Raw genomic sequence first — 72,089 nt, forward strand, 5'->3', positions numbered from 1 at the left:
CCCCCCAAAAAAAAAAAACCTAAACGAAAAGCTAAAAACTAAATCATAAAGCTAAACCCCATAACTAAATGCTAACAAAATTACTCTACAAGACATTTTCCAAAATTACTCTACAGAAAGTCAAAATTACTCTACTAGAGTAATTTGATAATTACCCTACATGTTTCGGGTCTACTCAATGTTTCGAGTCCCTGTTCTTCATGCTCAATGTTTCGGGTCCCTGTGATATATTTCGGGTATCACAACACAATGTTTCGGGTCCCTGTTCTTCTGTGCAATATTTCGGGTACATGTGTTTCGAGTCAGATATTTCGGGTCTTTCACCATATTTCTGGTACATGTGTTTCAAAATTACTCTACAGATGCTCAAAATTTTGAAGTTGCTGATAATTACCAGATTGCCACCGCCACTTTTTGCTTTTTCCCCAGTAATTTGAAGTTGCTGATAATTACCAAAATGACACTGCCACTTTTTGCTTTTTCCCTCAATTCGTACGTTTCGTACCTTAATTTTGTTTTTATTTGATCCTTTACCTATATATGTGTGTGTGTGTTTGTGTGTGTATATGGATAGTTGTTGGAGTAGGATCAAATACAAACCATATTTCGTATACAAACTGTAAGAACCATTTAAAAAGTGTCACGTGACATCCAACCAATTATGAAGAAATGATAAAAATAATATTCTAAATAATATCAATTATATTGAATTCTATATAAATATGCTAACAAGCAATTAATTCTTTATTTGGATCTTCCTTTTGTTTTCAATGTGCCGATTAAGAAAAGTGATGATATCGTTTAAATATGTGCTAAAATCAATTATCTTGATTAATTTTCATGTGCTAATATAATTCAAAAGTGCTATTTTTATGTATGTATTGTTTTAGTATGTGCTAATTTAACTTTTTTTTAAGTGCTAGGACCTGTTCTTACAGTTTGTAGGATAAATATGGTTTGTACCGGAACCAACCCCGATAGTTGATTTGTGTAAAAATAACATTAATCTATGAAGGTTTTGGCCAGAACATGGATTAAGATGATGAGTCTACTGATTTTGGCATCAGAGGCGGATCTATGTAGGAGCCAGGGGTTGCCCGGGATACCCCTCAACTTTATCGACCAAATACAAAAAAAACTTTGTTTTTCGGTTTGATGTATTCGGATACCTTTGAACAAATATTAGGATACCCCTAGATATAAGATGGAGAAGAAATATGAAATATTTTTGAAGAAAAATGAGATCTCCGGCGTTGCAGAGCTAGAGCTTGACGAAGAAGACGACCTTTGTGTTTTAAAACAAAAGATATTCTTATTATTATTTAGATTTAGAGTGAATTGCAAGTTTTGTCCTTTATCTTTAGTCCATTTTGCAAGTTTTGTCCTTTATGTTTAAATTTGACGAGTTTTGTCCTTTATGTTTGAAAATCAAGCACGTTTTACCCTTTGGGGCAAAACGTGCTTGATTTTTAAGGATAAAACGTGCTTGATTTTTTAAACATAAAGGACAAAACATGCTTGATTTTTAAACATAAAGGACAAAACGTGCTTGATTTTTAAGGCCCAAAGGGTAAAACGTGCTTGATTTTTAAACATAAAGGACAAAACTCGTCAAATTTAAACATAAAGGACAAAACTTGCAAAATGGCCTAAAGATAAAGGACAAAACTTGCAATTCACTCTTAGATTTATTTTCTTCATTGAAATATGGAAAGCTGTAACCCACGTGGCCAGCAGACTATCTTTCTTTTCTATTTTATTATTTACAATTGCATTGTTAAGCTAAAATTCATTTATTTCTAAGGGGAATTAGCCTGTAATAATTCCAGCTAGACCTTATTGGCCATTAATAATCCCACCTCAGAATATTCCCCCCACCAGTCCCACCTTTCACCTATTTTTCCTACAATGGTCCCCCGTTAAAAAAAACTTAACGGAGTTAAGCTTTTTTCCAAATTACAAACAGATTTTTTAGGGCTTTTGATCAGAACGATGATACGAGTCCATTGATGTAAAATTTACTTCGAAATGGTGCTCCAAGTGACTTGATTTTGGTTAATTGGAAATTTAAACACCCGAATTGAAGCGCCGTTTTTATCATTTGGAGCACCGTTTCGAAGAAAGTTTTACATCAATGGACTCGTATCGTCGTTCTAATCAAAAGCCCTAAAAAAATTGTTTGTAATTTGGAATAAAGCTTAACTCCGTTAAGTTTTTTTAACGGGGGACCATTGTAAGAAAAATACGTGAAAGGTGGGACTGGTGGGGGGAATATTCTGAGGTGGGATTATTAATGGCCAATAAGGTCTAGGTGGGATTATTAAAGGCCAATTTCCCTATTTCTAAAAGTTAATGTCTATTCTAAGAAGTTAGCTTAAGTTATTATTCAATTACTTGTATATAGTAAACATCATTTATGATTTAGTGGTGATCACATGTATTTAAGTTGCACTTTTAGTGAGTTCGGGTGAGCTTTTCTCTCTAAGTCTTAAATTCGAGTCTAGTGATAGGGGTTTCTCATTAAGAGATTTAAATGGGGGATCTATTGTGCGAGGCGCTCTCTAGCACGGAACCGGATAAGATAACGTATGTTAGACCTCCCAATATTCGCGAATAATTCACGCCTTTCAAAAAAACTTGTATAGTATTTAAGAAACTTATTATTTATTAGTTTATTAATTTTTTATTTTGTATAGAGCTTACTATTTATAACAAACCTTTAATATAAGTTATCTATTTTTTAAACTAAGTAAATACCATATAACAACTTTTTGTGATATAAAAATGCTTTATTTTCAAGATTATTTAATATTAAAAAACAGCAAACACTTTAAGAAATATACTAATTAAAGTTAATGATGAATTATTAGTACATATTAAAAGATACAAAAACTTATGTTAGAGCTCGATCTGAACTGAGCTAGAATTTTTTATGTGCGCTTTTATGAAACTGAAACATCTATATATAGTGACTTTATACAAATAAAATCATGGATCTGCCACTTATTGTACCGTAAAAAAAATTGATCTGTTTTATGAATGTACAATAAAAAATTAGGATACCCCTGAATTTTTCTTCTAGTTCCGCCACTGTTTGGCATAATGGTTAGGCAGTAAAAAATCTATTCTGGACAACCTAAATCGGTTTGGATCGGTTAGAGCCAAGACCTCAATATGAATAATGGTTTTTTTAATGATAAAACATTAATATAAGTCCAGCCGCTACTTATTCATAGGGCTTATCGTCGATAATCTAAGGGGTCATTAAGTGACTCCGTTGCCCACAAACTAGGTACGTGCTACATGGCCACTTTTTATAGATTGTTTTTGAAACAAAAACCTAACCTCATAGTTTTAAGGAGCTTTTAATAAATCTGAAAGTGGACATCCTTTCATATGTTAGTCTACGCGTGTGTGACTTTGAGGATTATGATTTCATTTAGAGTTTGTAAGTACTAAATACTAAGAAAATGATGGGTTATCTATGTAGAATACCCTGCTGGTAAAATATATTATGAAGCCAAGGTTTGGGTTAAGCCATGGGAAAACTTCAAAGAATTGCAGGAATTCAAACCCGTTAATGTTGCCACCTCAGCATAAACTTCCATATGGTAACATAACTTAATAGTATTTATATATCTTCAAATCTATGCCAATTTATATAAATCAGTAATGTAGAAAAGATGAATGTTATGTGATGCAGGGCGAGAGTGCTAGGAGACCTCTACCAGGGTGTGAAGCTTAATCTTATAAATAGTTTTGTTAAGTTAACAATAAATATTTCTTGCATTACGTTACATGTTTATGCCCCATCCTATACTTGCTAGATGGCATATTGTAAATTCTATCACATTAAGTAAATATTTTGTATGCTTTATTTTTTATTCTAGTACTAATTTATTAAGCATATCGATATGACAATTTGGGACGGGATACTCTACATGTCAGCTCATGGTTATGCACCCAAAGGGAAAGGTCTTGAAAATTTAATGCTTCATAGGTGTGCTTGGCGTCGAATTGAAGGTATTTTTATAGACTTATTGTTCGTCATTGACATATTATGTTAGTTATAGGATGAATCTATGTATAGATATATCAACTAAACACTACCTTATATGCAGAACAAGTCGGCACAAAATTCTGACACCACTTTGTGTAGTGTGTTTTCATATTTGACTAATCTTTTATGCTTCTTTATGTTTTAGGTAATGTATATATCTTCTTCCATCTGCCGTATATATTTTATACATGTTTTAACATCACTCCTCCATGTGTAGTGGTTATACACTATAATGCCCCCACCATGGGGCGTTTTGCGCCATGTGGCGTCCTAGTCAGCAAGGGGGCATTATAGCAAAAGTGGTGTAGTGGTATAATGCCCCATAATAACGCCCCATTCAATCATTTAAAAAAAAAAAAAAAAAAAAAAGAAAAGCAACTAACCAATTGTCAGCGAGCACTTGTCAACTTGTCAGCAAAAGAAAAAGCAACCTGCAAGACTTCAAGCCATTTTCGGCGTTTTCCTCATAACGCGAAATCAACTTTTTTGAATTTTTTTTTAAAAATAACGCCGGGTGTAATGGTCTTTTGGGCGTTATAGGGCGTTTTTTTTGAAATTTTTTTAAAGAAAACGCCCCACTACACATGGTCTTATAGCAGTTGGTAGCATGAAAACCAACTTAATTATATATTTTTTCATGCTTCTGAAAAAGTTTGACCAAATATGTTTTCATATCAAATATGGAAATCATTATTCGAAAGTAGTATTTCAAGGGTTACATACTAATTAACGTTATGTTTATGTTGAAGGAAATAAAGAACTTTACTTTTATTTGGTTGTTCCATTATAGAAGCTTTGATTATGGTTGAGTGGGAAAGGATAAAGATGGTCATTGACAAACGACCAGATTCGGTACAGTTTGGTCTCACTAGGGTGGCGTTTGTTTTTTGCTAGAAGCACTTTAGAACCTCTTATGTCTGCGCCGCGCAGACCACGCGCAGACATAAGGGTCTGCAGCTTGTTTGTTTTCTCGCAGACCTTTCATTAAAAAGGTCTGCGAGACCTCTTCTTCATACAGACATGAATCAATGTCTTCTAAGGTCTGCACAACCTCTTCTCCTCCACATTTTGAAAACACAGAGAGCCCTTCTCCTCCTCCACCCTTCTCCTGCTCCACAGACCGCCGCCACCTCCACAGACCGCCGCCACCTCCGACGTCTCCTGCACATCTCCAGCCGCACCCCCACCACCTCGAGAACTCCACCGTCTCCCGCACATCTCCAGGTATGAATTTAGGGTTTTTTTAGAGAGAGACCGTAGAGAGAGGGGGCGGCAAGAGAGAGAGAGAGAGAGGGAAAGAAGAGAGAGAGATCGGCGGTGGTGGTGAGTTTTGATGACGGTGGTGGTGGGTTTGATGGCGGTGGTGGAACGAAGAGAGAGAGGGGGGGGCGACCGGAGATAGAGAGAGGGAAAGAAGAGAGAGAGAGAGATCAGCGGTGGTGGTGGGTTTTGATGGCGGTGTTGATGGTGGTGGTGGTAGCTGACGTAGTGGTGGCGGATGGTTGTGGTTGTGGTAGATGAAGGCAGAGAGAGAGAGACAAGAGAGAGGAGAGGTCTGCAGTGTGTGTTGTGTGTGTGTTGAAGAGGTTTTTATGTAAAAAAAACTCTCTTCTCCTTGCAGACTGCAGACATTTGGTCCACCTCTTCTCCTACAGATGCCTGCAGATGTGGTCCGCAAACTGCAGGCCTTTTACCTCTTTAAAACAAACACCACCTAGGAATCTTGACACAGAACTACATGTGGCAACAACAACAAAAGAGACCATGCAGACCATATATTTTGTGAAGAATTTAGTAAATTTGATAACAAGTGAGGAACTTGAGCTTAAAAATACACATTCCAACACTGCCTTTTGGGAAGCAGCCGCAAATGGAAACAATCAAGCGCTAAAGATTATGATGGCAAAATATCCCAAAATTTTGTTGGTCATCCGTGGTTCTGAGGCCCTTTTGTCGTTGTCTATATCTATATATATAATATATGAATAAAGTGTGGGACACGTGTCCCTATATGATGCAACCATTTGTGATTTTTGGCGGGAAAGTTGTGGGATATGTAAGGTTCATGCACGGGATCCGGATTTGGTTACCCATGCCCTTTATTTTGACCCGGGTATATAAGATACCTAAATTACCTAAATCATTCAGTCTCCCAATTACAAACCCTAAATCGTTCCATCTTCTTCCCAGCCCTGCTCTTCTCAGTCCAAGATTGATGTTCGGATTCAGCATCGGAAGTTAAAGGATAGTTTAAGAAGTTAAAGATACGCAATTTGCATTCATTTACTATCAATCTTTTTTAAAATTCATAACTAATATGAGGTTTATTAGGTATTAACAATGTAATTTTTGATAATCCAACGAATCTGTCTGTTTTTATGTTAATAACAATAAAAAAAGAGTAATTTATGTCGTTTTTTTCTGTTCTGTTTAATTTATATTTGTTTGCAATATTGTTCATCTGATGTTTGGTAATGGATGCACGTATATTTGTAAATCAAAGATTCGTCCGTCTTTACCTAGATTATTAACATTGTTTGTCTTTACATTTCATCCTCAGATTTTGCCTCATGTATCCGGATTTGGTTTTGGCTGAAATGATCAAATGTCATAGTGTAAGGTGATGTTTTGAAAACTCTGTCTAGGTAGAATTTTGTTTTACCTCTAATATGAGTAAAATGTACTATTAAAATTTCTTTATGTGTACAATAAATTATTTTGGGGAGTGCAATATCCTAAAAAATGTATACATGGTTTATAGAAATAGATTCTTTGGTAAGTGTAAATGTGTTTTTTTTTTTTTTTTTTGAATTGATTAGATTTAATAGCAAATGAATACTAACATATTAGGAAATTAATACCGTAACCGAAAATACTATCTCTCAAATTTATATTTTTGTAAATGATTTATAACTTCCTAAAATATGTTCCAAATATTCCATAATTTTCTCATTTTTTATTGTATAAATAAGACCAGAAGTTAAAGAGTTGCACTTCACATTCAAATTGTTTTTCTTTCTTGTGCTTTGTTTTCGAAATCTGAGGTTAAACCATTTTCCCTGTTTTGAATTATTTTCTTCATTCTTATACTAGTTTAAGATCCCGCGAGTTTCGCGGGTGGCTTAACACAAACATATAATATCAACTGGCATTGAAGCCCATGTAGATCATCATTTTTGTTCTAGGCCTTTCGAAACTTAGGCTTCACGTCTAAGGATTAATACAGGTCAAAACTTGGTAGAGATCGAAACTGGATGAGAGGTCGTGTATAAGAGAAAAAGAATACTAAATGGGATACCTTGCACTTCACAACTTCACGGTCTTGCATATGGGCCTTAAGCTTCCATTTTTAGGCTGCGTAACCATTTGCAAGACGAAACCAAGTCAAAGTCGAGCATGACGAAGCACATATACCGCTGCTGACATAAACTCTATCTAGTTTCAGTTATACACTGTCTTGGTTACATTCTCGGGTTTCGTTCCCCAGCCAAGAGCCATCCATGTTTGCCATTAATTGACGGTAGCTTGAACCAAGACCAATTAAATTCTTTACCACTGATACAATAAACGCAAAAGTGGTTGTTAATTGAACATATGTAAAAGTGACCATTTTGACCCATTTCATTATTATAATGGGTCGATTTGGGTTACATATCATCTCAGAAGAGTAAAAAAGCTTAATTCAACTGGTTTTAGATGAACATCGGCTTCATCATCAAAACAAATTCTTCTTCCTCATCTTCGTCCTCCAACATATCTGGAATTATTTAGCACCAACACAAGTTTCACTTTTGGTTACATAACCCTCTTCAGAAAGCATAAGAGTGTAAGGGGTGCTCACCTCTTAGGTGAGTCCCCCCTCTTACACATAACCAACCATAAAATGCCACGTCAACTCCCCTCTAACACTCCCCTAATACCCCTTTTTGATGGCGGCACTCCCCTCTTAGGTGAATTGGTTTTTTTTTTTTTTTAAAAAAGAAGAAGAAAAGCATTGATTGGTCAAGCTCTCCCTCTCTCCTCCCTCTCTCCTCCCCTCTCTTCGGCAACTCCCCACCTATTTCACCCTCTCTCTCTCTAACTCACCTAATTGTTGGCAGCACACACCTAATAGGTGAGTTGAGTCCCCTAAGGGGTCACCGAAGGGTGCCCCGGATACCCTAATAAGAAAAGTTTCGCTAATTAAGATAGTGCAATTTAGTTGAAATTTTAACTTATTTCCATTAATAGAAATACTATGTATATTGTACCTTCTATATTAAATGCTTGAGTCGACTCATTTTCTGCAATAATTTATCGATAGCAATAAATAACATAATATCCCTTGTTCCCTTAGTATCTGTTATTGAACTTTCCGTTAGCTCCCTGTTTTTAACAACCAATAAAATGTAAAATCTTCATACCCTTTTCCATTGAGATTCAATATCAAATACACTTGATGTTAGTCATTTGAATGTTTGGATGACTTTCACCCACATTATTTTCATTTAAAAAGGGTAGTTTGGAAACAAATAATAGTATGTAACTGGCAATCCAACGTTCGTTGTTTGACACCTAATTTATCACGTAAATCAGTTTTATAATGCGAATCCAAACGCCAACTGTGGTAGGACTGCTAATGTTGTGTGAAAGCGTTCCTCTCCCTGTATTAACCTCTTAAATTTCTAATGTATGAATCTTGTGAAAACATGAAATCATTTTAGAATACTTAATATCGAAGTTTACCTTATTTGGAGCAACATCTCTATCTCGACGAAATATCAACTCATGTATCTTAGCATTCAAGAGTGTTTCAGCCTACTACATATATGATTCTTATAGTTATTATCATCAATATTATTTCGTAAACTAATTATGTTCTTCATATAAAAGGAAAAAACTTCAAGGGCTTGTGAATTGTTTAAATAGTAAAGTTACAATTTTTTTTCTTTAGAATTTGCCTAATTTTAATGTCTTGTTACCGATGTAAATAGCGAATTTTAAAAGCATGTGAGCCTAACTAAATATAGTAAAATAGCTAACAGGAGTATGTATGGCTTTCTAGATTACAACAGTAGAGACAATTACCAGCAAATCGCTAAGAGGAGTAGATTAGCCATGCTTCTCCCTGTACATTAATGGAATCCTCTGCAGTTAATTCACATCATCCAACAGTTAGTTCTGCCACTAATTATATCAGTTGAATGGTTGTGAATCATCATCTCCTTTTCAAACAACAATACATAACAACTAACATCAAAATCTATCCCCAAGCATTACAAATCAATGGATGATAATACTGTCCATGTCTCTGTGACTCCATCACTAATTCAATATAGGTATTACAAAGCGTAAACAATCAAACAAAAAAAAAATACCTTCCATCATGTGAAGAACCATATCAAAATTGATGCCAGAACGAATGGCAGCATATCATTCCTCGGTTGTCTCATGGCGGTGGCCATTATCACTACGAAGATCAACAATATCGAGTATGAAGATCCCTGTAACATCGCAGTCAATAACAAAAGATGCAGCAGAGCAGATGACAGTCAAATTGATCCGTTTGTGTTCATCTAAGAATAGCAAAACCATATAATCTTCTAGTTTTGAAAGCACCGATATCAAACGGTTTAAGAGCTCTGTTATTTGAAATCGAGCAGAGATCACAACAATGATGTGTTGTTACAGGAAAGAGAGGAATTAAGATTAGATCATAGATATACACGACTTACCTGATCACTGCAACTCGTCTTCGGCATTCAATTTGGTTTTCAATCAATTTCTCCATAAAAACTGGTTGCTTTCGATCGCGATTGAAGATGAAGAAATCTTGGGATCTGGAGATTTTAAATAATAGATTAGAGATCGATTAAAGCGAATGAATCAAAAAATTGTCGATTACAACATCAAAGATAAAGATAAACATACCTGATGACAATTTTTGTGTTTGAGATTTAGGGTTTTCTGAATGGCCTATTACAAAGAGCGTGGTTATTGTGATTGCAATTAAGATTGGAAGGAAACTGATTTCAAAAATATGGAAAGTCCATCAATCTCTTATCAATCACGGTCAAGTAAAAAGAGGGATGAATGGTGTGGTGCAATCCCGCTCAATTTGTTTCAATAATGGTTAAGAGAATGCCAAGTGGCAATGAGTGGATTAAAATTATGCCAAGTGGCACCAAAATGTATTGTTTTAATATACATAATAGATAAATCAGAATGAGAATCATGTACTAAAACTTTCTTTGTTTACCAGTGAAATGGAGAACAATCAGATTACTATGTTCAGGTCACTTAATGCTCATTCCACCAACTATACCATCAAAGCTAAGATCATATCTATGTGGGATAAAAAAATGAATGGTTATGATAACAAGATCTATCGTGTTGACATGTTGTTGATGGATGAAGAGGTAACATATTTTAATGTTCTTATATATTTATTAATATCCTTTTTTTAACAATAGTTTTACGTGTTCATGTTCTAAAATTCGTTATCTATAATTTATATTTCAGGGTTCCTTCATTCAATGTAGCTGTTTACATAAGCTTTTCAAACGGTTCCTTAAGTTTTTGGTAGTTGATGACTATTTATTGATTCATAAACCATCTCTAGCCAAAGATACAACCAAGATTAAGGTTACCGGAAAAGATCAGAAGCTATCGTTGTATGCTTTCACGTCTGTTCTGAAAACTGATAACTGGTCTGGTCCTCGGTACTTATTTAAATTCACTGATTTTAAATCTGTGTTGAGTAAAAAAATTGAAGTGAATACACCAATAGGTAACTACTTTTAAATTTTTTTTTTAATTTTTGATTAAGTTCAGTTGTTTATATATTATTTGTTTATATATTATCATACTGTTTTAATATACAGATTTCATCGCTTATTTGGTTGTCTCATATCCTATTGAAGATGCAAATAGGAAGGATGGATCTAAAACAAAACGAATGAGCATTACCCTAAAGGATCTCAAGAAATAATGTTATAAACAACAAGTCAATATATATGTTTTTAAGTCAATATATGTATTAATCTATTCTTTTGCTATTAAATTATGCAATGACTTTGTAAATTTACAGAGATCAGAAGATTAGTGTAACGTTGTGGGAAAATTATGCAATCACTTTGTTAAACTACATGAATGATAAAAACCGCCCTGCTCATGTGGTTATAGTTGTCCATTTTGGAACAGTGAACATATATCAAGGTATTAATTATATTTTAGGACAAAGTATTCTAACAATGTCTTTTAATTATGTATATTAATTTTTACAATGATCAAATCAATTTTTTTTACGTATCATTCAAAATACATGTGTGTTATAATCAGGTAAAGTTGGCCTGACTAACATGTTTGAAGCAAGTCGTGTCTTCATAAATTATGATATTCATGAGATCAAAGAATTCAAAGACAGGTATATCCTTAATAACTTATTATTCGTTTTAAAATTATTTAATTTTTTATTAATTTATTATACTTTTATAGGTATCTTGAGAAGGAGTTATCTAAATCATCTTCAAGTAAACAATCATGCTCTCAAGTGATATCGAATACAGAAGATGAGTTTCTAAATGCTGAAGATTTTGTGTTGACCGGTTTTATTGCTTCAATTGATGTGGTATGTATATCAAAAATTAAAAGCTTAACGTATCTTATATATTCTATCATATTTATCTCTCACTATAATCTTTATCTACTTATTAGGAGAAAAAGGTTATCATTGTTGGTACTGTTATAGCAATTTCAAATGATAAGCCTTGGTATTATTTATCATGCAATCATTGTAAGAAGCAAATTGAAGAGAAATCTGAGTTGGTTGAAAGAGATGATGGCAGCTTTGACGTGTTGGATGACAAGTCTTTTGAGTGTATAAACCCAGATTGTGATGCTGTTGACATTGTTCCTGTTCATCGGTATCTATACATTTTTTTAATTACTTTCAAATGTCATTTTTAACAATTATTAACATTTTATCATATAATAGATACAAAATACCTCTAAGGGTTCAGGATTCCACTGGAACCATTTCCTGTACGTTGTTTGATTATGAAGCTATTAAGCTTTTGAAGAAAACCTCGAAAGAACTACTTGATATTTACTCGAAGGTACACTTAGTTATCATTCTAATAAAAGTTACTAATTTTTTTAAACAATCTATATATATGTTATTATTTCTTTCTCATTATACAGGTTGACACTTCCACCGAAGGATCGTTTCAGTCACTTCCATCTGAGTTTGATGTGTTGTTGAACAAAAAGTTTGCCTTCCAAATCAAAATTTCCAGTTTTAACATTACCAACCAGATTGAAAACTATGGAATTTCAATGTTATCTTCCGATGAGGATCTACTTTCTGCTCTGGAGAAAAAATGGAAAGTTAATGAGGTTATTTTTTTCTTCCAAAGATAATAATATTTCAGTTATTATATTTACATTTCTGTATTCATAAAATGAGGCTGTTCTGAATTATTGTAGTCTGACGTGTCTGAGTCAAATGTTCAATGTTTGTCCAATTCAGTTGGTAATGTCAAAGGTTTATCAAAGGTATAAATTTTTGTTGTGCTACACATTTTTTAACTCTACTATGAATATATTGTTAGCAAACTGATAGTTTTGTTTGACTAAGTTTCAGGAATCTCAATCTGTGATGGGTGACAGCGTTACGCCAGATCCTCTAGATGGTAATGATCAAGATCCGTCAAAGTTCGAAAACATTAAACGTAACCTTGAAGATGTTTATGATGTTGATGCTGTTGATAGCTCTTCTACTAAACGTCGTAACAGTCCTGGGAATGTTGAAATAAACAATTCTGACAATTTGGACCTCATCACCCCAAAGATTGAGAAATAAAGATTTTGAAGAATGGTCTACAAATGGATTTGCATGATTTGCACTTTTATTATTTTTAAGTATTATGCTTTTTATGAAGACAAACTTATTACTTTGACTATTATTATTGTGTTTTAATGGATATTGTTATTTGGTGAATCTTTATGACATTGTCATTTCCTTTGGTATATTTTGAGTTTAATTTAAAGAGGTTAAAAGATAATTGGTATTTATTATTTTCATGCTGCAAAATGTGAATTTACGGAGAAGGTCAAATATATATATTAGTGTTGAATAAAATCTCATATAAAAATTTAAAATATTTATTGTGTATTGTAAGATTAGAAATTTTTAATGTACAAGTATAATCCTAATATTATGTATTTGAACTTTTTATTTGTCAATAGTACTTAACTATTCTCCAGTTAAATACAAAAAGATTGCTTTAATGTATTTTAATGATTAGCAAATGTTATAACAATAGTAATGATTACCCAAAATAATGGTTTCTTATTTATTGGTTCTAAGCAATAAATATATAATAAATTTAAGCTTTTATTCTTATTTATTGTTTTCACCCAAACCCTAATACGGTAACCCAAAATACTTACTGTTAATTTCATAGATTTGTAAATGATTTATAACTTCTAACAATAAACTATAAATATATCACTATATCGTTTATTTTTGTACAATATTTAAATGTGTTAATAATTACTCATATAAAATTAACTTTTTTAATTATGTATTTCAAATCTTCATGATTAGATATATACATACCTATCATTTTAATAAATAATAAAAAAAATCTATATATGAAAACATATGTGATCAATTCCATATTTGAAATTTACAAGATATCTTACTTATGGAAAACTCCCATTTTGACATTATCACTTCCATATTTGAAATTTTGTACGCTTATATATAGCATCATGAAATCATTGTTTTTGTAATCGGTTTGAATAATACAATGGTTGAGCTTCCTTTTCACTTGATACTTTTCCAGATTTTAATAAGGATCGATACGAAATCAATACATCGATTCAAGTTGGTCTCTAAACAATGGCGTGATGGATTATCATCACGTGAATTTGCTTTTAAACGTGGTTGTTATGTTGAAGATTATCTTGTAATATTTATTGTGTTATATTATTTACAGTACCAACAATGACTTATTTTACCAACTTTCATGATGCAATAAACTCATATGTTTGAAATCTATTTTTTTTAGGAAACGCTCCAAGACCAAGGTTTGTTCATTTCTTCGTCTGTTTTGATGGAGTTGTGGCCGCGTGAACTCATTGAACTTTATGGCCTTCATGATCAACATGCAAGTGAAGAAAACTTAAACGTTATAGAGGAAATGGTGGTTATTGAAAATGGTGAACGTACTATACTACTATTTATCAAGTTTATGATGATGACACTTAGCAAATTTGTTCGGTTAAAATAATATGTTTTTGGGTTAATGGAAAATCTTATTATGGTTCTTACTATTAGAGATTTCGGTTTTATTCAACTTATGGATATTTCTTAAAATATTTTATCAAATATATTGCTTAATTATAGAATTATAAAATATCAATTTAGAGTAACAAATATCGGTCATTAAAAACTTACGTAATCATAATTAGTATCAATTAATTATGTACTTAAATTTCGTGCTATAATTTATAATCAATTTGCCTAATTTGTCTATCGACTTTCTATAAATGATCGAAGAATTGTGTATAAGTTTGTGTCATCAATCATTTTGTTTATTCACTTTTTTAGTGGCATTTGCCTGTTCACTTTAATTTTGTGTTTTTGCTTGTCATTCCTTATAACAAGTAAGTTTGCATCCATTTACCGTTTCTTTGACTAAAAGAATTTACTTTGAAAGTCAATCCTTCTGCTTAATATTATTCTTCAGGTATGTTTACGACTCTTATTATCTTACCTGCTAAACGAATAGACAATGGTTTATTACATGTTATTTTTTAAATTCAATGTTTTCTTTAGTTTAATGCAACACAGAAACAAGATGATTAACATTCATATATATTCTTATATATTGTTCTACTAACCGAGAATAGTTTGGCTTTACATCTACATGTTACATAATCATTTGGCAAAAAAACTACCACCAGTGTCTTCATAACCAAGTATATGGTTACCCCCAAAAACCCTTATCATTAACAATCCATAAGCCAACAAAATATAACACTACTACCATCCTTTCACATATTACTATTTTCGATCCACACTTTTTAACTCGAGCACCTGTGTAGAAGTAACAAAGTTGAAGTGTAGAATGTCACCATTCTTCAAACTGTTTGCAGACATAAATTTATCCCACTTGACCATTTTGTAACGCGGTTTGCCACCATTTTGTTCTGTTTCCACTTCATTAAACATGATTTTTCCTTCTAAAGTCTGAATCTTCAATTCATGAAGTTCTTCTGTAAGGCCTGATCTCCTTGCAACCTCAACAGGAAGTCGCTACATAAAATATGTTACATATCATTAATATAATTTACCCTATTAACTACTTTCATTATAATTTACATTAGATTTTAAATTTTTATACCAATCTGTTTTCTCCTTTTCGAGTAAACTCATAATTTTCAGTATCAACTTCAGCCTTTGATGCAATTCCACTACTAAGCTTCCTTTTCTTTTCTTTTCCAATTTTTGATACCTTCTCATTGTAGTTTATACTCTGTCAATTTAAATATTTTTATTAATGAAATTCATTAAATACTTGTGAAAGATGATATTCAACAATAACTGATAATTGTATTTTACATGTGATTAAAATAAAGTTTACCTCTCTTTTGATTGATGATCGGCGATAGTTTGGAACTTTGGGTGTCACCACTTCTGGAGTTTTGTCAATCTCCTTTCCTTTTTGTGATGTTGATTCAATCACCTTTACAACGTTTTTGTCTTTTTTGTAAACCTTTTAAATATATAATGTTTGGGATCAAAAGTATAAATATTTAATTTATACTAATCATATGTAAAGCTGTACTAATGTATACTAAATGTTTATTACCTCATCTTTGACGTTAACCTCAGAAGTAGAAGCATTAATTTTTTGTGATGTAAACTGGTCACAATCTAGAATGCCTTGTGTCCTATTCAACATCTGCTAATTTTCAATTCCAAAAATGTTATCCTCATATTTAATGAATGTTCAATTTCATTTATATACCAAACAAATGCAACAATACTATAGTATTTCATTAATCAATCTATTATCATATACTTGATGTAAATTATAATCCAGTACCTCATTCATCACTAAATCTCCACTTGTATCCCTTTCACTTTTAGATTCACTAAACTTCTGTTGGACAAAAAAAATTAAAATATAAGCAATCTGAATTATCTGATATATGTTGTGTGTAACAATAAAATACTTACATAGCAAACACTTTCTTGGAATGTTCTTTTAGATATTATTTCACAAAAATCATTATCTTCGGATTTTTCGTGAAAACCCAATTCAACTTCAATTCCATTCCTGAATACCCTCAATTGAAACACAACATTATCAATCTTTTCAAAGATCATTGTGTCACCATCCATAATTTCCAACCTCTCACACAGTTTCGGCCATCCGTCCGTAAAAGCATAGGTAACATGAATCTTGGATGCCATCACATCCCAGTACATACCAGCTGCATATAGTTGGTAAATGCCGTTTAGCTCGTGATTTTTGTAAAACATGCTAACAAACTCACTTAGAATTACCTGCAAGTTATTAAAGTAAGTATATAAATATTACTATTAACATATCTATTTCAAATCAATTATTTATAAAGTTTGAGTAACTATTAATTATTAAATAGTATGCTTACCGTAAGACCCAACTTTGCGAAGTTGTTCATTGTTATGTATGATTCACCACACACATTCTTTAAGAAAGGATAAACCTCCAACTCTTTGTCCCCTAAGCTTCTAAAGAGCAGCCAAGTGTTTTTTAACAAATTAAGATTGTTAACAACAGCCCTCCAACCATCTGTTAACACTGGTAGCTTATTCATGTGTCTAAGTCGTACAGTCCAATGTCTACCGTCTTGATGATGAACCTCTATCTTCATGTGTTGCCAATCTTTTCCCCATTTTTTGATCACAAATTCAACAGGTACCAGCTGGATTAACATTGTATGAAACATAAAAAAATAGGCTTATGTCAATATTACATATTTCATACGATGTTTAGATCCATCAAATTAGAGATGAAAGTACACATACCAATGATAGATCTTTAGGTTCTTCCATCAGTTGAACAAATGATAATACCATCTTCTAAACTGCAATGTAGTGACATATTTTTATTTTTCATAATTTTTATGGTTTGTTTTGGAATTATAAAGTTAATTTAAAACATCAAGAACATATAAAAGACAATTATTCCAAATAAATATCATTTTCTGACTAAAAATCATACTTGACAATATTATGAACATTTAATAATTAAACAATACTTACTTATAAAGCTAAGTATTTCAACAAAATGTGTAGTACAAATACAACTTAAGCATGAATTATTCAAAAAATTAAGTATTTCTTTTGAGACATTCCCTATTAAGTTATCCGACCCCTAAATGTATTTTGTAAGTTAATCTCATATTCGGTTACCTAATTTTGGCCAAAATTAATAACTTAAAACAGAGTCAATGTTATTTAAACATGTATTCAATCCTATTCTTAGTTAGATAGTTTAAAATTTATAGCAACCCACTAAATCATTGATACTCAAAACATGCAACCTATAAATACTACTGATATATGATTTCAGAATGTAACTCTGTTCTAACTCCATCCGAATTAAAGTTACTTATACATTTCACAGATTATTATGATTCAAAGAGTAGTCAATGAGTAGTATATCGATGATAAGAATCATACCTTTTTGTTTAAAATTATCCGAGAAGGTATGTTGCAATCCCTTTGATTATCTTCCAATTTATGTATACAGCTTTTTCAAAACCCTAGATGTTGAAGAAGACGAATTTTTGTGTTTTAGTTAGAGAAATGATGTGTAGATGGTAATAATGAGATGTTATTGGGAGAAGATATTGATTGATGGTTTAGAAAAGAAACGGCTATGAGATGATTACAAATGTTTTTTTTTTATTAATTATTATATATGTTTTCAATTATATAATTTAGGAGATGTCAAATAAGAGAAGATTAGAAAAGACCCCGTTGAGTGATATCACTTTAGTTCCGGAATCAATTAACAGTAAGTTTTGTCTTAACATTATCTTTTCCGTTAACGGTTAAATAAATTTGATTTTTTTATTAAATTTCTTTTTATTCCCTTTTATTATGATATAATTATTTAGGTACACTTGGAAGGACACCATTGTCGAACATTACCAATGGTAAAATTTTACATTGTATAAGTCTTCCTATAGCATTTTTGCTTTAATATTTTTTGTATTGTACTGATAAAATGTATTTTTTTAATATATTTAGGTACAAATGATGCAGTTCCATTATTATGTAACTCAAATGGTATGTCATATTTTAATGTAACGTTTTTTTAATGAAAATTGTTTATAAATTGTTTTTTGTTTTTTTAATTTGATATAAAAAACTGTTTGTTTCAACCTAAAAAATTATTAATATGAACATTTCAGCATTCTTGCTGCTCATAGAAGAAAAATGCGCAAGATTTATCTTGATAATAGGCGAAGAAAGTCAAATAAAAGAAGTAGTGCACCAAGTGGTAGAGGATCCTCTAAAATTGTTAACAACTCCCAATTCATCGACGAAGAAAATTATAATCCGAATCTTCCTTCTTCATCTAATAGTTTTCAGACAGTGCGTAACTTTACATCTTTAACCACGACAACACCCTTAAGTGGCATAACAACTGGTACGTAATCTCATAATATTTTAAAAGAATATCTCATCTCAAAATATATATATATATATAGATATATATATATATATTTTAAGTACAATCAAAAGTTTATTTTACTAACATTTATTTGTGACATTCACAGGTGCTATTACTTTGAATAACCAATTAACCCATACGCCTAGCAGTTCTCAGTTTTCTATTGTTTCAAACATTGTTACACAAAACAGTAACACCATTCTTCGATCTTCGTCTACGTTGACTAAGCTTAAATCTGGTAAACAAAAGGTTTTACCTAAGAAATGTATTATCGAACCTATTCCAATGGTAGATCTTACTTCTGATGACGATAATGAAAATTTACATTCCATTGAAGACCCTTTTAAAGGTGTATCCACAGGTAATAATAATGTTACATATGTTTTAAGTTAAATAATATTTTTTTATTAATTTATGAAAATCGTAATTGACAATGAATCTTATGTTTTCAGATTACTTGGATCATGGTAATCAAAGCCTTAGATGTGAGATGTGTGATTCATTATTATGGTCTGACGAAGGTGGTAAAGGTAGAATTACATTGGGTAAGTTAACTTATAGTTTATGTTGTGGTTATGGCAAAGTGGAGCTTCCAGATTTGTAAGAACCTACTTCAGTATACAAGGATCTATTTGGAAATTCTAATGAAAACAGTAAGTACTTTTTAAAGAATATCCGTCGATACAATTCTATGTTCTCCTTCACATCAATGGGTGGAAAGGTAGATTCGAGCATCAACAGTGGTAAGGCACCATATGTATTTCGTATTAGTGGACAGAATTTCCACACATTAGGTGGTTTGGTACCTGCACCTGGAAAAGATCCAAAGTTCTCCCAGCTTTATATTTACGATACTGATAATGAAGTTTCAAATCGGAAAAGGTTGTTCAGGTAATATTACACCAAAGTTTATAGTAATTTAGTATTTTTAATATACCAATATTTTGATGTTACATATTATCACATATTTACTTTATACGTTTCTATTTTTTCAGTGAATCTACAAATAAGTCGGATTCGCATTTAAAGCAGTTAGATATTCAGCTCATTAAGTTTTTAAAAGACTTCCTGGATCATAATAATGAGTTGGTTAAAAGTTATAGAATTGCAAGAAACCACTTCAATGAGAATCCTAATGAAAATTTCAAGCTTCGTCTCATTTACAAAAGAGATCTTGACGGTCGTACTTACAACTTGCCCTCAACTTCAGAAGTTGCTGCATTGATAGTTGGTGATCTACATAAAATAATTGATCATCGTGATATTGTTGTTGAGTCTCACACTGAAGGTCTTCAACGAATCAGTGAACTTCATCCATCATATCTAGCACTTCAGTATCCAATCCTTTTTCCTAATGGTGATGATGGATATAGAATAGACATTCCTCATAGGGATGGTATACGTACGTTAAAGAAAATTCGACCCAAGTGTACAATGAGAGAATTCTTTGCTTATAGAATTCAAGATCGATCATCTGCCTTTTCTCTAATTTTAAATGCTCGGAGATTGTTTCAACAATTTTTGGTAGATGCATATACCATGATTGAGAGTGAAAGGCTTAATTATATTCGTTTTCAACAGAAACATCTTAGGTCTGAAACATATTCAAATCTTCAAAACTTGAAAAACGAAGGAAAGATGATCTATCAAATATTGGTATACGTGTTTTATTACCATATTCTTTTACCGGTGGATCTCGCTATATGCAACAAAACTATTTAGATACTATGGCTATATGTAAATGGTTTGGATATCCCGATTTTTTGTTACCGTTACATGTAATCCGAAGTGGCCAGAGATTAAACGATACCTGAGAAATACTTCAATTAAGCCTGAAGACAGGCCAGACATTTTGTGTAGATTGTTTAAAATAAAGCTCGATTCACTTACAAAGGATCTGAAGGACAAAAAAATATTTGGAGAATTAAGTGCAGGTATAACTATACTTTTTATATTTTTTTTATAATACCATAAATATTTATAATGTATTTTTTAACCATTTACTAAATATCATTTTTTAATGTAGCCGTTTATACTGTGGAATTTCAAAAACGTGGATTGCCTCATGCTCACATTTGCATTTTTTTGAAACCGGAATCCAAAATTTTGTCCGTTGATCATCTTGACAAATTCATTTCTGCTGAGATACCGGATAAGAGAGAAGATCCAAGCCTATATGCACTTGTGACTGATTTCATGATTCATGGTCCATGTGGAAATGCAAATCCGAGTTGTCCTTGTATGGTTGATAGTAGATGTTCAAAAAACTATCCGAAAAAATTCAACCCTGAGACCACCACTGATGCTGACGGTTTCCCTGTATATAGAAGAAGAGACAATGGAAACACTGTTATAAAGTCCAACGTTCAATTAGACAACAGAAGTGTTGTTCCTTATAGTCCGGTTCTTTTGAAAAGATACCAAGCTCACATTAATGTTGAATGGTGCAATCAAGCTGGTTCTATCAAATATTTGTTCAAGTACATTAATAAAGGCGCAGATGGAGCTTCTCTTGTAGTGTCAAACCGAGATGGTACAGAAAATGAACAAACAACAAAGGATGAGATCAAAGCGTATTATGATTGTAGGTACGTTTCCGCATGTGAAGCTTCTTGGAGGATATTTGCAAATGAAGTTCACTTCAGGTTTCCTCCAGTTATGAGACTTCCTTTTCATCTTGAAGGTCAACAAAATGTTGTATTTGGAGCCGAGGACGATATACAAGAAGTTTTGGATAAGCCATCAGTTTCTTCTTCGATTTTTCTAAAGTGGTTTGAGATGAATAGAAATAATGAAGATGCACGGAAACTTACCTATGTTGAGTTTCCTACTAAATTCTGTTGGAAATTAACAGATTTTGTATGGAAACCCTGTAAAAGAAAGCTGTTACAGATCAGACGGATTAATTATGTTTCCCCTGCTGTGGGTGAACCGTATTTTCTTAGAATTCTCCTAAACAAAGTCAAAGGACCAAAATCGTTTGAAGAAATTAGAACTGTTGATGGTCAGGTGTTTCCAACTTTCAGGGATGCGTGTTATGCTATGGGTTTGTTAGATGATGACATGGAGTACATTGAAGCAATTAAGGAAGCCAATTTTGCGGGTGTTGGTCGTTATACTCGTGCACTTTTTGTTACTTTGTTGTTGTCAAACACATTGTCAAGACCTGAATATGTATTTGAACAAACATGGAAATTATTGGGCGATGACATCTTATACAATAGAAGAAGAGCAACAAAAAACAAAGGTTCGTTTTCAATATATTACCCATAACATTATTCCGATACATTTTATTCACATTCTTTATCTTTATTTTATTTTTTTTCTTTACAGGACTTGTAATGTCTGATGAGAGGTTGAAGAATCAGACATTGGTTGAGATTGAAAAGTACTTGATTCGATATGGTTCCTCTTTGACACGATGGCCGACAATTCCTTATCCTGATTACGATTCCTTTGCTGTTGGAAACAATCGTTTGGTTGACGAAGAATTATCTTTTGATATTCCGCAGCTTCAGAGTGAGTTACTTACTCTTAAATCTTCATTGACTGACGAACAACTGTCCATTTATAATCAAATTATGACAGCAGTTGAAGGTGGAAAAGGAGGTGTATTTTTTGTATATGGATATGGTGGAACAGGTAAGACATTTCTGTGGAAGACGTTAGCTTTATCCGTTAGGTCTAGAGAGCAGATCGTACTAAATGTTGCTTCGAGTGGTATTGCTTCTTTGCTAATGTCAAGAGGTAGAACGGCACATTCTAGATTTCACATTCCCATAAATTTAGATGAGAGTTCGATGTGTCACATAAGGGCTGATGGTGATGTAGCCTACTTGCTTAAGCATACTAGGTTAATTATATGGGATGAAGCACCCATGGTACATAGGCATGCGTTCGAAGCTTTAGACCGAACATTTAAAGATGTTTTGGTTGACAAAAGCAATTCTCATTCGGATGTTTTATTTGGAGGTAAAGTAATTGTGTTTGGTGGTGATTTTAGGCAAATTCTTCCTGTTATTCCAAACGGAAGTAGGCAAGAAATTGTTAATGCTTCGTTGAGTTCATCTTATATATAGTCCCACTGTAAATTACTTACCTTGACAAAAAACATGAGGTTGACTATCGGTGCTTTACAATCCAGAATGGTGGAGACTGAGAAATTTGCCAAATGGCTTCTTGATATTGGGGAGGGTAAAGTTGGAGGTGACAACGATGGCGTTGCAATTGTAGAAATACCTTCTGATCTTCTAATTACAGATTCTTCGGATCCCATTGAAAGTTTGATTCAATTTGTATATCCATCTGTTTTAGAAAGATATATGGATCTAGATTATTTTTCTGAAAGAGCGATTCTGACACCCAAAAATGAGGTCGTACATGAAATAAATGATCGATTGTTAGAGTTGTTTCCTGGTGAACCAGTAGAGTACCTAAGCTCTGATACTATATGTGAAACGGAAAAAGGTATTTATTCCTTCCAGCAAGAGTTGTATTCACCTGATGTTTTGAATGGTTTAAAGATATCTGGTTTACCAAATCATTGTCTGGTTCTAAAAGTTGGTGTTCCTATTATGCTTCTTAGGAACATTGACCAACAGAATGGATTATGTAATGGTACAAGGTTAAAAGTTACATATCTTGGAAAGAGGGTTATGGAAGGTGAAATTATATCAGGTGCTAATGTTGGAACTAGAACGTTCATTCCAAGAATTAGCATGATTCCATCCGACAAAAAAGTACCTTTTGCTTTTCAAAGACGACAATTTCCTGTTGCTGTGTGTTTTGCTATGACAATCAACAAGAGTCAAGGCCAGTCTTTGTCTAAGGTTGGTCTTTATTTAAAAGAACCAGTTTTCACACATGGGCAGTTATATGTAGCATTATCAAGAGTTAAATCAAGACAAGGGGTGAAGATATTAATTCTTGATAAGGATGGGAAACCTACTAATACAACAACCAATGTTGTTTATAAAGAAGTGTTCACTCACCTTTGATATATTTTTCATGTAAATTTGTATTTTAATTACTTTAATAAAACTTTAACTATTGGTTGAGATTTTTATATATTACTTTGAGTATTGTTTAATTATTAAATTTGTTTATTAATTTTCCATTTATTAATTTGTCAAAGTAATTATTAATCATATATTTCTTATCTATATGTATATAGTTATCGGATAGATTTACTTATTTTTTAAACACTTCATTGAATCCCGAAATGTATAAACCTAGCGATAAATTTGTAGTGTTTTTAAAGTATTTTCATCTAATGTTGGACAAATGATATGTTTAATTTATCTTTCATTGCAGAATATAACAGTATTGTTGTAACTGATGCGTAAATTGTTATAAATATTCTCACGTTTGAAATTAAAGTGGATGTTGATGTAACAATCTTAAATCACACGTGTGTAAATATATTGTAAATCATATTTCCATTGGCAAGATATAAATATTAAAAATTAAACATTAAACATATAACGGATTCATCATAAAGTAAGTTATATACCATTTAGAAGTATAGAAAGGTCTACATCAAGATATGTTAATACATTCAAAACACATTATAGGATGAAGATGCAAAATGAAATTTAGAGAGTAGCCAACCAACAAAATTAAAAGAAACCTAAATTATAGTTATATTGTTTAAAAAGTTTGAAAGGAACTACTTGACAACCTTCTTCAGAATCAGTTTGTTTTGAACTGGGCAATAAACAAACGTGCACTTAGCAGGAGAATTGATACCATTTGGTTTCGTAAATTTCGTACGCCATTCCAAAGCCTCATAGCGAAAACCACCACCGTGTTTATCAGCACGAAAAGAAATCAACGTGTCCACTCCAGCCAAGTTCTGGACGTACATCGCCTTAGTCATATCAATTCTGGATGCTTCAGCAACATTTACATTAAGACGCTACAATAAATGATTAAAACAAAATATTAGATTATGAGTGGTATAACACTGCAAAATTAAATACTAAAAACAAATTTTGGTTTTTCTACTATTTCAATATATATAAAATATGAACAATAACTCAACTTACAAAACGCCTGTCGTACTTCCATTCAAATTCAATAGGATTGTAGTCCGGATCACCCTTTTTATCTTCTTCAGAATCTGAAACTTCAACGTATTCCTCATCATACATTCCATCGATATCAGAGTTAGTTAAGATAGAAGAAACATCAACAGAATCATCATCCACTGATTCATTATAATCTGGATCAGATTCATCCTCATCGTTTTCATGATCGGTTTCATCATCGGTGTCTTGTATTTCAATATTTAAAGGACCTAGTTTAGGTATGTTTACAGCAGCAAGCGTATATACACGCTTCGGCACAAGAATCTCACAACCATTCATGTCATAAACAATCAGCTGGAAATTTTGTTTAAAAATGTACCTCATCACAATGTAATAGTCCGCGTATATAGGTACGTAAGACACAACATTGTCCCATGAATCGTAAAGAAAATACACCTTAAGATGACGGTCTTTCTGAATCATCACATCAAAACTGTCCCACAAATTAACATGGACCTTGAATGTTAACTTGCTAATAGATGGTAAACGTATTGTATCTTCAACGAAATCAGCAGGAATTATCTGCATATAATATTCATGCAGGTGAAATAACTTAAATTTGTTATTGAAAACCATAAAAAAATATTGTTTGTATACTTACCAAATTATCATTGGACTCTTGTGTGAAGCGTTGACAGAAGTACTCAACATTGCTTATCGTTTTCTCGTAGACATGGATGTAAATAAAGGAACATTAGATCCGAAGATCGGATGGTCTTGCATATTCTTAAAGGGTGTTAACAAGTACGAATACAAGTCAATTTGCTTAAACATCAGAAAACAACCCTCCGTAAACAATAGTTTGGCTACAATATGTTCCCAACCATCCATGAACACAAACGCATCTTTATGTTTAGTCAAAAGAACTTCAAATTCCTTATCGTTCACACATTTGATAATGGCTTGATTGTTTGGTTCAGCATTCAATAGGAATCTGTTGCTATATTGATTTGGTATTACCTTGAAAAAGATAACATGTATTAACATAAATAAATGAGGAAAAAATGTTGTACTTATAAGATTAATTATCTTACTAGAAATTCTGAAGAGTCGGAGGAAAATATTTTATAAAAAGACGTCATACTGATCTGCGTTTGAACAAAGATGAACTAATTAGATTAGGTCTTCCGGTGAATAAAAAACATAATCAATGTAATGAACATAATCTAAATAACATATTCACATAATAAAATGATTTTCACAATAATCATAATGCAAAAATTATGATGATACCTAATCTAATCAAATTAACATATCTAGAAACTAAGACTTAATCAAATTAACATATCTATAATGATACCATAAACATGCAGTATATAATAACAGTAATCTAACATATACTTACAAATATAACATCTTCCATATGTATAATACAAAATAATCCTTTACTGTAACGCATGTAATAAGTAAAAGTTTTCAAAATAAGACATAAAAAACACTGTGGCCTACATCAACAACCAAATCAAAATCTACAAATCGATTGCAACATTTAATCAAAAGATAATAAACAAAATTCAACATCACAATTTTTGAATCTTACCTTTAACATGTCTTTTATCATATATTACATGTAATACATCAAAATAACACATATCGTTCAACTAATCTCATTAACAAACAGCCGAATGTGATAAATAGATCTATAAACATTAATAGAAAAGAAAATCCACAATGGAAGAAGAGAACTTCAAACTTAACAATGGTTTGCAAGATTTAAGAAGAACAGTACAATAAAATTCAGAATTTAAGTTATTGAATCATACCTTTATAATCTGATTACGTGAAGAAGATGAAGATGATGTAACCGATGAAGAAGATGGAGGTTATTGGGAAGTGGGAGAAAATATTTGAATATAGAGAAGACATATGATGTTAAAAGATTTTGTACAAAAAATAATAAAACAATTTTATATCATTATTCCTTTTCCGGGTCGGTATAATAAAACAGGGATCCGCGTGAAACTTAAATCCATATGGATTATTAAAATGTTTTTACATGCCATTATTAAAACGGATGTTTTTAGGTATTTTAATTACATAATTGATTATTTAAAAAAATCAAATAATAAAAATACAATCAATATTCCATTAATAGAATAATTACCAAATTTATTATATAATTCCCCCAGTTTGATCTTCTATATAAATAATCTATAAAGCATATGAAATTCTTTGTTTACATTTTTTTACATAATGGGTTATCTTCCTTTTGATGTTATACTTTTTGAAATTTTAATAAGGCTCAATGAGAGGTCTATTGATCTCTGCAGATATGTATGTAGAGAATGGCGACATGGGCTATCATCATGGGAGTTTGTGTGGCGACTCTATTCTGAAAATTATCTGGTAATATAGTATTTTTGTGTTTTAGTTATCTTTTATTTTAAATACTTTTTATCAAATATTATTTGTATTAATTCTAAATTATTTGTCTTTCATGAACGCAGGAAAAACTATTGGAAGATACCCCGTCGTTGGATAATATAGTACATGAAGAACATGTTTATTTTGAAATTAAATACAATTAGTATTTTCGAACAATTGAATTATGTGTTCTTTGTTTGGAATATTAAGTGTTTCCTTTATTTGATTAATAATTTTAGTGTTCATGTTTTGTTTTTCAACACAAACATTTGTAATATACTTTCAACAAATCATTGAAAAAATAATTATTCAACCCAGTGATACAATGAAGGTCAAACAACCTATTGAGCATAAGAATAAACGTGCACTATATTTATAAAGGAAAAAAAACCCAATTAATTACATCATCTCATTAGTTTTATTTAAATATACGCATATATATTTGACGATATCATAAAAGTAAATTCTGACCATAAATTTTACTTAATCTAAAATATAAATTTCGTTTTTCAAAATATATAAGGAAGTTATTAAATTTAAGTTAAAAATTACTGAGTATATAAAAATACGAGGCTATCACCCGGGAATATCCCGGGATAAGAAAATTTATATTTGAAAAAATAAATACATAAATAAAATTTATAAACTAATTAGTGTGTTCTTTCCCTTCCTAACAAAATTTTTTATTCGGTTTGAATAATATATATTGAGTTATAGTTTGTTAGTTATTATAATATAGGTTTTAAACTTATGATGTATACTAAAAGATAGTTTAATGTGTTATAAAATCCTTTCATTACTTCAATTTTAAATTTGATATTCTTGAATACAGAATTAATATGAATTTGATATTCTTGGATTAATTACCAAAACTAATTTCAGTACTTCCAAAACAATTTACATATCACTTTAGATTAAACAACTTCCAAAATTAAAAGTTTATTATCATTATTTAAATATATGCATATACATGTTAGCGATATCATAAAATTAAATTCTGGCCGTAAATTTAGTTAATAAAAAATGTAAATTTTGGTTTTTTGAAATATATTATGACTATTAAATTTAACTTAGAATTTATTAAGTTTGTGGAAAAATATTTAGTTACATTTGTTAATTATTATAATTTTAATATTTGTTTTAAATTTCTAAAAAAATACTAAAACATTATTAAAATAGTTTTAAACTTTCTAAATTAAGTGTATTAATTATCAAGGCATCGATTCATTCCAAAAACATAATAGTCAAACTATTTCTAAAAAAAACATATATATTAAATATAAAATTCATAAATCCAAAAATAAATACAATCATCTTAGTATTTACTTTATATATAGATTTAGTTTAAATCGTAATATAACATTTTAAATGAAGCAACTTCCTAAATTAAAACGTTTTTATAAATACATGTTCAAAGTTGTTAGAAATTTATACATTAGAAGAGAAAAAACTTTATTTGACCTTGAATTTGAGAAGGTATGAGTTTAATTTTTTATTTTTTACTCTAATCTACAAGAACTCTATTAATTTATTAATGCCAGTCTTTAGTTTATTTTGTACATACAAAATTAACTTTTCGTTTATATTATTGTAGATGTCAACTGATGAATTTATCATGAATACTCCTTTGAGAAATATATATGATCTTTGGCAAATTATGAAGGTTTGTATATATTTTTATAATGGCAAAAGTAGATGAACATTGTCTTTAAATTAACTATTTTCATAAATTTAATTTTATACAGCCTCAATTTGTTATCATACTTGGTACTATTACTGGTATCGATAAGCATTTTGGTTGGCACTATATGGAGTGTCCTAAATGTTTAATCGAGGCTGGTACAGATTTTATAGACTGCCCGAGTATGGAGGAACAATTTTTCCATGTGTGCAAGAACCCTAATTGTGATGAAAGTGTTATATATCCAGTTCCAAGGTAATATGATCATTTGTTTTCTTCCTTAATATTTATATGTTTTCTAAAATAATAAATTTTTATATATGTATGATTCTATTTAACTTAATTAGATTCAAAATAAAAGTTCAAGTGGAAGACAATAGTGATGATGTTCCACTAATATTATTTCATCCTCTGGTTGATGAAATCATTGAAAAAGTTGTTCTCAAGTCGGCTAAACAATTGTTTCAAGAAAATACAACACCTGTATGTATAAATCATTTTTTCCTTTGTCTAATTTTTTTCATTATATTTTCTAAAAATTTCTTATTAACTTTATCATACAATATTTTGATTCATAGGTTGTTGAAAAAGTAATCTTTCCCGTGGATTTAAACAAGTTGATTGGAAAGAAGTTTGCCTTTAAAATTGAGATAACAACTTATAATCTTACTAACTTTGATGAGATGTATTTTGTCACGAACTTGACTGATGATGAGTCAATTATTAATGAGCTCAAAGAAAAGATGAAGATTACTGAGGTAATTTTTTTTTTCAATACACGATTCATATTAATAAATTAATATTTACTTAATTTTTAATTCTATTATTATTTAATTTATTTTCACATTTGTTTTAGGTAAATGATAAAGAATTTATCAAAAAGAAAAGTCACATCCCAAGTGTGAAGGACGATGATGCTAACACCAGTTGTGATACCAATAAAAATAAAAAAACGTACATTGGATGACGTCTACATGTCTTCAACTTCAAGTACTTTCAAGACTTTGGAGAAAGTTAGCAAGAAATTAAATTAGCTCATATTTCTATTAATTTAAATCAGTTTTTATGATTTTTACATTTCTAACAATGGTATTTTGGATTTTTAGTATGTTTGATGTGGTTATTTGATCGTTATATGTTTTTTTAATATCTTATTAATAATATAAAAAGGTATTCTTAATTCAGATTTTATATCGGTTTACAGAACAATTCTTAATTCAGATGTCAATATGAATTAAAAGATAATAAATTTTACATCAAAAATATAAATACACATGTAAACAAAATTAGGAGACTGATAAAACAAAAAAAAAACCAAATTATTGTCAAAATGAAAGAAGATATTAACGACTTTTATTGTGTTATTTGTGTACATTTTAGTATCGAAATCTAACTTCTTCTAACCCGGGATGTTCCCGGGTGATAGTGTTTGTTTAAACGATTTTTACATATATGTTATTTCACTAATACATAATTATCATAAAGTAAGAAATAATGCATAACAATTTTTGTGTGGGTCAAAAGGAAGTTGGGCCATTATGAAAACACTTTTTTTGAATTTAGAACGTCTAAAAATAATGAATTGTAGCCCAAGGTATGTAAATTGACCCATTTGATCCAATAGAACCAAAAATAAACACATTGACCAACCAATTTAATTTACCCATTATCTAAGATTAATTTTGTAAACTTGCCGCACTAAAGGCTTTTCAAAATAATAAGATATCTAACAAATTTTTATATTTATTATAGCAAACAATTATTCCGTATAATCATTCCAAAAGATTGATTAATCTTTGGCCACTTAATAGCAACATTTTATTTACATTTAAATCTATACTTAGATATATCACCAAACCAATTTTAGTCAATATTCCAATTGATTTGCAATCAAATTTTCAATAAAATTCGTAATACAAATTTTGAAAAACAAATCGATGAATCTTACATAATTTTTGCATTATTTGATTAAAAATATATAAAATCATTCTATAAATAGATTTTCAACCGCCTTTAATTTTCCTCAAAGATTTGTTAAATATTATTGCATTATTCGGTACTAACATTATCAAATTAACAGAATATACGTTTGAAGTCATGTGTATGGAAAAAATCTATTTATGGATGATATATATGTTACGTATTTTATAATTTAAAGTTGACATCTTTTTTTTAATAATAATAGATTTCCACTATATGATGAAAGTCCTATAAATACCCATATTTCCTGTAATTCATTCTCATTCTTCAAGTCTTATACATAACACCTCCACTTACATGGTTAGTTACTGTATACTGTATTATAAATGTTCAATGTTCCATTGATAATTTTCAAGTTTTTATACAATTAGCAATTTTATGTATATGAGGCTTTATGATTCAATTTGTATTACTCACAAAAAGATGAAGCTTAACTATTTTATTGTAATTCAGAATATGATACTTTATTTTTCTTGTATTTTATATTACAAATTTTCCTGTTACAACTATATCATAATTAATAAACCTGAAAAAGCTTATACAATCGTTTTTTTATAATTTTTTTTTCAGAGTATTACGAATCATGGAACGTGTTGGGGATGACATGATATTTGAAGAGATCTTATCGAGACTACCTGCAAAGGTAGTTTGTCGTTTCAAATGTGTTTCTAAACAATGGTGTTATGAATTATCTACACCAAAGTTTGTTTTCATCCATGCTCGGCGAGTTGGAAATTCAATACAAAAGAAGCTGCTCTTGTAACGCCCGAACTTCTCCACTAAATGTGTATAGTATGTATAATAAGATGACAAGGACTTGTATTGTAATTAGTTGAAGCTTTGGTGTACTATATATTTGGGATCAAGTGGTTGCATCATAAAGAAAAAACTTGGAGGGTTATAGTGAAACTTTAATTAAATCATCATCAAAATATAACCAACTCTCAGCCAAACCGTCTGCAACACTTTCACCCTCTCGAAACCCTACGGCTGCGACATCAAAGAAAGGAAGATCTCTGAACACCAGTATCGATTCTAGGTAATCCTCTTATCTAAGTATGGGTTATGATGATGGTTTTTTTTAAACGGTGAACTAATGAATCGATTGTTCTAGGATTCCTAAGGTCGCCATTGTTGCTTGAACGTGGAACTAGAAGTGGACAATCACCAATCACACATCAGGTATGTGCTCTCCTTGATTCTTTTTCAGTTTAGCGAGGTTGCCGGTTTGGTTTTGGTTGTCCGAAGAAACCGTGTCACCCGAGTAGGGTCTGTATCGGTAATCGTGATGATCATCATCTTGACGATGATCATCCTGCCTGGACATGGGCAAGACCAGAGACCAACGACCGAACCGGGCAACATATTAATTTATGAACAGAACCTTTCAAGTTGCATGTTGGATGGTATAGAAGGCATTTTGGTGCTCATTAATGTATGGTTTTCTAATAGAATAAAGGTCGCGCTCGTGTTAAGTTGTCGCTTGGGTATCGGCAATCAGTTGGTTTCAAGGCATCACGTTCCACCTTTTCGGTAAGTTAATCATCTTTATGTCGTAGTTTAGGAGGGTCCTTGGGTTCGGGAAATAGGCCGTGAGTATAATGGAGAACCGAACCCTTACTGTTGTGTAAGGATTGTAAAATATCCATGCATGTAACGGTGCGAACCCGCACAGTAGAAGATGATTAGATGAGTGGGCATGCAACTTGTTTGGAAATATATGTTGCAAAAAAAAAAGAATGAGAAAAAAAAAAGAATAGTCTTTTTTTATATAAAGGAAATGGTGTGGTTTTATGAGACCATAACTAAATATGTGAAATTGGACTTTGGTTGTCATATGGTCTCAGGTTATAAAACAAAGTAAATAGGTGGTGTATGCATGCATGGCAACTAAAATGTTTAAGAAGCTTGTGAGGGGAATTGATAAAACGTGTTGGTGGTGGCATTTAGGAATTAGCTTTGATCAGGATGGTGGCCCATGTTGCATGGTGTTGGGATTGAACCCTATCAGAGGAACAGATAATGTAAAGCCAAAACTGGGTCAGCTCAGTGGATTCAAAATAAGCAGATGCTGATATACATATCTCTCCCCTTGAAAGTGATTACAACAACTGATGACCTCATATCTGCTGATCTTACTAACTGCTGACCAATAACTGCTGCTCAATTAAAGATCTGATGAAGACTCAAGTCCTTCTGATTCAATCTACTGCCTTGAGTCAAGCACTGCTGATCCGGACAAGTGCTGCTGGGTTCACAGCAGTAGAAGGTTGCAGCAGTTGTTCTATAGTCTGTTATGTAATAGAATGTAATAGCAGTAGTTAACACAAGCAGTGTCTGTATAGATCAGAGGTTAGAGTTTGTTAGGAGGTTAGATGTCACTTTCATGGTGACGTCAGCTAAAGATGCTCAGTAGTTTGCAAGTGCTTATAAATAGTACAGTACTTTGTACTGTTCTATTAGCTCTTCACATCATTCGTCTTCTTTGCACGAACAAACTACTGAGCTCGGGCTGAGGGGGAGTTTGCATTCATACATCATCATTGTAATCGTGTTTGAAATAAATTCAATCATTCGGTTCTTTGTGTAAAGATGTTTGATTAAAAGTATTACTCTCATTTGATTGTATACAAAGTTTGTGTTCATCTTAATTTCCGCTGCACACTCATTCATTTCCATCTTATTTTACAAACAAAAGTACAATCAAAAGGAAACTCAGATCCAACAATTGGTATCAGAGCTAGAACAGTCAAATTTGATTTAACAATCATTTTGACGTAAATAGTTCAGCTCAAAACAGTTGATACTGATCGTTTGTTCGTCGTTGAAAAACAGAGTAAGGATTAATCACCATTATAGTTGATTTTTCAGTACCTGTAAAACAACAAGAATGACGTCACAATCTCAGGACGATAAAAAAAACATTGGCTCGCTCTTTAAACCACCTATGCTAAAAAGAAATGAGTACAACATCTGGCAGAGGAGGATGGGTCACATCCTTGCTCAACAAAGCACAGGTTGTTGGAAGTCTGTTATCTTTGGTCCTCATGTTCCTACAGTGCCAAGCGCTGAAGATGCTAAAAAATTTGTTCCTAAACCTGTTGAAAATTATACTGAAACGGATTATCAAAAATTTGAACTAGATGCTAAAGCATTTAGTATTGTTGCATCAGCGCTCCCTAACGAAATATATGCTGGACTGTTACATTGTAACAGTGCCAAAGAGTTGTGGGACGCACTTAAGGAACAGTTTGGAGGTACCGAAGAGGTCATAGAAAACAATAGGGAAATCCTGAACCAACAGTATGAAACATTTTGTCATGTTAAAGGTGAATCACTGACTCAACAATTTGAGCGTTTCAGTTGTCTCATCAGTGAACAGAGGCTTGTTAAGGTCACGTTTTCAAACTCGACTCAAAATAGCAGGTTCCTCAGATCACTGCCAGAAAAATGGGACACAATAGCTATTGTCACCAGAACTACACCTGAGTTCAAGGATCTGACCTTGACCCAACTCCATGGTCGACTCCTGACCTTTGAGAGGGAGTTGAACCAGAAAAGGAAGTTACAAGAGTCAGGGAAAACCGTTGATGATTATTCATTCAGTAACACTGCTCTTCTGGGTCAAGAAGAATCTGGTGGTAGTGGTAAGGATCAGGGTTATGATCACTTCATTGACATAACTGCTGGTGCAAACTTCAACAACCCTGATCCCCACTCTACAGGTTATGCATTCACTGCAAATGAAAACCAGATGTCAGACAATTTAAGCTTTGAACTCAATAATTTACAGCATTTCGACCCCACTGACCTAGAAGAAATGGGCATCCTGCACCAACTGGCCTTGCTAAGTGTTAGAACTAGAAAGTTTTATAAGAGAACTGGGAGAAAATTTCCAGGTCTTCATGGGAACCTAAGGGTTGGGTTGGATAAATCGAAAATCAAGTGTTACAAGTGTAACAGGTTGGGACACTTTGCTAGGGAATGTAGGAGTCAAACAACTGGTCCCATAGTTACTCACCCTAGTTCAAATCCTAGACCTCAAACTCAAAACACTGTGCACTATGCCCAATATGCCCCAGCAGCACATGTGAACACTGCTCACTATGCTGTTGCCCCTATGCCAGTGCATTATGTCCAAACAGCTGCTCCACAAATCCAATTTGTTCAAACCCCTGCTCCCCAGGCACAAGTGCAATCTGCACCTCAAACTACTGCTCTAGTAGTTACACAACCTGAACAACAAAGTTTCTTTAGTCAAGAGTTTGTTGACTGGAGCAGTATGCCTGAAAATCTAAATGATGAAAATTTTGCACTATATGCTTCAAATGATTCTTCTCACAATGAATTTTGTTTGATGGCATTAGAGTCAATACAGGAGGGGGTTGAATCTGAGGAGGAACAGCTGAAGGTTGAAACAGTGGAAGAGGTGACTGAAGCAGTGGTTACTGCTGTGGCTGATGAAATACTGCTGGGAGAAAGTTCAGGTGCCCTGATTGAACCAATGATAGATCTATGGTCTGAAGAAGACAAGAAAGATGAAAAGGCTGGTGAGGAAGAAGAGAGAGCTGATGAGGAAGAGAATCCTAAATGTGATTGTGCAATGATGGCTGCTGCCAAGGTATCACCTCAAGTTCTAGAAAAACTATGTTCTGACAATTGCATTATTGCTTTTGCTAACATGAAAGAGGTGAATGAAAACCTTAGGAACAAAATCTTAACTGATGAAGTCAAATTTGAAAGATCTTTAAAAGAACATAAAAACAAGTTGACTGAAAAGGAAAAAGAGATTAGCAGTTTGAAAGAAGAGCAAAGCATAACCAAAACCCAACTCCAAACTATGGTAGAAAAATACCAAGTTTGCGAAAAGGAGTTAGAATCCACCCAGATCACTTGTGAAAAATGGGTGGAATCATGCAAAGGGTATGAGGTTATGCTTGAGAAACAGATAAAAAGCAATGTAAAATTTGGGGTTGGTTATAGAAAACATGATGATGAAAACACTGCTTTTGGAAAATCTGTTTCAACCACTGATGAAACTACTGAGTTCATCCCAACAAACAAGGATGGCCAAGAAGTGAAAATCACTGACAAACTTGGTAACAAAATCACACTTGACAGACCAGTGGGTCCCTCTGCATTTGAGGAGATTGAAAATCATCAATTTAAACCAAGATGGTCTGATGAGTGCCTTGAAAATTTCAAGCCAATGGACTTTACATCAACTGATGGTGTTAAGGCTCCAAAGCTAAAGTCATTCCTCTTAAGGACATTCCAGCAGTGGTCAAAACCTCTGCTACAAAGGAGTCTGAAACGAGGAAGAAGAAAGAGAAAATTGATAACTTGTTTTGTGAATTCTGTGAGAAGAGGAACCATCTAACAAAAGATTGTTTCCATCTAAAAGCTTATGACTTAACCAAAACAAGTGTCACTACTTCTGCTGAAAGTTGCAGTGTTTGTGGTAAAACAAACCATAAAACTCAGGCATGTGTGTACCTCAAAAACTTCAAATGAAAAGAAGAATGAGTACATGGCTAAAACATCCTTGAGTTCATCAGCACCTTCACCATCTGTCAAGTTCACAAAGAAACAACCACTGTTTGTGCCAGTTCAAACAGCTGTCACAAAACAGCTGAACCAAACATCTGTCAAAAGAGATGTTCAGGTTACTGATGCACCTCCTGCCAATCAATTCAGAAAGGGCAAGGAAAAACAGTCTTACCAAAGGATTCCACACGTTTATGAGGTCTACAAAAGGCCCTCTAAACCCAGAGTGAATAGGCATCCTTTCGGTTACCAGCAGTTGATTGGGCAAGACCCCCAACAGTGGTTAGCAAGAAATAGTACTAAAACTGTCCAAACCCCTGACTTAACCACTGCCCATCACACTGCATCCATACCAGACACTGTTGAGACCCCATCCAAAGCCCTGTTGGCTTTGGAGTCCTTAATGAACTAATCCTTTTACTTCATGTGCAGGGAGCTTGTGCATGCTTTGATAGTCTATGGTATGTAGATAGTGGAGGCTCCAGGCACATGACAGGATGTAAAGCCCTCCTCAAAGACTTTAAAATCCATGGTGGGGGTGATATATCCTTTGGAAATAATAGTAAAGGGAAAGTTCTGGGGTCTGGAACAGTGCAATCTGGCAATGTAAAATTTGAAAATGTCAATCTAATAGACAATCTAAAATTCAACCTTCTGAGTGTGTCTCAAATGAGTGACAAAGGGTTTGGGTCATTCTTCACAAAAGATTGTTGTAGGATTGTTGGACCAGAAATGGTCAAAAAGATTGAAGCAATAATTAAAAATGGTCAAACAAAACTTGTTGCTCAAAGAAGTGGCAATGTTTATGTTGTTGACATGTCTAAAGAGTGTCCCAGAGCTGATGCCTGTCTGTTCTCAGCTGCCTCTAACAAAGAGACAGAACTTTGGCACAAAAGACTGGGACACACAAATCTTAAGACAATAACAGAAATTTCAAAAAATGGTTTGGTGAGAGGCCTACCACAAAAATTGTTTTCATGTCCTGAACATTGCATTTCCTGTTTAAAAGGAAAACAACATAAAAGTTCCTACAAGTCCATTGAGGAGTCCAAAACAACCCAGTGCTTGCAAATGCTGCACATGGATTTGTTTGGCCCAGTTCAAGTCATGAGCCTCAAAAAGAAAAGATATTGTTTAGTTATAGTTGATGACTTTTCTAGGTTTACATGGACTTTCTTTTTGCACTCTAAAGATGAAACTGCAGGCATTTTGCAAGACTTTGTGACACAGGTTGAAAAGCAATTTGATCTTCCAGTGAAAAGCTTTAGGAGTGACAATGGCACAAAATTTAAAAATAGGGAGTTGGATGCCTTCTGTGTGAAGAAAGGGATTGTAAGGCAGTACAGCATCCCTAGAACACCAGAGCAAAATGGGGTTGTTGAAAGAAAGAATAGAACTTTGATTGAGGCTGCCAGAACCATGCTTGCAGATTCAGGTTTGCCATTAACTTTCTGGGCAGAGGCAGTAAACACTGCTTGCTATGTCCAGAACAGAGTTTTAATCAACCCCAGGCACAAAAAGACTGCCTATGAAATTCTGTATAAAATCAAACCACTGATCTCATACTTCAAGGTATTTGGCTGTCCATGCTTTATTTTGAACTTAAAAGATTCCATTTCAAAATTTGCAGCCAAAATTGATTGTGGTTATTTTCTGGGATACTCAACCACTGCCAAGGCCTACAAAGTGTTCAATACACGGACCAAGGTAGTGGAGGAGACTTTAGATGTAAAGTTCAATGAACTTTCATCAATGAAAATCCCAGCAAATCCTGCTGAACTGTTTGATCTTGAAAAATTCACTTTTGAAAATACTACTGTCAAGACTAACAGTGCAGGTCCATCAGAGGATACAACACCAGACTATGGGTATGAAGTCATCATCCCTCAAAGGTCTGCCACAAAAGGGAAAGCATCAGTTGTTCAAAACAACTGTCAAAGCTCAACCACTGCTGCATCAACAGTTGTTGATCAAAGTAGCCCATCCACCACTGCTTCCATATCCTCAACTACTGCTGACAAAAGTCCTCAAACAGTGGATAAAAGTCAGCAGTGGTCCACTCCATTACCACCCATTCCACCACCTTTTGAAGCCACTGCTGGGTCATCAAAGTCACCAGCAGTGGTTAGCTCAGATGATACACATTTGCAGCCTTCACCAACAAATGCCATCATACCATATCAAGGAGATTTAATCTTCTTGAGATCACATCCACCTGATCAAATCATTGGCAACATCAATGAAGGGGTGCTCACAAGAAGCCAAACCCAAAACATTTGTCTTTTTGCTGGTTTTCTATCACTCCATCAGCCAGTCAAGTACCAAGAGGCACTGAAAGACAACAGCTGGGTAGAAGCCATGCAAGAGGAGCTCCAACAGTTCAAGAGACAACAAGTATGGGAGCTTGTACCACTGCCAAAAGAGGTCAGTCCCATTGGCACAAAGTGGGTCTTCAAGAACAAAACAGATGAAAGGGGCATTGTTGTCAAGAACAAAGCTAGGCTTGTGGTTCAAGATTACAGACAGGAAGAGGGGATTGATTATGATGAAACATTCGCCCCTGTTGCAAGATTGGAAGCTATCAGACTGTTCCTGGCCTTTGCTGTCAACCACAACATGAAGGTGTTTCAGATGGATATCAAAAGTGCTTTCCTCTATGGTACATTGCAAGAAGAGGTATATGTATGTCAACCTCCAGGCTTTGAGGATCCATTTTATCCTGATCATCTCTACAGGCTAAACAAAGCCTTGTATGGCCTGAAACAAGCACCAAGGGCCTGGTATGAAACTCTTTCCAACTTTCTACACTCAAATGGTTTCAAAAGAGGTACCATTGATAAAACACTGTTTCTTAAATGGAGAGGGAAAGATTTAATGATTGTCCAAATTTATGTGGATGACATTATTTTTGGAAGCACATGTACCAAAATGTGTGAAGAGTTTAGAGAACTCATGACAGCTGAGTTTGAAATGAGTGCAATGGGTGAGCTGCAATGCTTTCTTGGTCTCCAAGTACAGCAAAAGCAAAATGGAACTTTCATTCATCAAAGCAAATATGCTAAAGAACTTTTAACCAAATTTGATATGAATGATTGTAAACCATGCAGCACACCCATGGCCACAAATAAGCTGGTCAAGTCTGATGAAAAGGATGAGCTGATTGACCAAACACTTTATAGAAGCATGATTGGGTCTTTACTGTACCTAACTGCATCTAGACCAGACATCATGTTTGCAACATGTGTCTGTGCAAGAAGTCAATCAGCTCCCAGAAAATCTAATCTCATTGCTGTAAAAAGGATTCTCAGATACATAAAAGGTGCTCCCACACTTGGTATCTGGTATCCAGCTAATGGGAATATCAAGCTTTCAGGTTTCTCAGACAGTGACTTTGCTGGTTGCCACACAACAAGGAAGTCCACTTCAGGAGGGTGCCAGTTTCTAGGTGATTGCTTAGTTTCTTGGAAAAGCAAAAAGCAAGCAGCAGTTTCAACATCCACTGCTGAGGCTGAATACATTGCTGCTGCAAGCTGTACAGCCCAACTCCTGTGGCTTCAAAATCAGTTACTGGATTTTGGTATCACTGCCTTAAAGACACCACTTATGCTGGATAGCCAGGCAGCAGAAAATATCATCAAAAATCCAGTTTCCCATTCTACCACCAAACACATCGACATCAGACATCACTTTGTGAGGGATTGCTATGAAAAAGGTTTGATTTCTCTGCATCATGTCCCAACTAAAGACCAGCTGGCAGATGTGCTCACAAAAGCACTTGATACAGCCACTTTTGAAAGTCTGGTCTCTAGGATTGGGATGCTGAACATGGAATAACAAGCAACATCTTGTTTTCTATGAATAAAAGCAACAAAATGTTTTCAGAAAATCAAAAATCCATCCTTAAAAATAGCTTAAAAATGAAAATTTCATTAAAATCCTTAAAAGTCTGCCATAACCACTGATTGTTCAAAAGTCTGCTCTACATCAAAAAGTCTGCCCATTGCTGAAAGGCAACCTATGTTCTCTCATTCCTTGATAACCACTGTTGTTCAAAAGCAGTGTCTTATCCACTGATCTGCTATCTACTGATAGTAAAAATCATCCACTGCCCCCTTTCCATTGCTTTCATCCGTTGCTTTCACCAAAAGTACTGTCCTTCATTTTCACCAGTGGTTGTCACGTGGGCAGTACATAGCAGTCAGACTTTTTGTAACGGCTTCCACGTCAGCATTCACTCTCTCTCCTATAAAACTCCCCACTCACCATCCAAACAGGGTTTTACTGTCGAATTGAATTCACAAAAATTCTCTTCTTAAAGCAGTTTTTCTTTCCATCTCCCACAAAATTCCTTCGATAAATCGTTTCAAAAAATGACAAAATCGAAGTCATCTGCAAAACCCACATCAAAATCCTCGAAAACAGCCTCTCAAAAGGCAATCATCACTGACATTCCATTCAAAAAATCTCACAATCTCCTGGGTCTTCTCACAAAACCAGGAACCACAGATGTTTTCGATTCCATTATCACCATCTTGGCAAAATCAAAGTACAAAACTTTGCTCACCGCCGACGCATCCATCTACTTGGCAACCCAAAGGGAGTTTTGGAAGAATGCAACCCTTGAAAAACAAGGAGACATTGCAACTGAAATCAAATCTTCCATAAAGGGTAAAGCTGTTCACATTAAACCACAATCCATCTCCGAAGTCTTTCAACTCGATGACCAGGCAGGTAAAACTTCCTTCACCAAAAACGAGTTGCACATTGACTTCATTGAAAGAGGGTATGAAGCCACAATGATGACGAAACTGACCTTAGAAAAGGGTTATTTTCCTCCTGCAACAAGATTTTTATTTCATACCCTCCTAGTATGTGTTTCAAACAAAACCACTTCTTTCAATGAGATCCCTATAAAGATTCAAAATCTGGGATATGCGATTCTTCAAGAAGAAAATTATAACTATTCTCGGGAAATCTTTAAAGATTTGGTTAATAATGTTGAAAGTAAATCATTTTTACTGTTTCCAAGGTTTTTAAGCTATTATTTTCAAAAGAAATTCAGTAAGGATGATTGCTTCTAATAAACCAAGGTGAAATAACTGCAATAAACTGTCTAACATCTGAAACATTTTCACGTATGTTAGCACCTTGCAAAACACAAGCAGGGGTACCTGAGCAGACTTTAGTAGCTACCACTGCTCCTCAGGTATCTGCTGCTGAGCCTACTGCTCTAGGTGATCAAAGCAGCAGAACAACTGTTTTGAAACCCACACCTACCACACCAAAAAGGCCATCCAAAAAGAAAAATCAAAAACCCTCCAAACCAATCAAAAAGGCAACTCTGGCAGATGAGATACCAGAGTTAATGCCTGTGACAACACAAATGTCACTAGAAACCACTGCTGCTTCTTCCTCACAGCAGTTGGTACAAATATCTCAACCTATAACCATAACTCCTCCTGCTTCTTCACAAAAAGGACAGGTTGTACACAAAGGGCCACCACATCATGATGCTCTGGATACACTTGTCTCCATCATCCACAGCTCAATGCCCGGAGCAATTCCGCCTTCTAAACCCACCATCACATCCTCAATTCCCCCAAAAACACAACTACTGTTGGATGCAATTGACTTGAACCAGGCACTATCCAGTCCTTCTCAATCACCTGTCAATGAGAATATACCTCAACAAATGATTGGGCCTGCTGTATCATCCATTGCTAACCCACCAACAAAACCTGAGGAGGTTACACTCATCGAGTTACAAGTAACTCTTTGTGGTAATCCAAGTGAAGCAGCCACTACAACTGTTGAACCTACAGGTTTACAGTTGGGCAGTGGTTTCATTAATAAGACTTCCTTGGAGGCAATTCCTTACATAGCACCTCTGCCAACCACCAGTGGATTTATATATCCAACTGGCATCATCAAAAGGTTGTCAAGTGTTGAAGGAAGAAGACCCCAGTACCAAGAAAAAGGGGCATCTGTGGTTAGTGTTTGGAATAAATTCCCTACATCTGCCACTGATAAAACCACTGTTAGTGGGAAATCAGATGATCCCATTAAATTGGGTGATGATTTAAAGTACCAGAAATTAGCGGATCGTGTTGAAAAACTTGATAACTCTGTTGCAGAGCTCAAAAATATGCTCCAGCAGTTGTTACAGGTACAAAAGGTACAATCCACTGTTGTTCCACCTCAAGCACCTGCTCTACAACAAGCACCTGCTACAAATGAGCTCTGGAATCTCTTTCAACCTTATCTCCATCATCAGGCACAACTGGCAGATCAGCAACATGAAAAATATGTTCAACAGCTGAGAAATGCTATGGAGTCTAGGTTCAAAGACACTCAGGCTGATCTAAAGGCTCTCAAAACTCAGATCCTGCACACCACTGGCACTGCTCCTCCACCAGTATTTTTCATTGATCACCTCCCTGAAGATAATGCCAAAAAGGGGGAGAAAATTCAAGAATGAGAAGAAAGGGAATAACTGATGGTCTTTACCTTGCACCAGAAAATTCAAATATGACCAAGCAGATCCCTTTGCCAGATGGTAGTAAGAAGATTGATGAGACTACAAATGCACTTGCAGAAGCACTTGCTTGTGTAAAAAGGGATAGAGAAGCCAAAAAGAAAGCCAAGGTGGATTATCCGGATCAGGGTACTTCAGGGTCAAGAGATGATGAAAATCTTTTTGATGAAAAGAAGAAGCCTACTAGAAAAGTAAGGCTACCCAAATCCATTCCGGTCAGGCGTTCAAAGTCTGTTCAAAAACCACCTCCCAAAACAGGTGTTGTAACCTCTGTTGTATCAACTGCTGTTGGTACCTCAGTAGTTTCAACATCTGCTCCCACTTCAACACACACCACTTCAACACACACCACCTCAACATACACTTCATCTACTGCTTTACCACCATCACCACCAAAATCACAATCACCTCCTGTCAAAAGGCAGAAGACAGCAGATGTTAAAACATCTGTTGTAAAGACAACAGTGGTTGGAACACCAGTTGTTTCAACAGCTGTTAGTCTATCAAAAACCACTGCTACTACAACCACCTTTCCATCCAAAACATCATCAGTCCCTCCTCAAATAAAGAGGAGGAGGCTAACTCCTAAAGATGATATCACTTCACCATCCCAAACATCTTCAAAACCTTTAGCCCTTGTCAATATACCAAAACCAGTTCCACTTTCTTCTGTTCCAATGCACAAACCTTTATCTCCTGCAGGTGTTCAATTTCCTCTTGAACTAGAAGCTGTCAGAGAAGAGATAAAATCCTTCTATACTGAGGATGACCCTGCCAAAAGGAGTTTGCCCTCAATCAAAGGATATCCATGGCCCAAAAGCATTGATGAATATTTGAAAATAAAGGCCAAACAAGAGGATATCTCACAAAGAAACTCACAAGGGAAATCTGACAAAGAAGTTTCAAGATACTACCAATATCTGCTTACACAAGTCAATTCCCTGGAACGTTTTGCAAAGAATGTTAGTCAACAAATTTCTGAAAGAGCAGCTGAAACTCTGAAGAAAGACTACATTGAAAGCATCATGTTTTACAAGAAATACAAAGGAGAGAGACACATGTACAAAGAGTGGACTATCCCAGAGCTTGAAGCTGAATCAGCCAGAATTCAAGTTATGATAAAAAGGAAAGTCACTCACACTCCTCCTGATTGGGCAAAGTTCAAAAAGAATGTACCTGAAAAGCAGTTGGAACTGAAAAGAATGAAAGAAGAATTGGTTTTTGCTGAATTTGGCACCAAAAGACAAGTAGCTAGATGGAAGGAAGATTTGGTCAGGTCAACCTACAGAAGGTTGGAGGAATTAAGGAAGAAAGATCCTAAAATCCCTCAAAAACCTGACTATCCTGAAGCAGCGGTTTCAAAAGGACCATCAAAGCTGCAAATCAGGAGATCCACTGCTCCAGCTGGTACTGCCTTTTACAAAAGAAGGAGTCAAAGCCAGCTAGGTGCTGAAACAGTTCAAGATATTCTTACTAGCAATGCTGTTGTAAAAGAAGGCCTGTTAAGAACGTTGAAAGAAGAACTTGAACAAGAAAATTCTGCTCCCACTGCTCAGCCAGTGATGAACCGGCCAGCCTCTCCAAATACTTCTGCAAATAAGCATCTCCCAAGAAACCCACCAGGCTCAAAAATACAAAAGTGGGCAACTGACAAACAAACCCGCGTATTGACTTTGCTCAGGTCTGGTGGAGAAGTGAAGAAAATATCAAGGGAACAAGCTCTTGGCCTGAGTCTTGAAGATTTGCAGGATCTCTTTGATCTTCCACTTAGCAGGGATGATGAAGATCCAGATGCCCTTAGCTTTGAATTGCAATTTAAAGGCCAGATAAGGGAGCTATTGATGAGGCAATAAAATATCCACAATAATGAAGAGTTTTGGCATTATCTGTTCCAGGGGGAGATTGTTGGGATTGAACCCTATCAGAGGAACAGATAATGTAAAGCCAAAACTGGGTCAGCTCAGTGGATTCAAAATAAGCAGATGCTGATATACATATCTCTCCCCTTGAAAGTGATTACAACAACTGATGACCTCCTATCTGCTGATCTTACTAACTGCTGACCAATAACTGCTGCTCAATTAAAGATATGATGAAGACTCAAGTCCTGCTGATTCAATCTACTGCCTTGAGTCAAGCACTGCTGATCCGGACAAGTGCTGCTGGGTTCACAGCAGTAGAAGGTTGCAGCAGTTGTTCTATAGTCTGTTATGTAATAGAATGTAATAGCAGTAGTTAACACAAGCAGTGTCTGTATAGATCAGAGGTTAGAGTTTATTAGGAGGTTAGATGTCACTTTCATGGTGACGTCAGCTAAAGATGCTCAGTAGTTTGCAAGTGCTTATAAATAGTACAGTACTTTGTACTGTTCTATTAGCTCTTCACATCATTTCTCGGTTGTTCGCTATCGGGGCGGCGACGGTTATGCGGGATGGGAAACATCAATCCAAATGGTGGAGTCGATGTGACCCAATTGTCATTACCTTCGGGGTGGCGACGGATTATGTGGGATGTTGTTGTAACCTTCGGGGTGACGACGGATTATACGAGATGTTGTTGTGACCTTCGGGGTTACAACGGTTATGTTAGGTTGCATTATGTGACCTGGGCATGTAATCCCTGTACTTACGCCAAACTAGTTTTTTGAACAAAGAAAAGACGATTCGCGAACTATTTTATTAGAACCGGAACGGGTTCAAAAGTTTTGAGCTAAAATGTTTAAAAAGAGAATTTATAATAAAAACTTATTACTATAGAACTCACTCAATGTAGTTGACGATTTTAGCATGTATTTCAGGTAAGAAGAAGGTTTGATTGTTGGCGGCTCTTTGGTATTGGCAGCGGTTACCCGACATCTTTTAATGTTTTGGCATTTTCCCGCATTTTGAACAATTAACACATTTTAGTCGTTTTAGTACTTTGAAGTTTGTTCGTACTTTAATTAATTTTTCCGCTGCGTATTGATGATATTTTGGTCTAGAACTATGTTTGCTTATCGTATTACCAACGAGTTGGGTTCCCGAGTTTGGAGCCTTTCAAGTTGGTATCAGAGCCATAGTTTGAGAGATCTGGGCATCCCTGATGCCTAGACTTGGACTGAAAATGGGACCATGAATGGAAATGCCAAAACGGGTAACCTAAAGCCAAGATCGCCAACTGTGTAATTGTATTTAGTGGGTTAGGGCAGGGGCGAAATGCCAACAATGTAGGACAGGGATGGTTTGAAACCCGAAAGGCAAGGCGAGAGGGTAATGGAAATTGGCCACTGTCATTAACTAATTGTTTTGCTTGTAGTGTTTTAAATTGTACTTGAACTGCTCTGTTTGGTGTTTCATTTCAGTAATTCGTAGATGGCTCGTGGAAGAAAACCAACTAACGATGGAGGCGCTAAGAACACCCGCAAGAACAAGAATACTGTTGACCATGTTGATGAGGGGTTGGTTCACTCTCAGCACTCAGAGCCCTCTCAGCACTCAGAGCCCTCACAGCATACTGAGAAGTTTGTGTTGGAACCCGCTGTTCCTGAAGCTGTTAGGGATGAAATCCTTGGGATGATTCAGGAGTTTCTGCCAGATATCGTGAAAGGGGCTTTTGAATCATTGAAAGATGACGTGTTGAAGGATATTGAGACTAAGAAAAAGAAGGCAACTGATGATGATAACGATGGTGAAGGGGATGGTACAGGCAAGAATGGAAAAGGGGGTTGTAATTATGCAGCTTTTAAGAGGTGTGACCCACCTCGTTTTGATGGACGAAAGGACGCAGTGGCAACTTGTCACTGGCTGTCTGAGATGGAGGCTGTAATCTCTATTAGTGAGTGTCGCGCTGATCAGGCGGTGAAATTTGCTGCTCATCCGTTCATCGCCGAGGCACTTCACTGGTGGAACACTATTCGGGAAAGGAAGAGTGCTCAAGAGTTGGATGATATGAAATGGGAAGATTTAAAGCATATGGTAAAAAAGAAATTTTGTGCTCCTAACGAAATTGAGAAGATTGAGAAAGAGTTCCTAACTTTCAAAGCTGGGAAATTGTCACACCGGGAGTATACTTCCAAATACATTGAGATGGCACGTCTCATACCGTACATGTCTGGGAATGATGAAAGGTGGAAGAAACATTACATTGAGGGGTTGCCTGATAGGGTTAGGCACTTGGTAAAGACTCATGCTCCTCTTGATTTTGATGCAGCAGTTGAGCTAAGTGCGACTCTTTACGATGATGTTTTAGCAGTTGAAGAGAAGTTGGAGGAACCAGAAAAGAAGAAGTGGGTTGGATCGAATAAGAGGTTTAGGGGTGAACATGGGGATACAGGTGATAAGAGGGTTAAAACTGAGAACTTGGGTACATGCAGGAAGTGCGGAAAAACGCACTCTGGGGAGTGCTCAATGAAGACCATTCAAACGGGACACTTTGCTAATGATTGTAAGGCTGGCCCTAAGTGTTACAAATGTGGGGGTTTTGGGCACATATCCAGAGAATGCAAGGGCAAAAAGGGCAAGGGGTCAAGCCAGGGTCCTGCTAAGGTCAAGAAAGAGGATGTGAAACCGAAGGCAAATGTACGGGCCTTCACGATGACTAAGGCTGAGGCGAAGACTGATCCGAATGTTGTTTCAGGTACATTCCTTGTTAATGATGTTCCTGCTTCCGTGTTATTTGACTCTGGGGCCAGTAGAAGTTTTGTGGCCCATTCCTTTTGTGGTAAATTGCGTAGAATGCCTAGGAAGATTGAGGAACCATTTTGTGTTGAAACTGCTGTGGGTCGACCTACTAGTGTGACCGATGCTTTAGATGATTGTTTTATTGATTTGGAAGGTCATAGGTTCCCTGCTAGACTGTTTATCATTACGTTGGGTGGTTTTGATGTGGTATTGGGAATGGATTGGTTGTCCGCGTTTAATGCAGATATCGTTTGTCGGGAAAAAATGATACGATTGACGTCATTAGAAGGGAGTCCTGTGACAGTTTATGGCGATAAGGTGTGCTCTTCGCCGAAAATCATTTCTATGATGAAGGCGGAAAAATTCTTGAGGCGCGGGTGTGGAGCTTACTTGGCATATGTCATCGATGACGATGTGGAATGTAAGGAGTTGGCTGATGTGCCTGTGGTGTGTGACTTCCCTGATGTTTTTCCTGATGATTTGACGGGAGTGCCACCGGAACGGGAAATTGAGTTCCAAATTGATTTACTGCCAGGAGCTCAGCCAGTTGCCAGAGCGCCTTACCGTCTGGCTCTGACCGAAATGAAAAAGTTGATGGAGCAGCTTCAGGACCTTTTGGATAAAGGATTTATCCGACCGAGCATCTCTCCGTGGGGTGCTCCGGTGTTGTTTGTGAAGAAAAAAGATGGTAGCATGCGTATGTGCATTGACTATCGGGAGTTGAATAAACTCACGGTGAAAAACAAATATCCTTTCCACGCATTGACGATTTATTTGATCAGCTATAGGGATCGAAGTGGTTTTCGCGAATTGATTTGAGGTCAGGTTATCATCAGTTACGGGTAAGAGAGGAAGACATTCCGAAGACAGCTTTTCGTACGCGCTATGGTCATTATGAGTTTCTTGTATTGTCGTTTGGGTTAACAAATGCCCCTGCGGCATTTATGGATTTGATGAATCGGGTGTGTCGCCCGATGTTGGATCGGTCGGTGATTGTGTTTATTGACGACATCTTGATTTACTCTAAGAGTGAAGAGGATCACACGGTTCACTTGCGAGAGGTGTTAGAGATGCTACGGAAGGAGAAACTTTATGCTAAGTTCTCTAAGTGTGCTTTTTGGTTAGGAGAGGTTCAGTTTTTGGGGCATATTATTAATTCAGAAGGAATTATGGTGGATCCTGCTAAGATAGATGCAATAGTGAATTGGAGTCCTCCTAAGACTCCATCAGAAATTCGCAGCTTTTTGGGTCTCGCGGGCTACTATAGGAGATTTATTCAGGATTTCTCCAAGCTAGCATCGCCATTGACTCGGTTAACAAGGAAAGAGGCAAAATTTGTGTGGGGTGCGGAGCAGGAAACCGCATTCGAGGTGCTAAAGAAGAGATTGACCGAAGCTCTGGTTTTGACATTACCGGAGGGAACAGATGACTTAGTTGTGTATTCAGATGCTTCATATCAGGGACTGGGTTGTGTTTTGATGCAGCGTGGGAAGGTGATAGCCTACGCTTCACGTCAGTTGAAAACTCATGAGGTTAACTACCCTGCTCACGATTTGGAGTTGGCGGCAGTGGTGTTTGCCCTTAAGATTTGGAGACATTATTTGTACGGCATAAAGTGCACTATCTACACGGACCACAAAAGTTTGAAATATTTCTTTGAGCAGCAAGAGTTGAACATGAGACAAAGGAGATGGCTCGAATTGATTAAGGACTACGACTGTGAAATCCTTTATCACCCTGGGAAAGCGAATGTGGTCGCTGACGCGTTGAGTCGTAAGGAGAGACACACACCCATTCGAGTAAGGTCATGCCAATTGATTGTAACTCCTGATTTCTTGGTACAGTTGAAAGAAGCACAGACTGAGGCATTGCAGGAGGACAGGTTGAAGGGCGAATGCGTATTTGGCCAGCATGGGATGTTGACCGAAAATAACCAAGGTATTAGATTGATGGGTAATCGCATGTGGGTGCCAGTTTTTGGTGGGTTTAGAGAAAAGATACTCGACGAGGCTCATAAGTCAAGATATTCGATTCATCCAGGGGCTACCAAGATGTATCAGGATTTGAAAAGGGATTACTGGTGGCCGGGTATGAAGTATGACGTGACCCAGTATGTGGGGAAGTGTTTGACGTGTCTCCAGGTGAAAGCAGAGCATCAAAAACCGTATAGGAAGATTCAGCCGTTAGAGATTCCCGAATAGAAATGGGAACACATTACTATGGATTTTATCACAAAACTACCAAAGACATCGAGGCGTCATGACACTATATGGGTGATTGTAGATAGACTAACAAAGAGCGCTCATTTTCTACCGATCCGTGAAACATTCTCATCTGAGCAGTTATCAGAATTGTTTGTGAACGAAATTATTTCTCGACACGGGGTACCGGTGTCAATTGTGTCGGATAGAGACACACGGTTTACGTCTAAATTTTGGAAGAGGTTCAACCAAGCTATGGGGACTCGTTTGCATATTAGCACTGCATATCATCCTCAGACTGATGGACAGTCGGAACGAACTATACAAACACTTGAAGATATGCTTAGGGCTTGTATTATTGATTTTGGTGGTAGTTGGGATAGCCATCTGCCATTGGCAGAATTTTCTTATAACAACAGTTGTCACGCCACCATTGGGATGCCGCCTTACGAGATGCTCTATGGGCGGAAGTGTAGAACCCCGGTGTGTTGGGGTGAAATTGGTCAGAAAGAGTTAGGGAGTCTAGATGTGGTTAAGGCCACATCAGAAAAATTTGATCAGATTAAAGCAAGAATGAAAGCCGCACAAGATAGGCAAAAGTCTTATGCTGACAAACGACGCCGACTTATAGAATTCAATGTCGGGGACCGGGTTATGCTTAAAGTCTCCCCATGGAAAGGTATAATCAGGTTTCGGAAGCGAGGCAAGTTGAGTCCACGATATATTGGACCGTTTAGAATTTTGGCGCGCATTGGTGAGGTTGCCTATAGATTGGAATTGCCAGATGAGTTAGTAGGCATACACCCCACGTTTCATGTGTCCCACCTGCGCAAGTGTTTAGCGGATGAAAATGTGCATGTACCGCTGAATGACATAGAAATTGACGAGAGATTGAACTACATCGAACAACCGGTAGCAATACTAGACCGGAAGGAAAAGCGACTGAGAAATAAAGTTATTCCTTTGGTTAAGGTACAATGGATGCACAGAAAGGGGTCTGAAGCTACCTGGGAGCCTGAAGTAGAAATGCGGGAGCACTATCCGCAGTTGTTTTCTAGCGATGCGGGTTCCGAGGACGAAACCCCTTTAAGGGGGGTAGATTTGTAACGCCCGAACTTCTCCACTAAATGTGTATAGTATGTATAATAAGATGACAAGGACTTGTATTGTAATTAGTTGAAGCTTTGGTGTACTATATATTTGGGATCAAGTGGTTGCATCATAAAGAAAAAACTTGGAGGGTTATAGTGAAACTTTAATTAAATCATCATCAAAATATAACCAACTCTCAGCCAAACCGTCTGCAACACTTTCACCCTCTCGAAACCCTACGGCTGCGACATCAAAGAAAGGAAGATCTCTGATCACCAGTATCGATTCTAGGTAATCCTCTTATCTAAGTATGGGTTATGATGATGGTTTTTTTTAAACGGTGAACTAATGAATCGATTGTTCTAGGATTCCTAAGGTCGCCATTGTTGCTTGAACGTGGAACTAGAAGTGGACAATCACCAATCACACATCAGGTATGTGCTCTCCTTGATTCTTTTTCAGTTTAGCGAGGTTGCCGGTTTGGTTTTGGTTGTCCGAAGAAACCGTGTCACCCGAGTAGGGTCTGTATCAGTAATCGTGATGATCATCATCTTGACGATGATCATCCTGCCTGGACATGGGCAAGACCAGAGACCAACGACCGAACCGGGCAACATATTAATTCATGAACAGAACCTTTCAAGTTGCATGTTGGATGGTATAGAAGGCATTTTGGTGCTCATTAATGTATGGTTTTCTAATAGAATAAAGGTCGCGCTCGTGTTAAGTTGTCGCTTGGGTATCGGCAATCAGTTGGTTTCGAGGCATCACGTTCCACCTTTTCGGTAAGTTAATCATCTTTATGTCGTAGTTTAGGAGGGTCCTTGGGTTCGGGAAATAGGCCGTGAGTATAATGGAGAACCGAACCCTTACTGTTGTGTGAGGATTGTAAAATATCCATGCATGTAACTGTGCGAACCCGCACAGTAGAAGATGATTAGATGAGTGGGCATGCAACTTGTTTGGAAATATATGTTGCAAAAAAAAAAGAATGAGAAAAAAAAAGAATAGTCTTTTTTTTTTATAAAGGAAATGGTGTGGTTTTATGAGACCATAACTAAATATGTGAAATTGGACTTTGGTTGTCATATGGTCTCAGGTTATAAAACAAAGTAAATAGGTGGTGTATGCATGCATGGCAACTAAAATGTTTAAGAAGCTTGTGAGGGGAATTGATAAAACGTGTTGGTGGTGGCATTTAGGAATTAGCTTTGATCAGGATGGTGGCCCATGTTGCATGGAATCTGTGACCATGTTTATATGATGGGTTTGTATTTATGAGGGTAAATGGTAATGGGAGTAACTATTTTGTGTAGGTACTTGAACTCGTTTTAAGGTTGATTGGTTCCTACGGATTCTCTAGCTTTTAGTTAACTCAGACAGTTATATTAAGGTGAGTTCTATCGCCCACTTTTCTATGTTTTATTTGTTTTGGGCTGAGATGCATGCTTAAGTGATTTTAAATTTAGTAGGCATACGTGTATTTTGTGCGAGAGCTCAATTTAAAACAATTGTTTGCCTACGTGTACTATTTTATTTATTTATTTATTTGAGGGCCTCGGGTCCTCGGTCGTTGCTTTCGGGGCGGCGACGGTTATGCGGGATGGGAAACATCAATCCAAGTGGTGGAGTCGATGTGACCCAATTGTCGTTACCTTCGGGGTGGCGACGGATTATGTGGGATGTTGTTGTAACCTTCGGGGTGACGACGGATTATACGAGATGTTGTTGTGACCTTCGGGGTTATGATCGGAGTGTCGCGCTCCGGTCAAAGATAATATTTATAAGCCCAAATTACCCTTAATAATGTGTTAGTGGTAGTAAGGGGTCGATCCACGAAGAGTATGTGGTTTGTGTATAGATTTGACTGAATTATAAAGAATTGTCACAAATATGAAGCTTGCTAAAGTGTTTTTGTATTTTTGTTTAATAAAAAGATGTGAATTTGAATTACTGGAAGTGGATTAATTAGTTAACAACTACTAATTAACGATTGCAAGAATTTTGGATACTAGAACAATAATAATAAAAAGGAATCACACCCGGTTTCAGTAATTATTAACTAGGATTTCTACAAGTTCTAGCTTCAACTCAAATGCATTTGATTAACGGATTTAGTGTACCGTGACTTAGGTGCTACTAACTATCAACGCTCCGAAGAACGGACAAAAAGACACTTTGTAATCAACACAAGTAAATCCTAACAATGACAATGTACAATTACATACCACCGTTTCGCAAAGTCATAACTTTTAACATCGCTCGACAATTCACGAATTCGTAACAAATGTAATACTATTGTCAAGAGTTTCAAAAACCAAATACAAATTGTCACTAAGTTAAAACAAGAACAATTCGAAACCCTAGAATTAACAACTACCTACACCGGGGTGAAACCGAGATGATTAGCCGCTCATGGTTGACGAAGCTTGATCACCGGATGTTTGGAACGCGGAAGGATTCATCTTGAAGCTTGATTGGATGGAGGAATGATGGAGAATTAGGGTTTATGGAATGATGATGGTGAAGTGGTGAATAATTGGATGAACTAGGGTTTGATGATTGGTGGTCACAATTCTTGATGATTCCGGGTTGTAGAGATGAAGATGATTGAATGGTAGGTGATTGTTGGAACTGGAGATGGAATGAATATGATATTGGGCTCCAAGATGATGTTCAAAACTCAAAAGAAGGTGTAACTCCCCAAATTGAATGAAGAATCCCCCAATCACAATCGAACTAGACTTCAAATTAACAAAAATCCCGTTTTGCGAATCCACTACCCGTCGCCGACGGGCCTGACCCCGTCGCCGACGGGTTCCCAAAAATACTTCTTTGGCCGACGGCCTAAATGACTGGTTACGGGGATTTTTGGCCTACGGGACTTTCTGGGGCCCGTCCGGGACGGGTATACCTCCGTCGCCGACGGCCTCTAGAAACCCAGTTCTCCATTTTTCGCTCCTTGCACTCTCGATTGATCCGTAACGCATCCCGGTGCTCCGGTTTTCGACCCGGTGACCCGTAAAGCTCCCGAAAAGCTCCTTAAACTCCATCAAACCTGCAAAACACATTCTTGATTAAAAGTAGGCTATTCGAAACTAAAACTTACGTAAAAACGTTAAGTTAAACAATAACAAGCACCGGTTTACAACCACGTATCACATCCCCACACTTGTCTTTTGCTTGCCCTCAAGCAAATCTGTTTTTCACTTTCACGTGGGTCGAACAACAAATGCACATCCCATTCCCGAGACAGAGGTTAAGGTCTATTGTCATACAAAAGTTCAAACTCTTTACAAATTTCACATATTTACCGGTTAAGTGAATAATCACATATACTAATGGTTATCCAAGATTAACTCGCCCGTAAAACTAATAACTCATGCATATCCCTCACAATGTGCTCTCCACTCGGCTTAAAACTGGCTAACGTGTATAATGTATTAGCACTTCAACAATCAATCGCTCAAAACCAATTAGAACACGTACCCGCATAGGCTTGCAACTCAATTATTCTCCACTATCGAACACAAATACTAAGCACAAGTCAAAAGGTCTTTGAAGGGTTGTAACGGGGCTAGGCGAAGGGTAGGAAATAGGATATTTTTTAAAGTGGCTAAAGTGATGAAAATTCGACTTTTTATTACAAAAGACTATCCTAAACAAAAGTAAACTATAAACATCAACTATGGGCAATAATCTTTCACCCTTTTATTCGACAACTACTAATGCTTCTTTTTGTGTTTTTCTTCAACAATTTTCAATTCTTTTTCACACATTTTTTTTAACAAAGCAAACAATCAAGAATAACTATACAAATGCGACTCCTATAATCGGATTTTCATCACACGGGTTTTAAAAGAAAAGGTTTAAGGTTTATGGGTTATATGGTGGTCAAACGAAAGGTTTAGGCTCAAAATGGGCGACTAAGGAATTTGTTCGGGTAAGGATAGAAAAATGGTTTTAAGAGGAAAAGGTTTACTTAATGCCTTAATCATTCTCGTGCTTGTATTTGGTCTATAGTCTCAAACGTATCAAAAGTTGCAAGTTCTACAATACGCGACTAATGGTCCACTCAAACAAAGAAACATGTAAATGTAAATCTATGATATATAAGTGGCTCAAACCTCACGTATAAGAGTATGATATGTGATATGCATAAATTGCTAGTTCCTTAGGCGAATTATTCCCAAATAACCACCCAATAAATATCCGCTATGCTTATTAATTTGAACTTGACCATGACAAAAGACCAAATGGGTTGTGACATCCCTCGTTGACTTGGTTACTTGTGCTTTTAAGATCGCTTTGAAAACAAGACATTTTTGAAAAAAAATTTTGAAATTTTCCCCCATCCCCACACTTGAGGTAAATATTGTCCTCAATGTATAGTGTTTAAATGAACGGGTCAAAATCGAAAAATTTCTACTACTCCCCCATCCCCACACTTGAGGTAAACATTGTCCTCAATGTGTAAGAACTAGAGTTTTAGAATTGCACAAGGGATGTGACACGACTAACCTTCCCAAATTTTCACCCCGGAAATTAAAATACACATTACAATCCACTTATTCTAAACTACCAATCAAAGTAAAAAGAAACGCATGCACCTGATTTTTATCGCTTGATGCTCATATCCTTCGTCTCTTCATAAAAAAATGGTTGTCCCGCAAACATGTTGTACCTACAAATTCTAATCCTTGTGTAGAAGCATGCTTCTCACAACCATCAAAATTTGTTAGTTACTTAGTTCTACCTTTTTTATGAACATATTACCAAGTCATGCGTTATTTTACTTTGATTTTTGTGGAAAAAAATTTTTACAACAACAACAAACCTAACTCACTTTCGTAGGAATCACGGTTGCATTTAGCTTATGCAACAAGCCCTTTTAAACCCCCCAATAGCTTGGGAGGACGAGAGGTCTCGTGAGGGTTATATAGGGAACACACCCACAAAGTTCATTTAACTAGACATAAATTAAATAAAAACAAAAAGAAATAACGGAACAAAAAATACAACAACAACAACATAAAACATACCATACCTCTACCGCTGATATCGCTCGTTTGGATCCATTGGCGGGTTGGGTTGGTATGGATAACCAGTGAGGGCTTCGAACATCTCCCTATAGTTATCTAGGGGGCTTTGCTCCCCTTGAGGTGGCGGTTGGTACGGGATCGGAATGAAGCTAGACCCTACCGCTTCGGGCCAATGTGGAGTCGGGTCGGGTGGGCCTTGCGGGTAGGGAAGATCGGGGTAATTTGTCCACCCCGAGTGCTCGGCGTATAGGAGGCCGGCTTGGTAGTCTCTTTGGTGCCGCTCCTGATCATGCAGCACTTTAGCGTTATTAATCGCCATTTGTTGAGAGACGTACAGGGCACTCCACCGGCGTCGGTTCAATTGTTCTTCTTCCTGTCGACGCGCTGCCTCTGCTTCTTCCCATGCCCGTCTTCGGGCTGCCTCATCCTCCTGCACCTTTGCCAACTGTTCCATGTGTGATCTTTGCATGGCTTGGAACAGTTCTTGCTCTTCCATAAACTTGTTCATTCTTTCACGTTGGGCTTCTTGAGCCGCCCAATATTCTTGCATTGCGGATCCATGCGACCCTTCCCAAGCTTCTCTTCTTTGACTGTATTCCCGTCCTTCACCTATGCACGCGGAGACATTGTCATATATCTCCTGCTGCCCCCGATCAAAATTTTTATAGGAGGGCACCCGTCTTCTGGTCACAAAACCTGCCACCTCTGCGTTAATTTCCCTATGTGGCCGCATATATTGTTGTCGTGGTCTTTGTGTACCGGAGGGTTCAACTTCCTCCTCTTCTTCCCCCATTTCCTCATCTTCTTCCGCTACGGGTGGTGCTCCAGCAGTACAGATCTCATATTTATTCCCCAAATCATCGGTCACAACGTACTTGTTGCCCGAGAACTTGACTTCGATCTTCCAATTCTTCCGCATGTACCCCAAATTAAACTCCTCCACCGGCTTAGAAACCCATAGTGATTCCAGGGGTAAACAATTTTGTTGCACAATCATGGCGCTAATGAGGCGTGCATATGGAATAAAACGCCTCTGGGACGACTCCCTGGTAGCCCATGTGTTCATCATCACTATATGTCTCCACGACAGTGTTGGGGTCCCATACAGTAAGGCGTGCACCACCCTACAGTCACTCACTCTCACTCCTCCACGATCACCAAACCTTGCCAAGATGTTCTCAACCGAGATCCCTTGGAGAATCTTTCCTTCAAGCGACATTTGTTTTCGTTTCATTTCTCCTCCTTGGTGGGTCGGTAAGATAATATCTAACAGTTGCTCGAAATCGTTGTTGTTCAAATGATTATCCAAAAACTGCTCGATGGATGGGTAATCATAAGCTTGTACTCCCAAAGAGTCGAAACGAGCAATACGATTCATGGTCTCGAAAGACATCGTCATGTTCCCTCGAGTAGTCTTCCCCACTAACTTCCACTGTGAAGGAGATTCATTCTTGTTCAAAAGCTTCAAGGTAAACAACCATTCACATACTTCCGACAAGTAAATCCTGGAAGTATTATCTTCGCACCAATCAAGAACGCTTTCCCATCCTAAACGCTCAAACATTTGCACAATCCCGATGTTACGAAATTATTCCACGTTCACCACCCTTTCACATATTACCCTTGTTGGCACTAAGGTATTCACACCATTCACCATCTTCCACTTCCACAACTTAGCCTCTAACTTCCTGTCTTGATAATGGGACAACGGTTTGTTCTTCTCGTCATCCCAAATTTTAGCACTTTGGCTATCCCTAAACTTCGCCCACTACCAATCCTGCCTGTACAACCTCGGATCATTCTCCTCCACGGAGCTTAGTTGCTCCCACTTCTTCGGTATTAAACCGGAAGAAGAACCAACCCCGGATGATGAAGCTTGGCCTGTAGTCTTTTGTCTCTTGCCTCCCGCCATAACTACAATCACAAACAAGCAAACATCAACATAAATTCAACCTTCATTAAACTCCCAACTTTTGAACATGAGGTATGATATTGACATTTAAATTAACAAGTGAATGTAAAATCGCCTCTTTAAACTTCCAAAGTCGCTCACTTTATCATAGACTTATTAATTTTCTTGTTAATCTTACAATCTCTTATAATTTCAACAAAAGTCAACATCACCTTCATGTTCAAATCATGTTCATAACAGTGTAATCACTTCACTATGGTTATGACATCCTCAAATTCCATTCAAAACAACTAATCTTACTCAAAATCATGCTAGCATAACATACATTGTCTAAACAACCTACTCTTAAACCAAAAAGTTTAAAATTTTGGAAGAAAAACACTAGCATATGATAATCAAGCATAAATTTAAGAAGAATCCATACCTTTGTTGTTGTTAAACAAGAAGAACTAAGAAAAGATGGCAAATAAGCAACTTGATGAACACCCTTTCAAAAACCCTAAATAACACGCCCAGAAATCTCGCACAATAGCAAGAATTGATGAAAACCGTGTTGGGGGTTTTGTTCCTCTTGAAAAATTACCCAAGATGGACCCAAAAATCAGTGGATTTGGTGGAGAATTGAGGAAGTTATGAAAGCTTGAAGGTTTCTAGGGTTCTTGAATGGTAATGGAGAAGATGAATAGAGAGAATGAGTTAGGTGAGAGAGTAAGCAGGGATTTTTGTGGTAGAGAATGAGGTGGGGTGATGTGAGACCGAATTTGTGGTCAATAGTGAGTTTGGGTGATGTTTGGTTAGGTGAAAAAGGTTTTAAATTCGATTTCTTTCGTCAAAAACGAGCAGGTGCCGGACTCAAAACAACAACCCGTCGCCGACGGGTCCCAGGCCGTCGGCGACGGGCAATGAATTTGGCTTTTGGGTCCGACGGGTGTACCTGGATACAGAAGAAATTACCCGACTGGCTTATCCCGTACCCGTCCCAGACGGGACCACACCCGTCGCCGACGGGCTTCACAAAAAAATTTTTTTTTTTTTTTTTGAAAAATATGAGGAAAATTATGAGGTTTTAATAAAAGGACTATGTACACTAAAAATTCCTAAAAAATTATTAAAAATCTTTTTGTGATCTTTTTTATAAGTTGAAACAAAACTTAAACATATGTCGTTAACGGCCTTACCACCCCCCAAAAATTCGTGTATTGTCCTCAATGCACCAAAACACGTCTAAAACATACCTTGTATCTTCATGACCCGTTTGGAGTGCTCGAACTTCACACAATCAAGAAAGGTTAGTATGAAACGGAAACGATTCACATCCAAACACACAAGCAATTAAATAATTATACATAACTTTACACAAAATGTTACCGGTCCTTTTCATTCGACCTCATAAACCGGGAAACTTGCCACGAAGCTTACCGATTCCTTGTTTGCATCCACTTTCTCGTTACCCTCGAGAAACGGTTTTAGTCGATGACCATTTACCGTTTGCCGTACCCCGTCCTTCGGGTCCTCGATAGTAACATCACCCAATTGTCCGACCCGGGTGACAACGTAGGGTCCCATCCATTTGCTTCGGAGTTTTCCGGGAAAGAATTTTAGCTTTGAATTGTAGAGCCACACCTTTTGACCCACTTCAAATTCTTTCTTCCTCAACTTGGCATCATGCGCTCTCTTCATTCCGTCCTTGTATTGAGATGCGTATTCATATGCCATCTCCCTTAGCTCCTCCAATTCACACAACTTGAGCTTCCGTTCCTTACCTGCATCATCATATTGCACATTAACCTCTTTAATAGCCCATAACGATTTGTGCACAAGTTCAACCGGTAAATGACAATTTTTACCGTAGACTAACCGGTAAGGTGTAGTGCCTATGGGTGTCTTATGCGCCGTTCGGTAGGCCCATAAAGCATCGTTCAATTTAATTGACCAATCCTTACGGTCCGCCGGCACGGTCTTTTGCAAAATCTGTTTGATTTGCCTATTTGACACCTCAACTTGCCCGCTTGTTTGCGGGTGATAGGGGGTAGCAATCCTATGGTCAACACCAAACCGTTTTAAGAGTTTGCCAAACCGAAAATTTTTAAAATGAGATCCTCCATCACTTATGATGACACGAGGAATCCCAAACCTTGAGAAAATATTGGTTTGGAAAAAGTTACATACTACGGAATGGTCGTTTGTCTTGGTGGCTATTGCCTCGACCCATTTTGACACATAGTCAACGGCCACCAAGATATACAAATTGCCATAGGAATTGGGGAATGGGCCCATGAAATCAATACCCCATACATCGAAAACATCGACTACAAGGATTGGTTGCATGGGCATCTCATCCCTTTTTGAGATACCCCCTAACTTTTGACACTCTATGCAATTTCTGGCAAACTCGTTTGCATCTTTGAAAATAGTAGGCCAATAAAGGCCACTATTCAACACTTTATGACCCGTTTTGTGACCACTAAAGTGACCACCACATGCAAACGAGTGTAGATGTTGCAACACGCTCGGAATCTCTTCATCATCAATGCATCTCCTTATAACTTGATCCGCACACTCCTTCCACAAATGCGGTTCTTCCAACCGATAGTACTTGATTTGGGACATGAAGTGTTGCCTTTTCCGTCTATCCCAATGTGCCGGCATATCACCTGTAACAAGATAATTGACAATGTTAGCATACCATGGCAATTTATCTAATTTCATTATGTGCTCATCCGGGAAAGACTCATTGATTTCGAAGGCTTTCGGATCATCTTCCACCATCAACCGGGACAAGTGGTCCGTTACCACATTCTCAATGCCTTTCTTGTCCCGTATCTCCAAATCAAACTCTTGGAGCAACAACACCCATCGGATCAATCTCGGCTTCGCATCTTTCTTCTCCATGAGGTACCTAACTGCAGTGTGATCCGAATAAATAATCACTTTACTACCCCATATATAAGACCAAAATTTATCCAATGCATATACCACCGCAAGTAGCTCTTTTTCGGTGGTTGTGTAATTCAATTGCGCATCCGAAAGAGTCTTACTTGCGTAGTATATGGCAACGGGTTTCTTGTCAACCCGTTGTCCCAACACGGCCCCCACCACATAATCACTTGCATCGCACATGATTTCAAAAGGTAAAGACCAATTTGGCGATTGCAAGATTGGGGCCTCCACTAACTTCCCTTTTAAATTGTTAAAAGCATTTTGGCAATTTTCATTGAAATCAAACGGTTGGTCTTTTAACAACAAATTACATAAAGGCTTTGTTATATCACTAAAACCCTTAATAAACCGACGATAAAACCCCGCATGACCCAAAAAAGACCTAACACCTTTAACAGTCGTGGGATATGGTAAAGTAGATATGACTTGTACCTTAGCACGATCAACTTCTATCCCACGACTTGACACTACGTGTCCCAACACAATTCCCTCTTGAACCATAAAATGGCTCTTTTCCCAACTAAGGACCAAACTAGTTTCAACACATCTTTTTAACACTTTATCTAGTTGGTCCAAACAAGTCTCAAAAGATGATCCAAAAATTGAGAAATCATCCATGAATATTTCCAAAGACTTTCCCACCATATCGGAGAAGATACTCATCATGCACCTTTGGAAGGTGGCGGGAGCATTACATAATCCGAACGGCATCCGCCTAAATGCGAAAGTACCGTAGGGACATGTAAATGTAGTATTTGCTTGATCTTCCGGATGGATGGCAATTTGGTTATAACCGGAATAACCATCTAGGAAGCAATAAAATTTTTGCCCCGATAATTTCTCAACTATTTGATCAATAAAAGGTAAAGGAAAATGATCTTTGGAAGTTGCGGTATTCAACTTCCTATAATCAATACAAATTCGCCACCCGGTTACCGGCCGGGTAGCTACCTCTTCACCTGCGTCATTTTTGACGACTTGTATACCGGCTTTCTTGGGAACCGTCTGTGTTGGGCTCACCCATTGGCTATCCGAGATTGGGTAAATGATACCCGCATCAAGCCACTTCAACACCTCTTTCTTCACGACCTCCCGCATATTCGGATTTAACCGCCTTTGTGCATCTCGAACGGGAGTCACATTCTCTTCCGTGATGATTTTGTGCATCACCACCGAGGGACTAATACCCTTCAAATCCGTGATAGTCCATCCAATCGCCGCCCGATTGGTGACCAACACTTCCATCAACTTTTTCTCTTGCTCCCCGGTTAAATTTGATGCAATGATAACCGGGAGAGTATTGCCTTCTCCAACATAAGCATACTTGAGATGCTTTGGCAATGCTTTCAACTCCACTTCCGGAGGCTCCACTAAAGACGGCTTCAATTTAGTATCAATGCTCTCTGGTAAGCTTTCAACTTGGTGCGTCCATGTCGGTTTTCCTTCTCTAACCGCAAGCACCTCCAAACTCCTTACTTCCTCGTCCATGCTTTGTTCCACCTCCACCTGTGACCTGTCAAACATATAACAATCCTCCATTGTGTTTTCCCCATAAACGACGGCGTCGCAAAGAGGTATACACGTGTCAACAATGTCTGCCATATAGCATTCATCATCAACTGGAGGGCTCATAAGTCCGGAAAAAACATGCAACCTCAACCTTCGGTTTCCAAATGTCATGTCAACCGTTCCTGTTCTGCAATCAATTTGAGCATTTGCAGTTGCTAAGAACGGTCGACCCAAAATCACCGTAGGTTGTTTGGTTGGATCCTTGGCCACATAATCAAGCACAAGAAAGTCCACCGGATAGTAAAAATCCTCGATTTTCACTATCACATCCGAAACAATTCCACGAGGTAGTTTGGGTGTCAAATCGGCCAACACCACGGTGGTGTTTGACGATTGAAGTGGACCAAACTCGTATTGGTCATACAAGCTACCCGGTAGAATGCTTACGCTAGCTCCAAGATCTAGAAGTGCCCGGTTGATTTTAAAATCGCCCACTTGAATTGAAATGATAGGCGCACCCGGATCTTGGAGCTTAGGTGGAAGTGCACCCGAAAGAATCGAACTCACATTTTCGGTTAAATCTAATTTTTTTGGAAATTTGTGAGTGCGTTTTTTAGTACACAAATCTTTCAAGTACTTAGCATACGACGGTACTTGCTTAATTGCATCCAAAAGAGGTAAATTGATTTTTACTTGTTTGAAAATTTCCAACAACTCTTCTTGTTGTGGGCCTCTTTTGTTTACAACTTTTTTCGTGGGTCCCTTCAATGCTTCGGGATAAGGGGCGGTATTAGCCTCCACACCCTTTTCCTTAGCCTTGGGGACAGGGATGGTCGCAACGGGAGTAACATTATTCTTTTTCAAATCATTTTTATTTTGACCCATTTGACCATCCTCAAGCTCCTCATCACTAGCATCTTCCACCACCCCTTCAACAAATTGGGGTGGTGGTGTTTTGACACCACTATCAACAACCCGACCACTACGTAAGGTAATTTTATTAATTGGTACCTCACGTGTGTTCCTCGAGCTCGACCCTTGATGCTTAGGATTTATGGTGGTGTCACTTGGAAGCTTCCCCATGCCTCCCTTTATTTGGGCCACTTCTTCCGCTAGTTGACCCACTTGTTTTGCCAATGCCTCGTGTGCTTTGTCTCGAATCTCGTTTGCCTTCTTTATCTCTTTAACATCACTATGAGTCTCCTTTTGCATGTTAACAAAGCATCCATCTTGGCACTCAAGTCATCACCACCGGTTTGATTGTTCGACCCACTTCCACTACCGCCTTGATTATTGTAATTCTTTTGGTACCCACCTTGGTACCCTTGGTTGTAATTTCGTTGGTAACCTCCTTGGTTACCACCTTGACGGTTTTGGTATGATGACCCACTTCCTCCTTGATTACCCGATTGGAAATTCGGGTTCATTTGATTCGAAGCATTGCCATACCGAAAGTTGGGGTGATTTCTCAAACCCGGATGGTAAGTGTTGGAGTTCATGTCATACTGTTTTCTATCTCCATACACTTGATTGACTTCTTCGGTGTAACCACTCGACCCCATTGAGCATTGCTCGGTTGCATGCCCAATATCTCTACATTCTTCACAAACCGCAAACTGAACCGCATTTACCTCTTTCTTCTTTTTCAGTTGGGCTATTTCCCGTTCTAAGGTGGAAATCCGGTCTTTAGAATCGAGATCGGGAAGTGACCGGGAAACTGGATGTCTTTTTGCGCTATCGGCTGATTCTTTTTCCTTGGATCGTTTGCTCATCCTTTCCAAAAATTCCCAATCATCATCCTCATGATTGCTCAAGAGTGTACCATTGCTTGTTGTCTCGAGACGATTCCAAGTTGCGTCATCCAAACCTCGTACAAAGCATTTCACCAACTCCCATTTTTCTATTTGGTGATGTGGGCATCTCCTCATTAGCTCTTTGAATCGGGTGAATGCTTCATGTAGAGGCTCACTCGAAAGTTGACGAAACGACCGAATTTCATCCCTAGCATCGTCGGTCTTTGCCATAGAATAGTATTCATCCAAAAATGCTTGTTGCATTTGTTCCCAAGTTCGAATACTGTTGGCTGGAAGTGTAAGGAACCACTATTTTGCCTTGTCTTTCAACGAAAATTGAAACAACCGAAGCTTAACTTCCTCTAGTGCGAAATTGTGCCCCCCAATAGTATCACAAATGGAAGAGAACTCCGTTAAATGTGTGTACGGCTCATCATTGGATCTCCCATTGAAGTGAGGAAGTATGTTGATGTAATGCGGTTTACAATCAAACATCCTCCTTTCGCATACTATCGGAGAATTATTCTCGGTCACTATCGGGTGGAAACGGTCATTTACTCCCCGTGGAGGTTGTTGACGACGTTGTGGACCATTAACTTCTTGATCGACCGGTCTTCGATTATCCCGTCTTTCACCTCTTTGATCCTCTCTTCGATTTTCCCTCGGGTTACCACCTCCCACGAAACGAGGAATCCGGTTAGGGTTTGCATTGTTGTTGTTGTTATTGTTGTTGTAAAACCCATCATTCCGGTTCCGTTGGTTATTGTTTTGTGGTTGACGGTTGTTCCCATAACCATTGTTTCTTCCACCTCCGTAACCGTATTCATCTTCCCCAACATAATTGGCGTTTTGGTAACCAAATTCCTCATCGTCATACCTTCTAGCATTGTAGATGTTTCCCCTATTCACGTAGCCCCAATCTTCATCATCATTAGCTCGATCATCGTAATACCCCCCATCGTCCGAATTTTCCGTATGAATGCTTACGTGTTCCGGCGATTGATAACCGGGAACACTATATGGTTCATCATCGGGGATTGCATTCCTTAAATCATCGATGTTGAAAAACGGGTCTTCATTTGCGGGATTGCCGCGATCACGGTTACCTCTACGATCGGAGTTGACATTCCGATCATCAAGGTTGATAGGTAACGATGCTTGTCGGTGAAGGGGTTGTTGTTGAGGTGTTCGTTGGGTGTTGTTGGTATTTTGGTTTCGGAAAGGTGGAGTGGGTGGTCTTGCGTTGGTGTTACCACCCGGTTGTTCTTGAGGTATAGGTTGGGTGTTTTGGGCGGGATAAAAGGTTCCTCGGGATTGGAATTGATTTGGATGGGGATTTTGGTTGGGGTTAAAGTCTTGGTTGGAGTTGTGGTTTGCCATTGAATCGGTTTCAATGGTCGGTGTGAGTGGTAGTGTTTGGTTGGTTTGATTAGAAGCAAGAGTTGCTTCTAACCGGCTTGCTAGGTTCCTTCTTGCAAGTCTTTCAATTTCCGGTTTGTAGACTAAAGGTGAAGTCCTCTCGGAATTTCGTGTACGCATGCACTACCTGTAACCTGCACAAGTAACACACCCCGCGTAACAAGGAAAAAAAGACAATACAAAAAGAAAGCTAAACAAGTTAAACAGTTAATCACAAAAAATTCAAACAATATCCAAACACAAAGCGCACGCACTCCCCGGCAGCGGCGCCAAAATTTGATCGGAGTGTCGCGCTCCGGTCAAAGATAATATTTATAAGCCCAAATTACCCTTAACAATGTGTTAGTGGTAGTAAGGGGTCGATCCACGAAGAGTATGTGGTTTGTGTATGGATTTGACTGAATTATAAAGAATTGTCACAATTATGAAGCTTGCTAAAGTGTTTTTGTATTTTTATTTAATAAAAAGATGTGAATTTGAATTACTGGAAGTGGATTAATTAGTTAACAACTACTAATTAACGATTGCAAGAATTTTGGATACTAGAACAATAATAATAAAAAGGAATCACACCCGGTTTCGGTAATTATTAACCTAGGATTTCTACAAGTTCTAGCTTCAACTCAAATGCATTTGATTAACGGATTTAGTGTACCATGACTTAGGTGCTACTAACTATCAACGCTCCGAAGAACGGACAAAAAGACACTTTGTAATCAACACAAGTAAATCCTAACAATGACAATGTACAATTACATACCACCGTTTCGCAAAGTCATAACTTTTAACATCGCTCGACAATTCACGAATTCGTAACAAATGTAATACTATTGTCAAGAGTTTCAAAAACCAAATACAAATTGTCACTAAGTTAAAACAAGAACAATTCGAAACCCTAGAATTAACAACTACCTACACCGGGGTGAAACCGAGATGATTAGCCGCTCATGGTTGACGAAGCTTGATCACCGGATGTTTGGAATGCGGAAGGATTCATCTTGAAGCTTGATTGGATGGAGGAATGATGGAGAATTAGGGTTTATGGAATGATGATGGTGAAGTGGTGAATAATTGGATGAACTAGGGTTTGATGATTGGTGGTCACAATTCTTGATGATTCCGGGTTGTAGAGATGAAGATGATTGAATGGTAGGTGATTGTTGGAATTGGAGATGGAATGAATATGATATTGGGCTCCAAGATGATGTTCAAAACTCAAAAGAAGGTGTAACTCCCCAAATTGAATGAAGAATCCCCTAATCACAATCGAACTAGACTTCAAATTAACAAAAATCCCGTTTTGCGAATCCACTACCCGTCGCCGACGGGCCTGACCCCGTCGCCGATGGGTTCCCAAAAATACTTCTTTGGCCGACGGCCTAAATGACTGGTTACGGGGATTTTTGGCCTACGGGACTTTTTGGGGCCCGTCCGGGACGGGTATACCTCCGTCGCCGACGGCCTCTAGAAACCCAGTTCTCCATTTTTCGCTCCTTGCACTCTCGATTGATCCGTAACGCATCCCGGTGCTCCGGTTTTCAACCCGGTGACCCGTAAAGCTCCCGAAAAGCTCCTTAAACTCCATCAAACCTGCAAAACACATTCTTGATTAAAAGTAGGCTATTCGAAACTAAAACTTACGTAAAAACGTTAAGTTAAACAATAACAACCACCGGTTCACAACCACGTATCAGGTTACAACGGTTATGTTAGGTTGCATTATGTGACCTGGGCATGTAGTCCCTGTACTTATGCCAAACTAGTATTTTGAACAAAGAAAAGACGATTCGCGAACTATTTTATTAGAACCGGAACGGGTTCAAAAGTTTTGAGTTAAAATGTTTAAAAAGAGAATTTATAATAAAAACTTATTACTATAGAACTCACTCAATGTAGTTGACAATTTTAGCATGTATTTCAGGTAAGAAGAAGGTTTGATTGTTGGCGGCTCTTTGGTATTGGCAGCGGTTACCCGACATCTTTTAATGTTTTGCCATTTTCCCGCATTTTGAACAATTAACACATTTTAGTCGTTTTAGTACTTTGAAGTTTGTTCGTACTTTATTTAATTTTTCCGCTGCGTATTGATGACATTTTGGTCTAGAACTATGTTTGCTTATCGTATTACCAACGAGTTGGGTTCCCGAGTTTGGGGCCTTTCAGCTCTCCTTGAAAGAAAATTCCATTGTCGTTGACGACATAGTAGCTGGCAACTTAGAAGAAGATACAAGCAAAACCGTTACTTTTCCATACGATGTCCATCCTTCCTTTTTACGCATTATATGTTCGTTTAACGGACTGATTTTAGTTTGCATTAAAAGGAGTTACAGTGAGCTCGTCCTTTGGAATCCAACCACGAGGCGTTTTAAGTTGATATCGGACGACTACTTTATTCGTCATTTTGGTCGACACAACGATACAGGTGGTATGTACTTTGACGAGGACAACGATCTAAAAGTGCTTCATATTAATTGTTACTTTGACAAACTTACTGCTTGTGTATATTCACGACGTCATGACTCATGGAGACAATTAAATTTCTTGAGCGGAACTCAATTAGCTTCAAACTTTTATTCATGGCCTCCTGGAATTTATTCCGGTGAAAAAATATATTTCATGGTTTCCAATTACTGGATTCCACCCGGTGAAAGGAACATAGTTGCTTTCGATGTTATCTCTGAATTTTTCAGTATACTTCGTTTTCCGGAGCATATGGACGTCAATCCTTGTCAAGGACATTTTCTAACAATTTCCAACAAGCTGCATGTGATTGTCGTTCAATATGCTGGTGAACTAATTGCAGATTTGGTCAAATATGAACATGATGACTGGATCAAGGTATTTTCTTTCAATAGGGCTCGCATAGTTCATCATCTGGAGACGCAGCAAAGGACAAATATAATTCAAGACAACAAGTGGTTGATAACAAGTATTTGGGGAGATACTATTGAAGTTGTCCTTTGCAATGATTCTTTTAACTACATCCAACATGTTGACAACTACAACGGACCGAAAGGTGCATTATTTTTGGAGACAATCGTTTCGCCTTTCGATTAGAAATTATGATTTAATTAGATACTATTAACTATTTCATCTTTTCATGTTTTGTTTTGTTTTTCGAACTATCTAATTTCTTTCAAGTATCTGAAATTTTATCCTTTCGTTACTATAATAATACAAGAATTTTGTATTATGTTTCATCTTTTGTTATGTCCAATAAATGTATTGGTTCATAATTGCGGCCCAATTAAAATCAGGGATTGTGATTAGTTGTTTTGGACGGCCCAATGAGAGTTTACAAATTAAATTTGTCGGCCAGTATTTGTTGGTATATGTGATTTTGGATTATTTTTTATAAGGCGGCCCACTCATTGTTTGACAGACCCATTAAATCAAACGGCCCAATACGTGATTAGTATAATTAGTGATGTCAGACATTTTGTGTAATTTGTGATGTAAATGTGAGTTTAAATTTCACGTCTTTGAACTTCTCATGTAAAGGTAATTTGGTTTTAAATTAACCTGGTATATTTACATTTTCTATTACTATAATACCATATGTCATTAAAAAATATATTATTGAAATTTACTTATATGGGTTTACACAACTTTCCTTTTGAATTTAATATTTGTATTAGTAATTTCAAAGATTTTATACACAATTTATAACCTTGTATCCAAAAATACCCCAATCTTTTCAAAATACCAGTCAAAGCTTTAAACATATTTCAATTTAATATTTATTTTTGTTTTTTCTGTTTTCATTTAATTAATAAGGTTTAAAAAAAATACGATCATACTAAATGAGTTTGACTATAACTATGTACATTTTACAAAAGTTAACGGGGGTCTATGTAAATATATTTTTAATCCTTTGCTATCTGGACCGAATATCCAAGCTATTACAGAGCATGATTAAACATCAACAACTATCACTTCTCAAAACTTCACACAATCATCACATAGAGATATCTTCACCATCTCCAAACATTATTATATTGATATTTCAGTCTTAACTTAAAAGTTAATAATTCTACATGAAACCTTTAAACACTCATGGAGGCCAACTTGGGATATTATTCAAACTAAATAAAAAATTTTGTTAGGAAGGGAAAGAACACACTAATTAGTTTATAAATTTTATTTATGTATTTTTTTTTTCAAATATAAATTTTCCTATCCCGGGATGTTCCGGGTGATAGCCTAGCAGTAAAATAAATGAAATAACTATGGACATGTGGAAGCAACTTTTACTCTCAATAAAAGGCATGCTCAATAAATAAACCATAAATGCTAAACCGAAGTTGGTTTGATACAAACACATGTATCAAATACACAAAGTTTCAAGCAAGGAGTAGCAAACCAATAAGCCAACCACTCGCAACCTCCCATCGTTTAGAGGGTCTAAAAAAGAAATATGAAAACTTAATCGTGTTTAAAGAAAATGAAAAATATATCATCGGTAGAACATCAAGTCATCTTAGTTTTGTTTCAAACTCAACCAAGCACATCAGTAGAACATCAAGTCATCTTAGATTTTTTTTCCACAAGAAGCACATCCATCCTATAGCCAAATTGAAATCTCTAAAGCTACACCATTAATTCTATCCAACGCCTCACCTTTGAGTGTATGATACGTCTGGATTGCATGCAAATTTCTTTCAGCTTGCATCATATCCGATGCCCCTATTATCACGGACGAAACCATCGAGTTCACCAAAGATTATCCAACCACATGTTAAAAACATGCGCCATTTTCATTTCCTTTGCGGTTTTTTTCAAGTTATTAACCAACTTCACGATTTCAGTGGGGGAGCCAAAAGACTGAATTAAACGTATATCCATTAAATCAATTACATGAATGAATAAAAAATTAAACCAAACAACCCTTAATAATCCTAGCTAAAAATTACAAAAGATTGTATGAAATATTCACACATCATCTTTAGACCGAGACCGAGACCGAGACAATCAAGCTGAGAACCACGTGGAATTCCTCTAATGTATTTGTCATTCAAAATTCCATCATAAAGCGCGTGGCACGTAACAATCCTAATATTCTCTAATGAAGTGTAGTCACTTTCAACCCATAGCACAAAACACATAAAGTATATAGAAACCATTGCAGTATATAGAATTGGATAATGTAAAGAAACCAAATAATTAAAAACCACTATATTCTTAAAACTCATAAATGGGTATATATTCTATTGAGATGAAATTATGCATTAAAAATCACCAAAATTCTTGAATTGCATTAATTGCTACACTGTTTGGTAAGTAAAAATTTCCACATATAATTTTCATGCTTAAGTCTAACAAAAGTTTAATCGGGTCTCACCAATTATATTATATTTTGCCTAATAGATTTTAGACAATCTCTACTTAAACTCAGAATAATTAATTATAAGAGTTCCAAGATATTAATTATAAGAGTTCTAAAATATCTAAGTTCTCTAAGTTATATAAAAAAGCAAAGAATTAGTAGGGATATGGATGTACTTACATACAACAAGATCCATCATTCAATGAGTCCGCAATGAATGATACTTTTAATAATCAATCTTTTCCCTTGTTAACCCTTGTTTAAGAACTAAACAATTAGTATACACCATATCCATTATAAGCATGCTCCCCGACATCCGATAAACTCCTAGGTGTGTTACTGAGACAACACCCTACTCTTAAAGAAATTAATATACGCCCATATCCATTATGAGCAGGCTCTCCAACATCCTCTAAACTCACATACGTGTTATTGAGACAACACCCAGGTAGAAATGAATTGAAATATGCCACTATGGAGACAAAACTTAGCACTGGGATGCTAAGCCAACCTCCATACATAGTGGCATAAGGGGCAGATATGAAAGAGCTCCCACAAAATGTATAAACTCCTGCAAGATTAATGTTTAGTTAATATAAGCAAGATTTTATTCCAAGTCTTTTAATAAATATGAATGACATACCAATGGAAACAATTTTTCAATAGAAAAGAATTGTTCATGAAGTTGGACTTGGAGATGACACATTTGGTTCAATGCGAAGCGAACTGTGTGAATCTTCCATATGAAATGTTACAATATGATCATTGGTGGTTGATGGGGGTTCTTGGGTTTCTTCGGTGGTAGTGGTATGTGAGGTTTCTCGAGTTTGTAGGGGTTCATGGATTTCTATGGTATCAATGGTGTGAGAAGTTTCTTTGCCTTGTTGACTTTCATGGCTTTCTTTGGATTCAACAATGTGTGATTTTGTTTGTGGTGTGTTTTCTTTGATGTAAGTAATATATGGGGTTTTATGGGTTTATTTAGTTGGAGGGTTGTCATGGTTTTCTTGGGATATTAGAGTTTCATAGGTTTCTCTAACCTGTGGGGGTTGATGGGTTTCATAGGCTGGTGGGCTTTCTTGGGTTTCTAACATTTGAGGACTTTCTTTGGATTTTGGGATTTTAGGGACTTCTTGTGTTTGTGGGATTTAAGGGGATTGAGTTTCTGATAAAGAAGGCTCATCCTCTTCGATTCTAGGGTTATGAGTTCGAGTTTCT

General features: G+C 36.4%; 2 protein-coding genes and 1 long non-coding RNA gene across 3 annotated transcripts in view; 2 read left to right on the plus strand and 1 right to left on the minus strand.

Annotated features, from left to right (window-relative positions):
* The first annotated feature begins 10,305 nt into the window (after positions 1-10,305).
* LOC110924201 lies at positions 10,306-12,902 on the plus strand. Its single transcript, XM_022168236.1, has 10 exons — positions 10,306-10,458; positions 10,562-10,761; positions 11,130-11,257; positions 11,381-11,465; positions 11,537-11,669; positions 11,756-11,964; positions 12,036-12,156; positions 12,242-12,436; positions 12,527-12,595; positions 12,684-12,902. The coding sequence occupies exons 1-10, from the start codon at positions 10,306-10,308 to the stop codon at positions 12,900-12,902; spliced, it is 1,512 nt and encodes a 503-aa protein (XP_022023928.1).
* A 9,993-nt stretch (positions 12,903-22,895) lies between these two features.
* Positions 22,896-23,780, plus strand: LOC110924202 (ATP-dependent DNA helicase PIF1-like). The gene has a single exon (XM_022168237.1). It carries the CDS (start codon positions 22,896-22,898, stop codon positions 23,778-23,780), a length of 885 nt encoding a protein of 294 aa, XP_022023929.1.
* Positions 23,781-71,074: 47,294 nt separating this feature from the next.
* The window catches only part of LOC110923135, a 1,426-nt gene continuing 411 nt past the window's right edge, over positions 71,075-72,089 (minus strand). Inside the window, exons 1-2 of the long non-coding RNA XR_002583762.1 lie at positions 71,515-72,089; positions 71,075-71,442 (exon numbers count right to left, since the gene is read on the minus strand). The exon at positions 71,515-72,089 is cut by the window's right edge and continues 411 nt beyond it. This is a non-coding gene — a long non-coding RNA (uncharacterized LOC110923135). The remainder of the gene's footprint in view (positions 71,443-71,514) is intronic.

Source organism: Helianthus annuus, chromosome 17, assembly GCF_002127325.2.
Source record: "Helianthus annuus cultivar XRQ/B chromosome 17, HanXRQr2.0-SUNRISE, whole genome shotgun sequence".
Classification (NCBI taxonomy): Eukaryota; Viridiplantae; Streptophyta; class Magnoliopsida; order Asterales; family Asteraceae; genus Helianthus; species Helianthus annuus.

Coding starts and splice junctions, on each gene's coding strand:
- LOC110924201 (XM_022168236.1), top strand. CDS start 10,306: ATGGAGAACAATCAGATTACTATGTTCAGGTCACTTAATGCTCATTCC. Junction 11,466..11,536: donor ATCAAAGAATTCAAAGACAG/GTATATCCTTAA, acceptor ATACTTTTATAG/GTATCTTGAGAAGGAGTTAT. Junction 12,437..12,526: donor AAAAATGGAAAGTTAATGAG/GTTATTTTTTTC, acceptor GAATTATTGTAG/TCTGACGTGTCTGAGTCAAA.
- LOC110924202 (XM_022168237.1), top strand. CDS start 22,896: ATGAGGTTGACTATCGGTGCTTTACAATCCAGAATGGTGGAGACTGAG.